Here is a 70,383-nt window from a genome sequence, read left to right as displayed (position 1 = left end):
CTGGGGCTATCCAGCCAACGGGACCGGCAGCCAAGTGTGTGCTGTGGGCAGGGCCATACCTCCCCGGTGCTCAGGGAACCATGTGGAGCTGGGGTTCAAACTAGGATCCTGCACGTACAACCCATGCATCTCTGCCCCCTGGGTTGTCACCCCAGCCCCGAGAGAACATGTTTAATAAATATGTGTGTGTGTTTAATTGAATCACTGGGAGATAGACCATTACAAAGCTGTGCATATTGGGTTTCAGTCATACAGTACAATAGTGTGTTAATATTGACGCTTTCAGCATACGTGGTACCCACTGCCAGGGTGCCAATATCCCTCCACCACGGTCCCAACTTCTCCCACTTTCAAGTTCAGTTCTATTGTCAGAGTCTAAGGCTTTGTTTTCACAAACCAGTTCCAAAGTGATTTTAGTAGAGTGCTTCTATTTAAGTGCAGTGCCTTGACCAACATGAGATTTAGTATAATGTAGCCAAGTGAAAAGATGAGAGCAGAATGAAGTTAGCATTCTCCAGAGCCTCCATCTCTTGGAGGCTGAATGGTGGACAGGGTTCATAATTTCAAAGCACATCATAACCTTTACTCAATATGAACACTGAATTCTCAGGATCTGTGTGTGTGTGTGTGTGTGTGTGTGTGTGTGTGTGTGTGTGTAGGGAGTTGTCATACCAAGCATTACTCTGACCCCATGTAGTACTGGGGATTGAACCAAGGGCTCCCATATACAAAAATCCAAGCCCAAGTCCTTTGAGCTCTCTCCCTCTTTCTTTCTTCTCTTTCTCTCTCTCTTTCTCTCTCTCTCTCTCTCTCTCTCTCTCTCTCTCTCTCTCTCTCCCCCCACATCTTCAGGATTTTAAGTGTACTTTGTTTGTTATTTGGGGGCTGGGGTGGATTTGGACCACACCTGACAGTGCTCAGGGGCTTCCCGTGACTCTGTGCAGAGAAGTCACTCCTGGCAGTGCTTGGGGGACCCTATATGATGTGGGGGTTGAACTGGAAACTGCCATTTGCAAGGCAAATGCCTTTACTCTGTACTCTCTCTGACCTTTAAACGTGGTTTTGATGTCTATGACTTAAAAGTGAGACAAAGATCAGAGAGCTAGTACTGGGCTAAGGTACTCACCTTGCTTGCAGCTGACCCTGGCTCAATCTGCAGCACCACTTGTGGTCTCCTGAGCATAGAGCCAGGAGTAAGCCCTGAGCTCAACCAAGTGTGACCCCAGCCCTTCCGCCCCCAAATATAATACAATAAAATAAAAGCTAGCCATCCCTGGTTGATTTCTTGTCTTGTATGGGTTTCTGTGCTCAGGAGACTCTTCTGGTGGTGCTCGCCAAAAGCAGGGTAAGTTCCTGAACCCCTGCCCCATCTCTCCAGCACTTGAAATTAGTTGCAAGGACTCCATACACTTTTGGGGGGAGGGTCTCCCATGTGGTGCTCTGGGGGCCTGGGGAGCCAGTCCTCAGGGCCAAACTCAGTGTTTCTTGGGGGACTCTGTTGTCTGGGCCAGCGTATCTCAGGCATGCACCCCAACATTCACCGTCTCTCAGTCCCAACTGAGTGGATTTTATAACTCAGAGGTAACTGAGTTAATCAAACGGAAAAAAAAATAAATGTTTACTAGTAACTAGAAAAGTTATTTCTCTATTGTTCAAGATAGCCCATGTGGTATACCAACCTTTTAAAAACATGGAAATCATCTCTCTTTTTTTGCTTACTATAAACTCTGTCTCCGACAATGAAAGTTTTTATTTGTTTGTTTTGGGGCCTGCCTGGTTGTGCTCAGGGCTTACTCCTGCCTCTGCACTCAGAGATTACTCCTGGTGGGGCTAGAGGAACCATTTGGGGTGCTGGGGATCAAACCCAGCAAGTACCCTACTTGCTGTAATATTTCTCCAGCCCCTGAAAGCTTTATCAAATAGATGAACATCATTTTCTTTCATGCAATCAGAAAATAATATTAATAGAATTCAGAAGGTAGTTTGACCCATTCATTATTTTCCCAGTATGTTCACATTTTGAAACACATAAGCCCCAGGTGCAAGCTTTCTCACGATTAATTTTTTTTTTTTTCAGTTTTGGGGCCACACCCACCAGTGCTCAGGACTGACTTCTGGCTCTGTGCTCAAGGACCCTACTGGAAATACTTGGGGTAGTATCTGTGGTACCAGAGATCAAACAGGCATCAGACACTGACAAGGCAAGTGTCTTACCTGTTGTACTATCCCTCTGGTCCCCAATAAATGTTTTTGTATTTTTTAAAAAATCTTGGCAATATAGTGACTTGGGGGAGGGCAACAAAGAATTTGGGGGAGAATATCTTCCTTTAATGCAAATAGAAGTCATTTGGTTGCCTGAAGAAACACCAGAGTTTTTACACGGTTAGGTTGACCTGCACAGTATAAATGAAGAGTGGCACCATTTTCTTCTGTGTGTTGAAGATAGGATAGAATTTATTGGTCAAGATGGCTAAAGCCAGAGTCTAGTTTTTATTTTGATGAAACTGCTTTGAATTGAAAGGAAATGCTCTCCAGGATTTTGTAGAGGAGGAAACACATGTTTGATGCTGGGAAATTCTAATGCAGTGTTGTTCAAAGCGTACATGTGCTTTAAAGTTTTCAAACAGCCACACTTAAAAAAAAATTTTTTTTAAAGACTTTCACATGGCTAGTGGTGACCATATTGGATTTCAGCTCTGTTTATTGATGACTGAGGACAGTACCAAGGAAGGTCAGTGCTGTCCTTTACTAGCAGAGTAACTCTTACAAGCTTGGATAAAGTCAGTCAGTGTGGTCTCCTCTTAACCCTCTGCTTTCCACGGATCCTGTTAACCTGACTTTTTTTTTTCTTTTTTGGGTCACACCCGACGATACACAGGGGTTACTCCTGGCTCATGCACTCAGGAATTACTCCTGGTGGTGCTCAGGGGACCATATGGGATACTGGGAATCGAACCTGGGTTGGCCGCGTACAAGGCAAACGCCCTACCTGCTGTGCTATCACTCCAGCCCCAGGATCCTGTTAACCTGAGCATATCATTTTAAAGAATGTCCTTCTCTCTTCCATGTAGATTTCCTAACCTTTCCCCCCGGGAATAGTTATAGTTCTGAGCAACGGGACCTATAGGAAAGTCTGTTAAGTTACCAGAAAAGAGTTTTTGCCCACATAAGAAGACAGAGGATACAAGGAGAACGTTGTGTTGGTTTGTTGTGAGACCTGCTTGTCTCTTTGAAATGTCTTACAGGAGAACATGACATTTGGAATATGGCAGCCATCTTTGACTACGACAGATGACTGCAATACATGGTGAGGATGGTGGAACAGAAAGGCAGGCATGGAACTGGAATGAAGAAGCCACCAGCCAAGACGGAATGGGGGTGGGAGTTCCCAAGCAAAGAGTACTTGAGCAGAGAAGTTCCCCGTGGGCATTGCTTCATAAGCGCCGGGTTCTCTTTTTTCGCCCATTTCTCCCCACCCCCACCCCCATGCTGATGATTCATTTCTAACCGACTGGAACATTTTCCTTTAAATATGATGAGACTGCAGACATTTCTCCTAAAGGAAGAGTACAGAGTGGGCTGGGGAGGTAACTCATTAGACTGGGGCATATGTTTTGCATACGGGGGCCTGGGTGTGACCTCTAGCAACATATGGTGGCCTCTGAGTACTGCCAGGAGCAATCACCGAGTACTGAGCTAGCAGCAGTTCCTGAGCAACAACAGGTGTCACCCCATAAACCCTCTTCCATCTCCCACCCCCCACAAAAAAGGGCACGATTCGAAGCAACAGCAAGATATCATTGGGGTTCCTTCATTTAAAAAATTTATATTCAGACACTGCAGTTTGACTGTAACAAATGTGTTTAAGACTTCCAAAGTCGGGGCTGGAGAGATAGTATGGCGGGTAGGGCATTTGCCTTGCATGCGGCCAACCCGGGTTCGATTCCCAGCATCCCATATAGTCCCCTGAGCACTGCCAGGAGTAATTGCTGAGTGCAGAGCCAGGAGGAACCCTGTGAATTGCTGTGTGACCCAAAAAGCAAAACAAACAAACAAAAAAAGACAAAACACAAAAACACATACACACACAAAAAAACTTCTAAAGTCTTAAGGGACCAGAGGGATAGTATATAGGGTAAGGGGTTTACCTTGCATGCCTCTGTGCAACTCTTTCAAGCTCAATCGCCTGCACCACATATGGTCCCCCCTGGCACTATCAGGAGTGATCTCTGAGCATAGAGCCAGAGTAAGGTCTGAGCACTGCTGACTGCGGCCCAATCCTCCCCCCAGATTTAAAGTTATATCCATACTGAGTTACTGTGTCAGATGACAGTAAGCCAACTGGTTTTAGTATATGGTGAATATGTACTAAATTCATTGTTCAGCAATTTTATGTCACAGTAGTTTGAGAATCCAGATCCACATAGATATGTAGGTCTAAGTAGCAGTCATTTTTTACTGCTTTGCAGGGTGTTCATAGGAGAATGTGCCCCAAAATGCTACTAAAGAAGTGCTATGGGCTTTGTAAGTAACAACTGTGGATATTCTGGTGAGTATGTTCCAGAGTCTTGTGATAGATAGGAGAGCCAACAATCCTCTAGTGAGTTTCTTGTACTCAGCAAACAATTTCTTTTCACTGAAGAAAAATGAGATTTTATTTGACCTTTTGCCAGTATGACACTATCATTTTCATAATATTGTAATGTGCTCGAGTCTCAAAGGAGTCTGTTGTTTATTAACTGTTCATTTGATTCCCAAACTTAATTTCCGTGAAGGCCACCCTGTCACGATCAATAAAAGTAGTTTGTGGGCCAGAGAGATAGTAGAAGGATTAAGGTGTTTACTTTGCCCACTGCTAACCTTGGTTTGGTCCTAAGCAATGCTGGAGCAAACCACGGGCCCAGAGCCAGTAGTAGCCCCTCAGCCCTGCTGGGTGTTAACCACTCACATGCCCATCACCCTGTTAGGTAGGAGGTCAAAATATTTTGGGAAAAGTATTGTTCCATAGCTGTTGATTGCCCTGACCAAGTAAACACTCAGTCTTAGCCATCAAGATGCTAAGGAATCATCTTACCTTCCTTACATTTATGTTCTGCCTGAAAAAAAACTTTTCAGTTGAATACTTGCTTAGAAAACTAGTTGTTCAAAGTAACTAGGCTACTTTCCACATTTCCTAGAGTGAGCACTACTGCCCCCTGGGGGACACTGGAAGAATCCAGCGGGTTACAGTGGCCTCTGGTACACCGTGAGTTACCTGGTTAAAGAAGCGAGATTTCCAGATGGAGCACAGAAACTTGCTTTTCTGAAAAGGCGACTGAGACCAAATTAATTTGGGAACCTCTGCTGTAGATAATGGAGCAAGATTTTATACTTTTTTATAAAGCCCCCTTTTAATGAAATCATACAGCTTTGTAAAAATCTTTTTCTTAATTTCCTCTCCTTCTTCTCTGCAGTATTGTCCCAATCACCAGGTTGCACACATGCGTGGTGGTGGCACTCACCAGGAACTGCACAGCACATTGGGGTGCTCAATTACTTGCCTGCAGTGCTCAAGAGGTCTACGCTTTGTCAGCTGTGCCTCTCAGGCCTTGTACCCCTAATTGAGGCGTCCAGTTATGGCTGTGGTGGTAGGTGGGGATCACTGTAGTGCTCTCACACAGACTCACCAGGGCTCACATTTCTTTCAGTTGTTCCTCCCAATCCACTGGGCCTGCAGTTCAATATGAGGACCTGAGGGCTCAGGGGACCTGAGGTCTGCAGAGCCACAGCTGACCTGAGCTGACCCAGAAGTGGTCGGGGCCTCCAGGGTCACAGCCAGCAGGTGTTGGGGGCCTACAGGGCTACACACTCAGTGTAGCTTAGGGGACCAAGTGGTGTCAGGGAATGAACCAGGGTGGGTGGTATGCAAGACAAGTACCTTAACCCCTCTGCTATCGCTCTGCCCCTCACATCCCTTTTCTTGGGTGTTTGCACGCACATGGCTCTAGTATGGCAAGAAATTGTTTGTGCAGTAAGGGATGGAAAACAGGATTGCGCTCGGCCTACATGGGACACTGGGGATTTGAACTTGAGGCTGTCCACTAACCAGGCCAGTGCTCTAAGCTCCTGTGCTTTGTTCTGGGATCACTTCCAGCTTTGGCAGTTTTCTTTCCATTTGTTTTGGGGCCACACACAACAGTGCTCAGGGGACCCTTGTCGTGCCAGGGCCATTGTGCTAGCTCTCTGCCCATCCCACCTCGTACCCTTTTTTGCAGTGCTAAGACTCAAACCCAGGGTCTCACACCTGTAAGGCAAGTGCTAAAGCATCTGTGAGGGGTACATCCTCACCTACTACAAGTTTTCTTTTGCGGGGCGGGGGTCTATGCCTGCCAATGCTCAGGGGTTGTTACTGGCTTTCTGCTCAGGAGTGAGCCATGGTTATGTTCTGGGACATTTATGCAGTACCGGGGACTCAAGTAGAAATTAGTGGATCAAAGCAAACGCATGCCAGGCCTTACTTCTGTCCCTCTGGTGCCTCTTCCCACCCCTCAGGTTTTCTTAAAAGTATCTAAGACCTAAGACTGGAGAAACAGTGCAGGAGTAAATAAGGCCCTTGTCTTGCACACAGTCAATCCATATGATCCTGGACGGATCCCTGAGCACCATCAGGAACAAGCCCTGCAGGCCTCCAGATGGTCCAAATTGATAGGTTTATTGAGCTCTTAAGAAATCCAAAAGCTATATATCTGTGTTTATAGAATATATGAATATTATTTACTCTTTTTTAGGCAAAGTTCTCTAAATGATGATGCCAAACAACTCCAAAACCATTATAGTTTGGCCCATCAGCACAGATAGATACCTTTTCTGTACCGCGTGATATTTAAAACTATCATCTTCCTTTGTAGAAATTTGCTCTAAAAGCTTTCAAATTTATCACTGAAAACCCAACAGAGTTCAATAAAACATACATATAAAAAGATGCAAATTTACCCAACCAGTTTAAAAAAATGTTTTGAGCACACATTATCGGAAGTTATTTCCTAACGGTTTTCAGAAAATCAGGCCGCCTCCCTGTTTTCAAAGGCATTCTGTCCCATGTGAAACTCTGAGGGTCTTCGCTCTGCTCATTTTCTCAAGATCAGAGCTTCTAAGCCACCTGAAACCGACTCTGAGAGAATTTCAAACCCATTTTTTTCAAACTTTGCCTGCTGGCCTGGGCTTTTTTCCGGTGAACCCTCCTTTTAGTCTCGAAATTTGCATGGGGGCCCTTTGACTTTACTTTCCAAGTCGATCTCAACCGAGCAGTTCTTGCACGAACAAGCTGGCTGTAGGCTGAGGGCTTATTTGCATCTTTATAGTCTCAGAATCTTTTTTTTTTTTTTGAAAACAGGTGCCGACATCCTGCCGACGCTGCTGGCTTTCTCGCGGCGGTTTACTGCTTAGGATCAGAGCGGGGGTGGCTATCGAGGTCCTCAACTCAAAAGGATCCCGGGACCTTTTGAGCTGGGAGCTGGGACGCCAGCTGAGACCGGGCACGGATTTCTAAGAGTTGAGTTTCCAACCGTCCTTGGTGATGTTCACCCGTTTCAGACTTCACACTCCAGCAGCCCCGTCAGTAGCTGCACACAGTTCCCGGGACCCGAGGGCGGGACGCGGCGGGCGCCCGGCGCAGTAAACAAACTCGTGCGCAGGCGCACTGAAGCCGCGGCCGCCCCGGCTCCGGCGAGTGGCAAAGCCAAACCCGAGCCCCGCAGCCAGCACTGGCTTCTCCCGGGTCCACATTCTTGGCTCTGGTTCGGGTTCGGGAAGAACTCCCGGGCCCGGCAGCAAAGGCCTCCGAACGCTCCCTCGGGCTCAGGAACGGCCGCGGGCGGGGCGGCCCCGTAGACTAGCTCCGTGTGTGTGTGTGTGTGTGTGTGTGTGTGTGTGTGTGTGAGAAACTCGGTCTGTGTGTGTGAGACTCGGGGTGTGTTTGTACATGTATGTATGTGACGCTGTGGGTGTGTGTGTGAGACGCGGGGTGTGTGTGTTTCGCTGTGTGTGACGTGGGTGTGAGAGACACGGGGTGTGTGCGTGTGACGTGGGTGTGTGTGTGAAAGAGACACGCGGGGCGTGTTTGTGTGTCGCGGGGTGTGTGTGAAACGCAGGGTATGTGTTTGTGTGTGTGAGACGCGGGGTGTGTGAGAGAAACTCGGTCTATGTGACACGCGGGGTGTGTGTGTGTGTATGTGTGAGACGCGGGGTGTGTGTATGTGACGCTGTGGGTGTGTGTGTGAGAGAGACGCGTGGTGTGCGTGTTTCGCTGTGTGTGTGTGTGTCACGAGAGAGACGCGGGTCGTGTGTATGTGTGTGTGTGTGCGTGTGTGCAGAGGCGAGAAGGTGGGGACGCAAGGCTCGCGCAACGCCCCGTCTCCTAGCCCCGGCTTCCCAGGTCTCGCGAGACTTGTCGCGGAGAGCCGCGGGACCGGCCGGGGCGCGTGTGCGCGTGCGCCCGAGAGCGCTTTCGCGCGCGTTTCAAACAGCTGCGGGCCGGGCGGCGATCGCCGGGCTGGCACCGTCCTGTGGCCGGGTCCGAGGCGTGGACGCGATGGGTGTCGGCGCCCCGCTGCCTTCCCCGCTCCCTCTCGGGAGGCCCCGCCGGGCAGTGGGGAGGGGGGCCAGGGCCCCTGGTAAGGGGGAGGCCAGTATGTGAGCGACGACAGGAGTCAGTCAGACGACCTAGATATCCTTATCGCCCCCCCCCCCCAAATAACTCAGAAACAACAAACACAAGGACCGCAAGGAAAAAATGTTCAGTTCACGTGAACCATGTGGGCAGAAGACGGGAATGTCTGAGGAGTTTCGAAGACGCCCGAGAGGTGAGACTCCTGAGGCAGGACTGTTGCCAGCGGCGGGGGGCAGCCCGCTCGCCCACCCGTTTGTGACTGAGTCTGGAGAAGGGCACCTCTGGGGGGTTGCCTCAGGGGGGAAGGCATGGGATGGGAAGGATGGTTGGGAGAGCGCGACCGCACGACCGCACGGGGGCTGACTTCGGGTGCAACAGGTAAGAGGAGTCAGGCATTGGGAACTGCTAGGTTAACTCACCCGACCCCTTTCTCAGGACCCCCGGGACCCCCCAGCACCAGCCCTGGACTTGGGCCAGCGACTCTGAAACCACCGTCACCGGAAGTGCCCGTTTCCCGCGCCTCCCCCGACCCCCCAAGTCTTCAGGTTCCACCTCTCTCCTGTCCCAGCAGTAGGGTGATGCTGGAATAGTGTGGGGGTGGGGGTGGGGGTGGGGGGAACGGTGGCATTTAGCTACAGAGTGTCTGAGGAGCCCCACTGGTGCCTACAAGAGCACCGTGGGCAGCGTGCTCCTGGTGCATCTTGGCCCGTGTGTTTTGATTCTTTGCCACTGTCTGGGGGAGAGGGGAGAGGAATGTTTCTAGATCCAGGTGTGGTAAGGATAGCTGGATCTAGGAAGCCAGATGGTTTGAGCCAGCAGTGGTGGAGGGTTTAAGGTATCCGTGTACAGAGTGGACCCAAACACGGGGGTCCTCTGTGAAACCCTCCCAGGGACACCCTCGCTTCCTGTGGGCAGCCTGTTACTTGGTTGCTGGGCTTGATGTGTCAGGAAAACTTCATGGGTGAGCTAGAATAAGGATTCTGGGTTGAAGCCTGGGTGTTTTAGATTCTGGAGTGGCGTCCCTTCGCTTGGAGAGACAGGACACTGCCATTGAGGTATCAGGGCAAGTGGAGGGGGGGTGTGTAGCAAATCAAAACTGGGGAGCCTCAGTTTCTCTATAGTAAGACCCACTTGGGCCAAAGGCATAATAGAGTGGGTAAGACACTTGCCTTGCAAGCGACTGACCCAGGTTTGATCCCCTGGCACCACGTATGATTCTGCCAGGCAGCACCAGGAGTGATCTCTGAGCACAGAATCAGGAGTAAGCCCTGAACACAGCCAGGTGTGGCTCCCGAGAAACAAAAATAAGCAACTAAGGTCAGTAGCCTCACAGGATGAGCATAAAGATTAAAGATTAAAGGTACTGTTGAAAAGACAAGCACGGAGCTCGATACTTCAGATATAATCAGCTGGTGAGACTTTCTTCCCTGCATCTTGCCAATACACAGCATAGCATGGGGGGGGAGGGGCTAATGCCAGAGCTTGATATTCAGCTGGCACATTCTCTTACCCAGGACAGGCATCTGGGTAAAGATGTCTCTTCACAAAAAAGCCACCAACTGAAGGAATGGGGACTCTTTCACGGAGGGGTTGGGTGTGGGAAATGGACCAAGCATTTACTGAGGATTTTACCAGGGCCAGTGGAAAAATGCAAAAATGCAAGTGCAATTGCTTTCAGCTCATTTCCGAAATTCGGCCTGTTGCCTGAGCAGAAACACGTTTGTTGAGTAGATCCTCCGAAATCTAAGGAGGAACTGGATGCCGTTCTTCCCCATGAAGATCTCTGAACCCAAGGCTCTGTGGCTCGTACAGGCATAGACAGAGTATGTGGGGAGTGAGAGGCGCTCAGGAGTACATCACTGTGAGGAACCGTTTCTGGAGGTGCCAGGTTGGGACCTGGGGCAAAGAATCTCAGAGAAGATGAGTCCAAGCAGGGATGTAGAGAACGAGTGGAGCAAGACTGAGGATCTGTCAGGGCTAAAGACCCATCAGGGCCCCAAGCACCTGGAGTATGGGGGACAGCTCCCAGCTGTGAATGGGGCAGTTTGGGGAAGGGAGGGTCAGCTATTGGAGGTGATGTGGAAGCCTGAGGTCCTTAGAGGGGACTGTTGATGGGCTCACCAAGGAAATGTTCATGGGATTTCCCAAACACACAGACACCAGCCATTTCCCTCAGCCCTTGGTTCCTTTCTGTCTCCCCTTTCCTATAAGCTCATTTGTAGGAGCCCTGAGAGGGTAGAACGAGGCCTCTTCTCTACCTCAGGACCATAGTTCATTAGACTGGGAGTCACCTGGTGGCTAGTTGGTGTTGGTTGGTGAGAGGACTTTTCCAGACTCACAGGCTCTTTCAGAAGATGCTTGAATGTCCATCTGCCATGGGGACAGCTCCTGCTGAATGCGTCATCTGAGGGAGAGAGCCAGGCAGAAATGACCCTGTTTTTGATCATGCCTTAGAGGGTATGTGAAATCATTTGTTCCTCTTTGAGTAATCAGAAGCAATTTCCTGCTGAGCCCACATTCAAGGGCAGCTGTGATGGGGTCACCTTTGAAAGTCTTTGAAGGGCTGGAGCGATGGCACAGCGAGTAAGGCGTTTGCCTTGCACGCAGCCAACATGGCCCACACAGGTTCGATTCCCAGCATCCCATATGGTCCCCCGAACACCGCCAGGAGCAATTCCTGAGTGCATGAGCCAGGAGTAACCCCTGAGCATCGCCGGGTGTGACCCAAAAAGCAAAAAATAATAATAATAATGAAAGTCTTTGAAATGAGGAGCTGGAGAGATAGCACAGTGGGTAGGGTGTTTGTCTTGCACGCAGCCGACCCAGGTTTGATTCCCAGCATCCCATATGGTCTCCCGAGCACCACCAGGAGTAATTTCTGAGTGCATGAGCCAGGAGTAACTCCTGTGCATCACCAGGTGTGACCCAAAAAAGTAAAAAAACAAAAAAGTCTTTGAAATGAAAGAGTAGGGGATGAGGATGAGGGCTAAGAGTCCTTGGGGGTCCCCAAAGTAGAGTAGAGATCGAGACACCTGGCTCTGAGCCTCTTGGCATGGGGGTCACTCATGGTGGGCGGAAGGGCCCTTGAATAGTGTCCACATCCCTGGAACCTCCAAGGGCAGAAGGGACTGTGAATTGATTCAGTGTGGCCTTGAAGGGCGAGGGCCCTGGAATAACTGGTGGGTCCTTTCCTATCTGAGGTTAGAGTCCAGAGAAAAGGGGGCTATGGAATAATGGTCACGACGAGCAGAGTTGTTGGCTTTTATTTGTTTTTAATAGGGAACACCCACTCATAAAGAGTGGGGTGGCCACTATCAGAGCATATAGCCGTGGTGGTCAGGGGTCACCAGGCTGTACCAGGGAGTATGGGAGGGTTTATGAATTCAGCACCATCCTCAGAGCAAGCAGATGCCCCTGACCCCTGAGCTCTCCCTGGCTGAAGCTCCAGATTTTTAAAAGGATTTGTTTCCTTATTTTCAGAGTCCCGATATTTCAGCAGTACTCAATATTTCCAATAGCTACTTGGACCTTGGGAGCTTGTTTTTTTTTTTTTTTTATCATACCCGGTGGTTTTCAGGGGTTACTCCTGGCTCTGCAGTCAGGAATTACTCCTGACAGTGCTCAGGAGTGTGGGATGCTGGGGATCACTGCCTGGGTTGGCTGTGAGCAAGGCAAGTACCGTGCCCACTGTACTATTGCTCCAGCCCCTTGAGAGCTTTTAAGCCCACCATTGTAGGGTTTGGGGTGAGGGTGGGTGAGGTTCACCATTCTATGGTAAAATGGAAGAAGGTTCCCCCCTACTCATTGGGAACCCAAATCCAGCAGAACATCTTGAAGGTACCAGTTGAGAGGAAACCCGTGTACTGCGGGGCTCCTTTGAGTTTTTGTCAGTTAAGTCTGAGGATCTGGTCACACACTACTGAATGCATGGAATGATTCTTTGGGCTCAGCTGATGACGAGTGAAGGCTGTAATAAGGGCACTTTGGTAATGACTTTCACTATCAAAGCCTGAGTTGAAGCCTTTTATACACTCCTGTTTTGGACTTTGTAAGCTGAATAACAATTCATTTTTTCCATTCCTTTGGTAACTTCTAAACAGAGCCAGATTCCCTCTTCTCTCCCCACGGCAAATTGGTACCGCCAGCAGAGGAGAAAATAATCATATTTGTTTTTGATGTATTACCCCACTTAACTATGTTAATACATTTTATGGGTTTGAAAGAAAGACAGCTATCTCTTTATCATCTTCCAAATGGTCAGGAATGAGTTTGGTGATTACCAATGTTATTTTTTAAATGGAATAGCACATTATGTAACATTTTATAGCCATCCTGAATATTCTAGATTATGATTCCTTTGATTCCTTGTTAAATTATAGTCATTGTAATCTTTAAGCGACAAAGTCTGAATAAAGTCATCCTGAAATGAATGAATAACCTGGTGTGTGTGTGTCTGTGTGTTTGTGTCTGTGTCTGTGTGTGTGTGCGTGTGTGGAGAGAGAGAGAGAGAGAGAGAGAGAGAGAGAATTTGAAGCACTCTTCATGATTTCTCCTGTCAAAGGGTCATACTAGTTGCCAGAGGGATAATACAGCAAGTAGGTCTTTTGCCTTGCACACAGCTGACCCGGGTTTGATCCCCACTATCCCATATGGTCCCCTGAGCCCACCAGGAGTGATCCCTGAGCACTACTGGGTATGGCCCAAAATACATTTCCCCCTCCACCCCCCAAAAAAGGGTCCTAATATTCAGGTTAGATTGACCAGTTGCTCTAGGTTAGTCTGTTATTCGTGATAGAGACTATTATGAAAGGGTATGTCTGCTTTGAAGTCAGATTAAGTAGTTTTGAATCCAGTTCCCAAACTGGACAACTGTGTGATTTGGGTCAGATTTCCTTATCTGTACTAAGCCTATTTTGTCATCTATAAGACAGGACTCTTATAATAGCTTTTCTCTCACTGATAGGATTTTTGGGATTAGATCTGCCATGCTTAGCGACTAGTCATGTCTCTGATCTGGAGTAACCCCTGGAGGTGCTCCCAGGGCCTGATGCAGTGCAGGGGATCAAACCAGATACACATCTTAACCCCATTCCATCTGTCCAGACCTCTTAGGCAGAGTTTTCAATGACATCGTGTAGTGATTTCTGTCACCTATTCAATAGGCTGTTTTTATTGTTGGCTAAGTCATCAGCTTGATTAAAAATTACTTCAAACACACATCCAACTTCCCTTCTTACACCAAAATACTAGAATTAAGCTGATCTCTCAAGTAAAAGAAGCAAGTACATCTTAGCCTGTGTCTGGTCAGCTTCAGCTTCTTGAAGCCCTATTCCAGCTCCAAGCCGCCTCTTTTCTGATGCAGTATGCATCTCAAGTTTTTCTGCATTGTGATGCAGAAATTGTCAGGTTAAGAGTCTCAAATACAAACAATCAGTGGTTGGAGCGATTGTAGAGTGGGAAGGATGCTTGCCTTGCACTTGGCCAATCCGGGTTATATCCCCAGCACCCTATATGGTCCCTGCCAGAGGTGTTCCCTGAGTTCAGGGCAAGGAGTAAACCCTGAGCACTGCCAGGTATGGCCCAAAAATAATATGAAGAAAGAATCAGTGGTCTGTGAGTTTTGTGAAACAAAAGAATAGCTGGTTCAGGTTCCTGATTGGAAGCCATCCAAATGACCTTATTCTTCAGTTGGATTTTTCTTGAAGGTAATTGAACAACCCACCTTAAAAAATATAGATCTTGTTATCCATGACACCATAAAGCTATGTGGATGATTCCTGTGGAAGCAGTTGGGTGTAGTTCTAAAGGTCCCCCAAACAAGGTTTCCCTGGAAACTGCAGTCCCAGTAAAGGCTGAAGTATACCATGTGCTGCCCGCCTTTCCGGGCCTGTCCCTTGCCCAGCACCTGCAGCTGACATTTTATTCCCAGGGGAGGATGGGGGGGGGGGGAGTTATGATCGGAACAGTCATACAAGTTTCAAGGTCCCCTGGCAATTCTGGAGGGGAGGGCTCTTGGGCTCTTTGGGCTCTGAAAACGCTCCCTGAATGTTCTCTGTAGTGCTGGCCTGTCCCTCTTCCTTTCTTTAGTCTGCAGGGTTCCATGGTGACTGGTTCTGAAAGAAATCTTCCCCCTCAGCAGTTACCTCGCACCATGGCAACCGGGACGTCAGCAGAGGGGGAGCTGCCCCTCCCCCTGCAGCCAGCCACTTCTTGCTCCTGTCCCGCTGCTCACCCATGCCCTGAGCTCTGCCAGGGCCTAGGGCCACCAGGCCTGGCCCATGCTGTGGCTTTGCCTGTGATCGTGAATAGCTGTGGACATACAGAAAACAATGTGATTGAAAAGTCCCCCCCCCCATAGGTGTTTTTCAAAGGATGGCATGGGCTTTGGGACTTAACTCTGTAAAAATCATTTTTATTTGTAGGGTCACAGTAATTTGATACAAGTGGAATTGTGGCCCTTAAATATTGGGTCTGATTCATCTTTGAATGGGGAAAGGAAGTATTCTAGGAATATTTTAATTTACATGAGAGTAAAAGCGGCAAATGGCTTTAAAGGGGGGCTGTCCATGGTGCTGAACACCCCCTTTGTCCCAAATGGGCCAAGGGGAGCTCCAGAGGGAGGTGAGGGGGTGTTGCAGTGTTAGGGATTGATAAGGCGAGAGGAAGGGGCCAGGGGGAGGCATCATCCCCTTTCCTGCCAAGTCTGAGCCCAGGAGCCAAATCTGCCGATGAGAAATAAAGCGGGAGAGAAAGTGGAGAAGGCCGGAGATCTGGAGAGTTGACTCTTCCCCCTTTTCATATGGAGATCCTGGTCCGAGCCAATCAGGGCGGAGATTTCTGCTGCCTTGCTCCGGAGAGGAAGTGTGGGGGAAGGGAGGGCGAAGATGGCCACGTTCCCCCCCACTGGAGCCACATGATCTATTTCCCATGTGACACATTCCAGAGCCCAGGAAAGGAGAAGGGAGGGGAGCGTGGGGCTGGGGGCGGGAAGATGGTTTAACCGTCGACCCCGTGAAACGTCACCTTGTCTCCCTACCAGGAAGCCGACTGAGCCAAGGGGAAGACCGAGGACAGATATGAATGTGTTCCCTCGCCCTCCTGCTGGTTTCTGGCATTCTCCGAACCCCTGTGCCCCGGCTCTTCCTGACCACGATGCCCCGCGGAAGCCGGCTCTGAAGGCGAGTCCCGATGAAGGTATGTGAGCGCACCCGCCGCCTTGGCGCGGCCCTGAGCACATCTCTCGGTCTCTTCCCAGGCAATCTGGAGATTTTGGGGGGAGGGTCCTGGTTTGGATGCTGGGGAGCGGCTGTAGATTGGTACCAGAATCAAAAAAGGCAGTTCTGTAAAATGAATCATGTGCCAGACTCAGTGCCTATTGAAGGAGAAGTCGATGGAAAATGTGTAGCGTGGTCATTAATAAAATTAAGTCCTCATTGATGAAAAGAATCGTTTTCCCCCTTTGAATCCTGGGAAGAGGGGAAAAAGCAGCATCACACAAAGAACGCCTCAGTTTCATTGTCCTTGCAGTCAGATTCTCTTTCGCCCCTCTGGGCTGCTTCTAAGCCCCTGTTCTGGGGGTTAGTGGCAGAAAGTGGGGGAGCGGGAAGGAGCCGGGCTGGGCTTGGTGCTGTGTGATGTCTTCCCTCCGGTGCCCCTTTCCCATGAGTGCTGGAGCTCTCTGGCTCTGATGGTAACAGGAGGTTACCCCTGAAGTCCAGATTTCATGGGCCCGCCTCCAGGAAGTTCTCAAAGGAACCTACCCGGGATTCTAGGTTAAAATAAGGTGCCTGAGCTCTTCACTCTTGTTCCCTTTGTACACAGCACCAAGAGGAAAGCTGGCAAATGAAAATTGTATGTCATTGTTATTTAACGCATGCAGATAAAGTTCTTGCAGTGTGCGTGGTGTCATTCCAGGAACAAGCTGTCACGTGCAAGGTGTAGTTCTAAGAAGGATCACTTCATCTTTCTGCTAACCTGAGGGAGGTGTTATTATTTATCCACAATTCAGAGATGAAACAAAGGCACAGAGAAGTTAGGGAACTTTTTCAAGGTCACCTGGCTAATGAATAGTAGAAGCAGATTTGGACCCTGGAAATCTGAACCCAGAGTCTACGATTTTAACCCCTGAATTCTGTTTTCTTCTGCTTGGATCATTTCAAATGATGTTGACAGTAAATGTGGCTATAAATGCTGTTCAGCAGACATTATGAGAGGGTTGAATCAGCTGGTCCAAATATAAATTCCCAGTGCATTCTAGATTTAATTTTCAATTATCTCGCTAGTTATGTTCTGCACCTCCATAGAACCCAGAAAGTAATTGCATGTCCCTACCTTCCCTTGTGCTATGGAGATATCTGGTAGTAAAACTTGGTGTTCTTATGGTGACCAAGTAATGTCTGAAGGGGAAAAAGAAATCTAGGATTACACCATGGTTGTTTTTATTTTTTCCAAACTAAACCTCGAAGCATTCTTCCATCCTCAGAACCGAGAAATAAGACTTAAGCATATTGTCTTTAAAAATAACCATTTTTCAAAATAAAATAGGTTAAGATGTTTTAAAATTTTAAATGAAAATATAAAATTCACTGGATTTATTTAAGTAGTTTGTATATATTTTTTGTTTGGGGGCTACACCTGGACTGACTTCTGGCTCTGCACTCAGGGATCGCTCTTGGTGGGCTGGGGGACTAAATGGGGTGCCAAGAATTGAATCCGGGTCAGCTGTGTGCTAGGCAAGCTCCCTACCTGCTGTACTGTTGCTCCGGCTCATGGATTTATTTATTTTTAAATAATAATTTGTGTACCTGGAAATAAGGAAAGAGCTCTCTTTACAAATTATTTCAGTTTTTTAAGGGAAAAGAAGACAATTTTTGTTTTTTTCCTTCTGGAAGTTTCTAAACTGTAAGGACTTCCTCCCTTTGATCTGTGTAATTTCCCTCTGGCTCCTGACAGTTAAAGATCATGATCTCATTCCTCTAAGCGGTGGGAAAGCTAGCAGTCACTCAGTCTAAGATACGAACAGAAGATTGGACAGAAATCTAAAATTCATAAGGTTCTTTACCAAAGCATTTCCCTCAGGGTGTCATTGAAGAATGCTTTGTTTTGGTTTTCAGTTAAATCTTTGAACATCTACCTTTATAATACTGTGTGAACTGGGGAGATGAAGTGTACTTGGAAGAGTAATTGTGTTCCTCCAGTACAGAACTTGAGCCTTTCTGTGGAGCCTTTGATCTGTGCTGTGATCTGCCTGGGGCAGTTGCCAGGACACTGTCCCCATCCTCCGAGCGGGCTTCTCAGAGAAGGGACCTTTGCCTTCCCGCTTGGGATTTCCAGCACTTGGCCCCAGGCCTGATTATTTAGGTAACTTTCAGTGAAGGGTTGAAAGTTTCGGGGTCCCTGACAGCATTCTGCTATAGCCAGTGTGGGGTCCGTGCTCACTTCCTGTGCATGTGTTTACAGAGAGCAGAGAACTTGGCAACTGTTAGACTGATCCTTGAAGTCCTGTCTGCTCAGCAGGCTGATGCTAGAGTAGAAGCGCGCTCTAGTCCAAAAATAACCAGAGGGCCAGAGCTGTGGCTTCTTGGTGGAGTGGCTGGTTTGCTCCCTGGCACCACCCTCTCCCACCCCTAGTGGGCATCAGCCACCCCCTGATACTGTCCTTTATGGACACACACACATTTTGGTGCTGGGGGCAAACCCTGACCTGATCGATGTGGTGTGTGTTCCTTACCAACGAGAGCCCCTGGCTGTAATCTAGGTACGGAAGGAAACGATTCTGCTGTTGCATGTACATCACAGTATGGCTCTGTCTCTGTTGTGCTTGTCACCTCACCCCCTGTTGAGACACCTTTCATGGGGGAGCAGGTCTCGAGGCCTTTTCCAGTCCTAGCAGGAACTGTTCATCTGCCTGGGCACTCCAGCCCTAGCGCAGCATGCCAGGAGCTCCCGGGACTGTGGGCCGCCTTGTGCGGGATGCTTCTTCAGGGTTATGCAGTGACTGCCCAGGCCTGTGTGCAGGACACGGTGTCCTGGTGGGCCCACAGCTGTAAACACTTGCTTCTCTGGCTCCTGTGCCCAACTCAGCCTCTTCAGTCTCATGGGAGGAGGCAGGGAGAAGAGGTGGGGAGAGGGTGTTGGGGCTCCCTGCTCTTTGCTCCAGTGTTAATGTTAAGTGTTAAGTGAGAGGTGAAGTCACTTGGAGGCCAGGCCATCCTGAGGGGCGCATGCTTAACTTGTGCATGCTTGCACACACACACACGCGTGCACGCACGCACACACACACACACACCCCTACACACACGTGTGGGGGCTGTGGGTGAGCAGCCCAGTGTGCTCTCAAAGTCACGATGGGTGGGCTTCTCCCCAGCCCAGAGAAGATGGAACCGAGAGAGGAATGGCGAGGGGCCGCGAGGAGGCGAGGCCTAGCCACGAATAGGAGAGAAGAAGGGTGACGTATGGGGAAGGAGCTGGGGGCCTGCCCCTGGGTGCATGGACCCTTGTAGAGGGTCTTTGTGTCGGGAGAGACAGGAACAGAGGGAAGGACTGAGCATGACTCAGTGTCTCCTCTGGAGCCAGGGTGGAATGGGCAGAGGCTACACACGTGTGTTGAGAGACGCTGTGATAAAGCCTGGAGAACTGGGGCAACAGCTCAAAGGTTTGGAGATCGCCAGGGCCCCAAGCACTGCTGGATGCTTCCTCAGAAAACAGCAGGAGAGTCAGAAGGAGAAGGGCAGATATAGAATGACTGCATTCATTTGTGCAATATAAAAGATATATGTACTTTATGAGACTGATATCCAAGGCCAGGGTAAATAGGGATCAGGAGGACTGGTCAGTGGGTGGAAGTTTGCCACGAGAGTGTGTCGGGTGAAGGGCAGTTAGGATCAGGAATGGACCAATATGACAATAATATTTGGAAATGATCATTTTGGACCGGAACTGTGTGTTGAAAGTAGGTAAAGGGATATACCTGATAATCTTTCATTATCTGTATTGCAAACCATAAGGCCCAAAAGAGAGAGAAGAGGGAGGGAGGGAAGGAGGGAGGGAGGGAAGGAGGGAGGGAGGGGGGGTGAGAGAGAGAGAGAGAGAGAGAGAGAGAGAGAGAGAGAGAGAGAGCGCTGCTGCAATAGAGTGGTCTGCAGTGGTAGTTCAGTAGGGAAGGCACTTGCCTTGTACACGGCCCATCCAGCTCCATCTCTGGCACCACATATAGTCGCCCTGAACTCTGCCAGAGTGATCCCTGAGCACAGAACCAGGAGCAAGCCCTGAGCACTAAGTGTGGTCCCCAAATGAAAATAAATAAAATGCCAAATGGGGTGATCATCATGACTGTTTTTGTGTGTAGTCACTTGTCCTTGGCTAACCTTTTGTTTTCTCTTTTTTTCTCGGGGTTCCTCCCAGTGTGGTGCTCAGGAGGCTCCTCCTGGCTGATGTGGTGCCATGGACTGAGCCAGGGTTAGCCACGTGCCAGGCAAGTGTTTAGCCGCAGAGCTGCGTCTCCCACCCTCCTTGGCTCACCTTTCAAAGCCTTTCAACCAGCATCTTAGGCACTGTTCTATCGTGGGCATGCTTCTCTGGAACCCAGTGACGTGTGTGATGGACTCCACTGTCACTGGGGAAACTGAGGCTCAGAGAGGTGAGCAGCAGGCAGGATCTGCACTCAGGCAGTGCTCCTTCTCTGTTCCGAGCACTCGAATGCCAAGGAGAGTTCTTCCCTCTATCTATGCTCTTTCAAAGAGTATATGGTTCTCATCAGATTAATACAAATCCAGTTTCACTGTACTTGTGGAAATCTGTGGGAAAAGATGAAGGTAGAATGAAAATTAAAGTCACTGTCCCCCAATGTCTAGAAACCGCCACCATCAAAACTTGGTATATTTCCTTTCAACTTTTTTCCCTTCTCAGCCTTTTCCAAAGCATTGAGTGGTACTGAAAGGGAACTTTTATTTTATTTACTTTGGGGAGCTATGCTTAGGGCGTGGGGTTGAACCTGGGGCCCTGCATGCAGAGCACGTGCTCCAGCCCTCAGTGCTCTCCTGGCCACAGGAGCACCATTCACCAAGTGCTGACTTTGCTCCAGACGCCGCGGCTTCTTGGCTCCTGTCTTCCCTGCTTGCTTTCTCTTTTCAAGCTATACCTGGCAGTGCCCAGGATTAACAAGTACCAATGACACTCGTTGCTTAACTTGTGAGCAGTTACTGTTACTTGACCCCTATTAGCCAGAGTTGGTGGCAGCAGGCCGTGCCCGGGCTAAGACCCAGGCATCTCCTGAAGACCTTGTGCTCCAACCCTCTGTGCCACCGCTCGGCCCCTTCCTTCTGGTCCTGCCTTTTATTTTGATCTCACTGCAGATCAGCAAAGTGGCCACAGTCATTATCCTCCCGTTACTAGTGGAGACACAGCGCACAGAGTAAAGTAGTTCACCAGAGGCTACACCAGGAACAAGTGACTTAAAACACAGGGGGGTCGAGTGTGGACTAGGTTTCTCAGTCTCCGCGTCCTGGCCTTTTTTTTTTCTTTTTGGGTCACACCCAGTGATGCACAGGGGTTACTCCTAGCTCTGCACTCAGGAGTTACTCCTGGCGGTGCTCAGGGGACCATATGGGATACTGGGAATTGAACTTGGGTCGGCCACGTGCAAGGCAAACGCCCTCCCCACTGTGCTATCTCTCCAGCCCAGCTTCCTGGCCTTTTGGAGCAGACTTTCTTGCTTGTCAGACATTGTCTTCTGGTACCCTGGCCTCACCCACCCAGTGTCACTAAAACTTTCTTCTGTGCTTGGGACTCCATGGCCCAGACACTACCTGTGGGCCCTGGAGGCACAGTGACCTCTGAACCTTGCTGGCCTCTCAACCACTAGAATGGCAATAGCTTGACAGGTGACAGGAAATTAGTGACTTCTAGAAAAATGCTCCTCACTAGAATTATCATAGCACCTGGTATCAGACCCAAAACCTGATTTCCAAGTTATTTACATTTGGGGTTTTGTGTGTGGGGTTTGTTTTTTTCTGGGGGGTGTGTGGGGGGTTATTTGACTCTTTTGGTTCAGCAAAGCTCTGGGGTTACTCCTGGCTCTGTACTCAGGACCTCCCTGCTGTCCTATCTCTCTGGCCCCTTACTTGCTTCTGAATGACACTTTCCTCCACCTTCTCTGTAATTGCAACTGCTCTTCAGCTCACTGCTCTGAGTGTTGGGGTCTGGCCTCGTCTCCCTGCTGCTCACCTCCACCCGTCTGTGGATCCAGCTGCTGGGGGCTCGGTTTTGGAACCACCTCAGGGGCTGTCGCTGAGCCCCTGGCATGTCCTGGAGTTCGCAAGTCAGATGTCCACCTTTTGGCTGCGGCTTCTGACCCACCAAAATGGGGTCCTCCCTGCTTTCTCCCTCCACTAAGTAGAAACAAGGGTGTTCTCTGTTCCCAGATAGAGGCACCAGCAGAATATAGGGTGGGATGACAGGAGAAGAGGGATGCCACTCCGTAGCCCGCAGTAAAGCGGGTTCCCTCCAGGTCCACTTCCCCTTCTTTCTCTCCTCCCTGCGCCCCATGGAGTAGGTTCATTTGCTCGGCTGGGGCGGGGTGGGGGGTGTTGGGCCATGCCTGGCAGTGCTCAGGGCTTAATTCCTGGCTCTGACTGAACTCAGAGATCATTCCTGGGGGACCATGAGGGACGCAGAGATTTGAACTAGGGTCTGCCATGTGGAAGGCAAAGGCCTTCCCTGCTTACCATCTCTCCAGCCCTAAAAGAGGTTTCATTGACTGCTAAGGATTCTGAGTTGGCTCCAGGATGTCCCCAGGCTAGCACTTACCTGAGGAGCCTGGAGGGGCTTGGGGGTCCCCTGTCCTGTGGGTGATGGCAACTGAGATCAGCTTGTTCCAGCTGAGGGAGTGAGGGAGCTCATTTTCAAAGCACTTGTTACGGTGTTAGACACTGAACTAGGTGTTTTCTGGAATGACACAGATGGCCCTTCCTGAGTGACCCTCATCCTGTGTTAACTCTCGCTCAGTCCCAGGCACGTATATAACCTTCACATGAGGAGAAGAAGAAGTCATTCTCATTTTACAGATAGCAGAACTGGTGTTTAGGAAGGTTGGATAATTTGTCCTGGAGCCCGTGAGTTAGCGGGTGACAGAGGTGGGGTTTGTCCCTCAGTGTCTGACTTCACCACTCTCGGGGAAGCACTTGGCAGTACCCTCCTGTCATGATCTATGTTGTCAGCAGAAGACTGTGATCTGCGGGTAGGAAGGCTCCATGAAATACAGGGCACCAGAGCGGGGCTGCAGGGATACAGGCATCGGTTGTTACTCATTTGAAACTCACATGTCACTGACATCCCGCACATCAGCTGACAGTCCGCTGGATGACCCTTGAGGATAATCCTCTCTGCCTCTCAATTCTCTTGCCTGGCCATACTGGTGCCCAGGGGACCCTAGATGGCTCCCTAAAGCCCAGGCTCAGGCCTAAGAAGCTCCTGGAGGGCTGGTGTGGCCTCCTGAGCATTTGCCAGTTGGGGATGTGGATCCAGGCCTTGAATTCCCAGTGCTCTCGGCTCCTCAATTCAGACGGGCCACATCTTCCAGCCAGCCTGTCAACCAGCCTCTCTGTGGTCGCTGTGGGAGTGACTCCCCACCCCCAGCCCCGCCCCGAGTGTTCTCTTTGACACATATTTCTGAGCTAGCATTTTGAGCAGATGTATCTGTGGGTAGGCACGAAGCTGGGAGGGTATAATTTTATATTCGTGGGTTGATTGAGGGATCGAGAAGGACCTTTTCCTGGCAGTCAGTGTGACCCTCTGAACTCAGGCCCATGATGTAATGCCCTGTGGACTCTGGGGGGAGGTGATGCTGGGATGGCCGCTTTCCAGCAGGATACCCCTGGGATAGAGCTTCAGTGTTTGTCTTTGGGTGGCTAATGGGATTACCTGCATGGCGCCTAAGATAAAGTCCCTGACCAGTAGGAGACTCAAAATAAGTCTCTTATCTCGTCAATACTAATATCACGGCTCCTGTCATCTTTGTAATTAATCTCACCGTAATGAATCAGTAAATGACCTTATGTAGCGCTTCTGTTTCAGCAGATATTTCCCATCCTACCAAAAAGATTTGGTTTGAGACAGCAGGCAAGGCACTTGCCTTGCACGTAGGTGACCCAAGTTTGATCCCTGGCACTTCTGAGCCCACCAGGAATGATCCCTAAGCACAGAACTAGGAAAAATCTGTGTGCACCGCTGGCTGTGGTCCCAAAAGACAAAAGATTTGGATTTCTTTTAACAAGATCAGGCAAAAGTTTAGTATTGTACAAATTCTGGCTGGATTTTACACTTCAACAAATTTGAAATAAGAATAATCTTTCTGATGTGAGCTGAAAGTAAAGGACAAACATGAAGGTCTCTTAGTTTCTCTGTTGCAAACCATAATGTCCAAAAATAGAGAGAGGAAGAAGATAGCCTGCCTTAGAGGCAGTGGGTAGGGTAGAGGTAGTGGGAGGGATACTGAGGACTTTGGTAGTGGAAAATGTACACTGGTGGAGGGGTGGATGTTCGATCGTTGTATGACTGAAACTCAGTTATGAAAGCTTTGTAACTATTTCGTGGTGATTCAGTTTAAAAAAAAAGAATGATCGCTCTGAGAGACAGTAGCGGACAGGACGTCTGCCTTCCAGATGACAGGGTCAGTTTCTGTCCTGACATCTGGTCTGGAGCCCTCAAGAAGTGATCCCTCAGCTCAGAGGCTGGAGTAAGACCTGAGAACTGCACAGGTGTGGCTTGCAAACCAAACCAAACAAAAAAATGGTCTGGGGCCAGGGTGGTGACTTGGTGAGCAGAGGAGCTGTGGGGAGTCCCGTTTCAGACCACCTAGTTCCCTGAGCTTAGCCAGGTATAGTGCCCCAGATTTAATTAACAAAAAAAAGGTTTTTTTTTAATACAAAAGAGGAACTCCTTTTCATCTACTCTTTTTTTTTTTATCTACTCTTTTTTTTTTTTGGACTGCATATTTTTTTTTCCTTTTTGGGTCACACCCAGCGATGCACAGGGGTTACTCCTGGCTCTTCACTCAAGAAGGTGCTCGGGGGACCATATGGGAGGCTGGGAATCAAACCCGGGTTGACTGCGTGCAAGGCAAAGGCCCTACCCGCTGTGCTATTGCTCCAGCCACCTTGGACTGCATTCTTGAGAAAGAATGTAACTGCAGGGCCAGAGAGAATGTAACTAATGTAACTGCAGGGCCAGAAAGAATATCAAAGAGAAGTAGCTGCATGTGGGAGTCCAAGGTCTGATCCCCCACACTGTGGGGTTCCCTCAGTACTGTTAGGGAGGCTCCCAACGCACTGAGCTAGGAGGGGCCCCAGCACTACCCAGTGTGGACCACTCCCCCCAAAAATGTTTTGTTTTAATAATTCCTGTGGTTGATTATAGTTTCAGCAGGAAAATGAATCAGTGGGAGGGGCTGTTTATGACAATACTTGACCATTGAGAGATAGAGTCAGAACAGCCTTGGCTGAAGGGTAAACTGAGGCCTCTCATGTCTCTACCTTCTACTTTGTGGTCCTCTCACTAGGACCTAATCATTCATCCATCCAAGTGTGATTTTCAAAAAGCAACAATAAAAAAATACAGATACATTCCCCATTCCCCCAGAGAATTAATCCTTGAGAAAACACACTTACAAGTGTCCTAGCGTGCATCAGAAGCGTGTGCTGGAGAAATAGTGCGGCAGGTAGGGAACTTGCTTTGCAGCAGCTGCCCTGGGCTCTATCCCTGGCACCCACGTGGTCTTCTGAGCTCTTCCAGGGGTTGTTCCTGAGCGCAGAGCCACCTTACCTTGTTTTTAACTGTTACATCATTTTCACTAACATCCAGCAAACCTTTATTGTTATCTCTCTGTCTGAGGGCTATAGAGACAAAGATCTGTTTCCTCAAGGAATTCCTAAGCTAATGTGGGAAGCTAATGTTCAAAGTAAAAAATGACAGTGCCTGGGGGAAAAGGTTTGTCACCTCCCTGGCTCCAGACCATGCTTGTCCAGCTACCATGGCCCTTCCTCCTTGTGAAAATACAACTCTAGGGAGCCCGGGGCTCCAGGTTTTAGTAAGAGTCTTGATAGGTTCACCCGGAGCGAGCGTGACCCATGACAGAGTCAGGGCGGGATGGGAGAGATGGTTGAGTGGAAAGAGGGGTCGTCTTTCCTGTCCTACCCCACACACTGCCAGAGGATGACCTGACATAGTGAAGCAGACCTCGGGGCTCGGAAGTGACCCCTTGGAAGTCAGTTTCTTTCCAGGGGCTAAAGAGATAATACAGCAGGGAAGGTGCTTTGCCTGACTGAAAGCTGACCCAGGTTCAATCTCTGGCATCTGAGCCCTGCCAGAAGTGATCCCTGAGCACAGAGCCAGGAGTAAACTCTGAGCACTTCCAGGCCTCCTAAATAAACTAGAACAATTTTTTTAAAGCATATTTTATTTCCAAATGAATAGAGCAGGGGAGAGCTTCCTGAAACCTTTGGTGGTCTAGAATTGAGCTCTATCTATGCCGTGCTGCCTTTTCTGGGTGGCAGGGGGAGCCAGGCCTCTTTGAGGACACCTAAGCCTCCTCTGCGGTGCCTGAGCGGTTGACCTGGTGACATCCATCTCCCTGCCCTGCTCTTCTCCACAGTCCCATTCACCCCATCTCCATGGTCACTAGTGCTTTGTTCCCTGAGAATCTCCAGATTTTTGATTCTGCAGTAGAACCTCCTGGCAGAGCCTCACTGCTCGGTGTCGTCATTTCAGGCCCCTATCCTGCTGGACGCAATGCAGCAAATAGTCAGTGATTATGTACTAATATAAAGAGTGCCGGGGGCTGGAGCGATAGCACAGTGGGTAGGGCGTTTGCCTTGCACGCGGCCGACCCAAGTTCGATTCCCAGCATCATCCCATATGGTCCCCTGAGCACCGCCAGGAGTAATTCCTGAGTGTAGAGCCAGGAGTAACCCCTGTGCATTGCTGGGTGTGACCCAAAAAGCAAAAAAAAAAAAAAAAGAAGAGTGTTGCATGAGCACATACTCCTCCTGGAAGGGGTGAAAGCATCTGGGCGGGGATTCTCCTGAAGTGTCAATCTTGGCTGCACATTGGGGCCCCTGGGGCACCCTGAGACCTCCCAGTGCTCAGCCACACTCCATACCAGTGACTTCATAGCCCGGGTCTAGGGCCAGTGTGTTCCAAGCTCCCATTTCAAAGTCCACCATGTTGTTGAGCGTAAGAGCCACTGCTCTAAAGAAAACCGGAGTTGGAAGACTGCAGGAACCAAGCACTGAGCAGGACCCTTAGCCCCCTGGGGACATGGATGTCCACATCTGAGGTATGGGCAGAGGGGTGGAATGAAGATCAGCCTCTGGTGTAACCCTGGGACTAGCTGAGTTCAGTTTAATTGCTGGGGCATTGAGAAGGCAGAGACAGGACAGTGGGTAAGGCCCTCGCTTTGCAAGCGGCTAACCCTGGTTTGAACCCCAACACCCCATTTGGTCCCCCAGCCTTGCTAGGAGTGATCCCTGAGTGCAGATCCATGAGTAAGCCCTGAGCACTGCTGGGGGTAGCCCCCAAACCAAAATGAATAGAATAAAGAAAGACCACTGGGCGCATATGCTGCCTGAGCCTATGTGCTGCTTGTGCCCGCGTAGCCGAGCACATGTGTCACCCGCATCTCCCCTCTTGAGATGTGGACTTTCATGCTTTCGTGTCTAACGCTGGGATGTGTGTAGGGGCTCTCTCTGCCCTTGGAGAAACCTGCGTTCTCTCATGAACGCGTTACTCTCTCTTCCACCCTCTCCCTCCATGCCATAAAACCCTCCAAATAAAATCTGTTTGATATACCAAACACAGTAACAAGTCTCACAATGTTACTGGGCCTGCTCGAGCAAATCGGTGAACAATGGGAGGACAGTGATACAGTGATACTTAAAAAAAAAAAAAAGTAAAAAAAGAAAAAGACCATAGACTTGGGGAGGACTGGTCTGTAAGAAATGATGCCTCTCATGGAAAGGGGTCCCCAAAGATAAACCTGGAGGGATACCTTCCAAACTCAGTCTACACAGACTGTCCCCACCCTATAGGATGGGGTTCCTTTCCTGGCCCCCATCTTCCTTATATAGCCCAAATCCTCTGCACCCCTAATTCCCCTCCTGCCTTTCAATTCCCTCAGCCCACACCCACTGGGCATTCATCTCCCTCCTGGTTTGTGGCTTCTTGCCATGGTTCCATAATCGAACTCTGCTATGGCAGACGGCCCTTTGCCCATCTCTCCCCTTTGGTTTAGTAAAGCCCTCCCTACCCCAGCTTTCCTAAGTACCGCAGCCCACACCACTTCCTGCTGGACTGGACTCCTTCCGTTTGTGCTCGTCAGGCTCCTGGGGTGAAGAGGTGCAGGCAGAGGGGGATGAGGGTGGCAGCCTGAGACCCCAGAGCCTCACCATCAGGAGTTCTGCCCTGAGCAGAACCCCAAGGATCCTCGGAGGTTTTCAGGCTTGTGTTCTGATGGCCGGAAGCTCCCCCGAGGCTGCAGGCATCCCTTCACCCCCCATAGTTGCGAGGCGCTCTTTGCTGTCTGGGAAATTGCTCTCCTCTACTTGATCTTGAAGTGAAAGCACATTGTGAAGGTTTTGTGTGTATGTTTTGGGGGCACAGATGAAGTGGAATTTGCTGAAGCGGGTCAGATTCTAGGTGGGGGCTCACATCGGTTCTGCTGTCCCATTTCCAGACTGTGTGTCCTGATGGTGTCCCTGGCCAGCTTGGTTGCTGCCTTCCTGACCGCCGCCATCCGCCACGCACAGACGTCTCCCAGCGGAAATGCCTCGCCAGGTTCCATTCCTCTGAGCAGTGAAGTGAGGCGGCCTCATGGACAGAAGCCCTGAAGGTAACGTGGGCGGCGTGGAGTGTGCTGAGGACAGGGCCAGGCTGCCACTTCTTACCACTCCTGTTATCACAGGGTCACACAGAACTCCCTCAGGGAAACAGGATTACGAGGACAGTCAGTTCCCACTCTGAAACTCCAGACATTCCCGTAGAGCCACGGAAGCCCCTAAAGGGACCCTCGGTGCGTCCCGCCTCCCAGCCTGTGTCTGGCTCCAGAGGGAGCTGCCCGGGTGGCACCAGTGCTTCCTCTCACTGGTTCAGCTCACGCTCTCCCTCGACCAGCCAGTCTCGGCCAGAGTTCTCTCCACTGGAATTCATTAAATCAGTTCCCTCACAGTGAGATTCAGTTTTCTAAGGACTAAAAATGTTAAAGATGAGACCTCATCATTTTTTTAAGATTAAAGGATTATAAACTTAAAAAAATAGTTTCTGAGAAACAGTTATTGGTTATTGTTAACTTTCAGAATGATTCAAGTTTCTAGTGACCTGGTCACATTCTTTGGAGGCGTACCAGCATGGTTTTCGGTCAGCAACTTAAACTTTGAGCCACTCCTAGCCCAGGCCCAAATGTTCCGGCTGCTCACGTGCTTCCCTAATGCTTCTGTCCTGGAAATTCCGCCAACAGTCAGGACAGACAGACAGTCTACAGATTCACAGATTCTTGCTGTTTCTGGAACTGGCGTGTGTGTGTGTGTGTGTGTGTGTGTGTGTGTGTGTGTGTGTGTGTGTGTGTGAATGTGAGTGAGCATTTCTGTCAATGTGAGCAGGTATGAGTATGTGAATATGTTTGTGAATGTGAGTATATGTTTGAGCATGTATGAATGAATATATATGAATGGGTTTGTATGTAGATATGTGTGAATGTGAACATATATGAAAATATGTGAATGTGAGCGTATATGAGTATGAATATGTGCATGTGGGTATAAATATATGAACGTGTGCATATGAGAATAAGTGTGTGAATGTGAGCATGTGTGTGAATGCGTGTGAACACAAATAAATGGATGAATGTGTGAATGTGAACATGTGTGAGTGTGTGAATATGAATGTGCATGAATGAGTATCAGTATGCATGAACGTGAGCGTGTATGAGTGTGTGAGTATGTGTGAGTGTGTGCATGTTTGTGTGTCTCTTCTCATTCTTCCTTTGCAGCCGCCTGACTTGGGTGTCAGCTATTCAGCACCTTCTCACATAATCTGCCCAGAATCCCAGCAGCAATTCCACTGCCAGATCTGAACTCCCTAATCTCTGTGATCCCTGCTGGGTGGGGGGACCAGGGCTGTGCTGAGGAGGAGGGATTGGAGTGAGTCGACCGCATGTGACTAAGGGTGCAGTCAGGGAGGCAGAAAGAGCCAGAGCTGACAGCTGCTAAAACAGCTCCCAACTGAACGGGGAAATGGAGGCGTGTGCTTTCTCTGCACACACAGGGTCGGTTTTTCCTCACTCACTTGCAGATGACAGCCAGTCTGAGGGTTCGCTCAGGCTGGTGGCCTGCGGAGCTCATGGATCAAACAGCCTTGTAACGGGAGGTCTTGTTCTTCTTTCTTTATCCAGAACTCTCCGGGGAGAAGTGAGTATGGTTTTTACTCACAGAATGGACGCCCAAAAGCTGCCTCTGGTCCTTCCCACGGTCCTGGGGCCCCTCCCCAACCACAGCTGCACGGAGCCTGCTGTGCCCCAGCCAAGCCAGGACCTGGGGGCGCTGCAGGAGGAGCCGGGCTGGGGGGCCAATGGTACCGACACGCATCTCCGCCTGCAGCCCGGCGAAGTGGCCACTGCCAGCGTTTTTTTCGGGACCCTATGGCTGTTTTCCATCTTTGGCAACTCCCTGGTTTGCTTGGTCATCCACCGGAGCCGGAGGACGCAGTCCACCACCAACTACTTCGTGGTGTCCATGGCGTGTGCCGATTTGCTCATCAGCGTGGCCAGCACGCCCTTTGTCCTGCTACAGTTTGCTACGGGCCGGTGGAGCCTGGGCAGCGCCATGTGCAAAGTCGTGCGCTACTTCCAGTATCTCACACCGGGCGTGCAGATCTACGTGCTCCTGTCCATCTGCATCGACCGTTTCTACACCATCGTCTACCCGCTGAGCTTCAAGGTGTCCCGAGAGAAGGCCAAGAAGATGATCGCGGCCTCGTGGATCTTTGAGGCCGCCTTTGTCACCCCTGTGTTCTTTTTCTACGGCTCCAGCTGGGACCACCATTGCAACTATTTCCTCCCTTCCTCCTGGGAAGGCACCGCCTATACCGTCCTCCACTTTCTGGTGGGTTATGTGATCCCGACCGTCCTCATCATCTTGTTCTACCAGAAGGTCGTCAAGTATATCTGGAGAATCGGCGCTGATGGCCGCACTGTGAGGAGGACGATGAACATTGTCCCGAGGACAAAGGTGAAAACGATTAAGATGTTCCTCATTCTAAACCTGCTCTTTCTGCTCTCTTGGCTGCCTTTCCACATCGCCCAGCTCTGGCACCCGCCTGAACGGGACTATCAGAAAAGTTCCCTGGTTTTCACAGCGATCACGTGGATATCGTTCAGTTCCTCTGCCTCGAAACCGACTCTGTATTCAATTTACAATGCCAATTTCAGGCGAGGAATGAAGGAGACCTTTTGCATGTCATCTATGAAATGCTACCGAAGCAATGCCTATACCATCACGACCAGTTCCAGGATGGCCAAAAAAAACTATGTGGGCATTTCAGAAATGCCTCCCACGGCCAAAATTATAACCAAAGACTCCATCTATGATTCATTTGACAGAGAAGCCAAGGAAAAAAAACTGGCTTGGCCCATTAACTCAAATCCGCCAAATACTTTTGTCTAAGTTCTTGGAATTCTTTGAATCACTGTTAATGTGCCAGAGATTAAAAAGCTTTATGTATAAAAACCGAAGTTGTTTATTCAATCAAACGAGGGCGATGTTTATTTTGTAAAGATGCCTTCATGTATTGATCTTGCTTTGTGGGTTTTATATGAGCTGCTTTTTGTTTGGTGGCGGGGAGGATTCACCCAGAGCTCTAGTCAACAGCCTTTTCATTGTTTTGTTCCGAAAGAGAGAAAGCTTTCCTGCTGCTGATTTTCCATTAGGTCAAAACCCCTAAGTTGAACATGGTCTGATTAGTGATTCACCCTAGTTTTCTTTTTTTTTTTTTTTTTTTTTTTTTTTTTTTTGCTTTTTGGGTCACACCCAGAGATGCACAGGGGTTACTCCTAGCTCTGTACTCAGGAATTATTCCTGGTGGTGCTCGGGGGACCATATGGGATGCTGTGAATCGAACCCGGGTTGGCCACGTGCAAGGCAAACACCCTATCCTCTGTGCTATCGCTCCAGCTCCTCACCCTAGTTTTCTTGCCTCTTATTTTCTACTCCTCCCTGGCAGCTTAGGGCTGTGTGTTTCTGTTTGAGGGAGGTCCTCTGGGTCACAATTTCAGAGACTTGCAGATCTTTACCGAGCTGCTCCTAGGAAAGTTAACTGTATGTATACGTTGTTCTGGTTTCTTATTTTGGGCGGCTGGGTCCCATGCAATGCTCAGGAGGCCCAGGGTCCCCACTGGTTGTTCTCAGCCAACCTGGGCCCAGTGCTGCTCAGGCCCTGCATGCTGTGGGCCACCCCTACAGTTCTCGGGGCCTCCAGGCTTCCACCTAGTGGTTCTGGGGGACCTTGTGCCAGGCACGTGCCCTCACTACTACATTATCTCCAGGCTCCAGTCTGTTGTTGGCTTGTTTTGCATTTTTTGGGGGGTAAATTCAGGGCTTATTCCTGGCTCTGTGCTCAGGGATCACTCCTGACAGTGCTGAGGGAACCACAAGGAGTGCCAGAGATCGAACTCGGTGGAATGTGTGCAAGGCTATCGCCCGACCCACTGTACTACCTTTCTGGCCCTGTAAGTCTGTTTTTCACATCAACCTTCCCAGTCTCCCTGTTTAGACCGGCTATGGAAAGTATTTTGTATGATTTCCATAGACTATTCTGGAACTTGCTAGGCAGCAAGTTCTGTGATTGTTTTGGTTTTGGTTGGGGGCTCCACCTGGTGGAGCTCAGGACATCATGCAGTGCCCCAGCTCTGGACTCCTGTTTGCAAAGCCTGTGCCCCAGCCTGAGCCTTTAAGATTAAATCGTAATCGGGTTTCTTTGGGAAAGGGTGTGAGGGTGTGAGAGATGTGCCTTTTCTCTCCCGTCTCTCACACATCATCTCTCATCCCATCTCTTTTTTTCTCCTGCCCATCACCCCCCACCAAAGCAGCATGTGGGACATTCACTGCATCCCTTCTTGATGCCAAACTTGGCTGACAAGCAGGTGTCCTGGGCCAGCCCCCAGAATGCCTACGGGAATGTGACAGATGGGCTGTCTGTGCAGGTGACCTCTCTAATCCCAGCAGCTCTCTTGGCCCTGCCCTGAGCTATAACTCAGGTGACCGGGCCAGCGAGAATCTTTCTCCCAGGGAGTCAACACGTGTCTCCCGTGTGGAGTTTCTAGCATTGGGTGGGTGACCCCCACCTCTTCATACTGCGATGACTCAGGTCTGGCGCCTGTACTTCCAGGTCCCCTATTGCCAACGTTGGATGAGCACACCCCCAAAATATTTTAGACAGGAAAGGGCTACAGCCAAAGTGGGCGTGCGTTTCATCTCCAAGTTGACAAGAGCTGCAGGTGGTAATTCTGGTTTTTCGGCTTGTTTGTTGCATTTCCTCAGTGGATCCCCTCAGCCTCTCTGAGGCATCTATTCTCACCTCTGGTTTAGAGCTGGGGATGCTGGACCCAGAGGAAGATGACTGACGGGGATGCCGCTCACTCTTGGGCTCCAACAGCCTGTCCGTTGCTCTTAATGCCACCATGTCTCTAGAAAACACTTGAGGGGCCAAACTTTCAGGCCTCGTGGGCCTCCTGCCCGAGATGGTTGTTCATCCCTCCCTTCTCTTGGCCTTTGCTGAACCTCTGAGATGGAGAAAGCTGCCTCTCTGCCTTCATCTCACAGACCCAAGTGAAGAACATGATGCGGGCCCGATATTTGGAACAACAGTGAGACATTTCATCCACAGAACAACTACAGAGCTGAGTTTTTAAAGTTAAGACCGTTCTTTCAGTCAAGTTTAAAAGATCGTTGTTTTCTCTTCTCCGCACATTCTTATTCCACAGTAAATGGCCCCTCAAGAGAGCAAACTAAATGGTTCTCTGACATAACCCTTGAAATTTTGTTTGAGAGTGGGGGTGGTGGTGCTTTGGGGTCACGCCTGGCAGTGCTCTGGAGACGGTATGTGGTGCCAGGGCTCAAACCCCCACTGACTGCGTGCAAGGCAAGCGGCTCACTCACTGTATTATCTCTTGACTCCTTCAATTTTGTGGGACAAACTTGTTTGAAAAAATAGAAACGATCCCTGCAATGATTTATTACATTTTCCCTTGTAAGTGAAATAAAGGTATGGGCTGAAGCGATAGCACAGCGGATAGGGCATTTGCCTTGCACGTGGCTGACCCGGGTTCGATTCCCAGCATCCCATATGGTCCCCTGAGCACCTCCAGGAGTAATTACTGAGTGTGTGAGCCAGGAGTAACCCTGTGCATCGCCGGGTGTGACACAAAAAGTGTAAAAAAGGGGCTGGAGCAATAGCACAGTGGGTAGGGTATTTGCCTTGCATGTGGCCGACCCAGGTTCGATTCCCAGCATCCCATATGGCCCCCTGAGCACCTCCAGGGTTAATTCCTGAGCACAGAGCCAGAAGTAACCCCTGTGTATTGCCAGGTGTGACCCCCCCAAGAAAAGCAAAAAAAAAAAAAGAATATAAATCTAGCATGGGCTGGAGTGATAGCACAACGGGAAGGGCGTATGCCTTGCACGCAGCCAACATGGGCGACCCGAGTTTGATTCCTCCACCCCTCTCGGAGAGCCCGTTAGGCTACCGAGAGTATCTTGCCCGCAAGGCAAAGCCTGATGTATTTGATACGCCAAACACAGTAACAAGTGTCACAATGGAGACGTTACTGGGCCCGCTTGAGCAAATCGATGAACGACGGGAGGACAGTGCTACAATGCTGTGTAAAGGTACGCAGCAATGCACACGCACATAGATGCAGACACATATTTAGGTTTGAGCTGAAACTTGAAGACTAGCATATGGATAAGCTCTGGGCTGTCTTGCAAAATGTTGATGCCGGCACGCACCACCGGTGGCTCACACTTGGAGGTGGCAAATCACAGCACTGCCCCTGTGGCACGGTCTGTGCATTTGCCCCGATGATCAAGTCCGGTGATCCGGACTCGTGGAGAGTGGTTTTGTAGAAAGTCTCACCAGGAATGGCAGCTGAGGCGCGGGCCAGCCTGAGAGCTCCTTGGCTCGCCGTCCTCCCTGTGGGGGAACTTACTGAGTCTTCAGCTCCGTTTCCCACCCCTGCTGCTGATGAAGACTGCAGTGAGGTACGGGCTGGCCAGGAGGCGGCTTGGCCTGAGTCAGCAGCGTGGCACTTGCCTGGCCGGGACCAGCTAAGTCCCAGCGGTGCAGGCTACTGGGCAGCGGGAGGCAGTTCCTGCTCCCCGGGCGCCCACATGGGCTCAGGACCCCAAGTTCATGTCGCCTCCCGCGGGAGTAGCAGGGTTTGGAGCAGACAGTGGTACCCGCTTCCAGCTCCCCACATGGTCAGAGGGATAGGTGCATCCTTGGGTGGGATTGGGGACCCCTCTCGAGCTCCGGCAAGACCACTGCTCCCACTGCTGCGGAGAAACAGTCCAAGTAACAAGAAGTCTTACAATTTGTTGTGAGATGTTACTGGTGCCCGCTTGAGCAAATCGATGAACAATGGGAGGACAGTGCTACAGTGCTACTGCACCCCTGCCTGCCAGAGGCCAGGCCTCACCACGAGTGCAGTTTTACCCAGGGCCTCTGGGCTGTCCACTGGGCACAACAGGCAAGTACAGCCAGCCAACACACACTGCGAGCATGCACAGAGCCATCCAACAGAGGAGAGGTTTTTCTTTTTGGTTTTGGGGCCACATCCGGCAAGGCTTGGGGGACATTCCTGGTGGCGCTGGAGATCAAGCCAGGGTTCCCAGCTGCCAAGCCCGTGCCCCAGTCCTTGGAGCGATCTCCTCGGCCCCATTACCTGCTCTGTGGAGCCACTGAGGTTCAGCACCGCCGAGGGAATCACCACAGCATTTACCTCGCCTGGGTACCATTCTGGGCATGCCGAGGAGCACCAAAGTGCTCGTGGAAAGTGCAGTTTCCTGTCTCAGTCTTAAGGACTATGTGCTGTGGAGGATGTTTCCATCTAATCCCACACCTATACTTACAGATGCATGCATACATATACGCACACTACCTGCGGACATGTATGGACACATACATCTTTATTAAGAGCTTTTTTTATTTGTTTGGGGAGGCCATATCTGGCAGTGCTCAGGACTTTGCACTCAGCAATCACTCCTGTCGGGTTGAGGGGACCATACGCGATGCCAGGAATCAGACCCGGGTCAGCCGCGTGCAAGGCAAACGTGCTACCTGCTGTACTATCTCTGACCTTTTATTTTATTTTTATTTATTTATTTTGCTTTTTGGGTCACACCCAGCAATGCTCAGGGGTTCCTCCTGGCTTTGCACTCAGGAATTACTCCTGTCAGTGCTTGGGGAACCATATGGAATGCCGAGGCTCGAACCTGGGTCGGCCGCATGCGAGGCAAACGCCCTACCCGCTGTGCTATCGCTCTGACCCCATCTCTGGCCTTTTAGACTTCGAATACACGGAAGTCAGTACCCTTTGGGAAAATAAAACTCACTTCGAAGGAATAGAACTGGGAGTGGGCAGAATTCCTTCACCAGGCTGGGCTCTCACTGAGGCTGTGCTTTTAAAACAGATGTCAGCGGAGCAAAGAATGAGACATCGGACAGAGGTATGTTGGGAGACTGAGTCCCCACCCGTCACTGTTCAGAGGTATCTGTAAATGCCAACTGCCTACACGTCCAGCCATTCTGCCGGCTGGGGGATGATTCATTTATTGGAGAAAAAAGGCTCCATGCGCAGAAGCTACGAAAGCGGCTCGGCGTTCATAACCTGCCCATTGATCAGCGGCAGGCCTGAAGCCCATCCACTTCCGCTGTTTGGCTAGGTGGCCGCTGGGTGGCGCTGTGCCAGTGGCAGTTGCTACCGCCTGGGGATGCCTGTCATTGGGGCGGATTCAGAAGGCCCCGTCGCTTAGCAACCAGCTGGGGAGCCCGGCAGGCACAAAGCAGCTGTAGATTAACCAATCAATCAGTATATTCAGAGCACAAAGCAGCCACACATCAGAGGCAATTCCCGAATAATACCCTTTACAGACCCGAAATGACTAGTCAAAATATTATTTTTAAACCCACTTTACAAATGGTGTCATCGCCCATTCCCTCAAAAAAAAAAAAAAAGAAAGAAAAAACCAAACCTATCAGACCACCAAACTGGTGGTCATGCCACCCACACTTTCTGGGACCCCTCTCCCCAATTTCTGCATCTTTGCTTGCAGCATTGCAAACAGGCTCGCTCTGAGCAGTTTCCCAGAGCGTAAAATGTTCCTCTCCCGGAATGTAAGCAAGTGACATACATTATAGATCCTTCTCACTTTTTTCCAGAAAGCAAGCCTTGCCTTTGGGCCATTGCCTTTCTGCTGAACCAATCCCCCTTTTCAGAAGCTCCCTGATTCTTTCTCAGAAGCAGTCTCTTTAGTTTATTTCTGTAGCGAAGCAAGATCATTTCGATGGAACGAAACTTCTTTAGAAAGATATGAGCGGGGAGAAAGAGAAGAAAGAGAACACGGGCTTCCTGTGAGCGACAAACACAAAGTGAGCAAAGATCCATAGAGACGAGCAAGCGAGATGCGTTCAAGGGAGAACACGGGCTTGGGGCCAAACTCGAAATAAGCCTCTTTTAAAAGTATTCATTTTCGGGGCTGGAGAAATAGAACCATGGGAAAGGTGTTTGGTTTGCACGAGGAGGACTAGGATTTGATCCTGACTGAACACTGCTAGGAGTAATCCCCGAGCACTGCTGGGTGTGCGCTTCCTTACAAAAACAGTTTCACAACCCTGCCCCAGCCCTGGTTGAGTAGAGTCAGTCAACGAACTCATCTAGAGATGAAGAATGTGTGATTTTAGCTCCACAAGAAACCAGAGCACAGCGGGCAGCGCGTGTATCTGGTTTCAGGACTGGGCTGCAGGTGCATGGGCTGGGAACTGTCACAGCTGCAGGCAGCGCCTAAACCAGCTCCAGCTGTTGGCTCTCCACGGCGAGGCCAAGGGGCCTCAACCACTGCTCCGTGCTCGGGTGCCTGCTTACAAGTGAAGAACGGTTGCAAAGCAGGGACGGAGAGACAGGACAGCAGGGAACGTGTTAGACTTGCAGGCATCCAGCCCAGGTTCAAGCCCAGCACTGCAGAGGGTCCCCCAAGCACTGCCAGGAGTGATCCCTGAGCTCAGAGCCAGGTAAACCCTGAACACAGTTAACTGTGGAAAGGAAGAAGGGAAATCGAAAATCAGTCCACGAGGGCTACTCAATACCTCTATTGCAAACTACAACACCCTAAAGGAAAGAGAGAGCAAAAGGGAATGCCCTGCCACCCCACGGGGCGGGGTGGGGGGAGATGGGGTGGGAGGGGTGGGAAGGCTACTGGGATCACTGGTGGTGGACAATGGGCATTGGTGGAGGGATGGGTACTACGATCATTGTAGAACTGAAACCCAAGCACGAAAGTTTGTAAGTCTACAACTGAATCTCATGGTGTTTTACTAATTAAAAACAAAGAATTGAAAACCACTGGTCTTCAGGCCCTGGACATGCTAGATTTGACCCTGGTCCAGGTGCCTGGACAGTGAAGAGCTGAGAGGGCTGCTACCTCTGCAGTTCTGGGAGGAAAAAGGGGTCGAGTTGGGAGCGGGGTCTCCAGGGATAGTACTGTGGGAGAGCACTTGCTTTGCACATGGCCAACCCGGGTTTGAGCCCCAGCACCTCATATGGACCAGAGCACTGCCAGGAGTGACCCTGAGGGCAGTGACGGGAGGAAGCCCCTAAAAGAGCTGAGTGTGGTTCCCTCATGAGAAAAGACAGTAGGGCAAAGGAAACCTTGGGGACAAGTGAGGAGCTCAACTGTGTGAAACAAGGACCTAGACTTGAGGAGACTTGAGGAGAAAATAGGAGAAGGTTATTTCGAACACAAAGGTTCCCTGTTTCTCAATCATTGTTGTTCTTTTTTCTTTCTTTCTTTTTTTTTTCTTTTTTTTTTTTGCTTTGGAGCCACAGCCAGCAGTGCTCAGAGCTTAGTCCCGGCTCTGTGCTCAAGGGTCACTCTTGGTAATACTCAGGGAAGCGTGTGTGGCGTCTGGGATTCGAACTGGAGTCAGCCACGTGCCCTGCATCTTCCTCTCCTTAGATGGTGGCGTCTTCCAACCACGTTCTCTTCCCGTGGACCCCCATCCTACTGACCATCTGTAGCCCCCCTGGAATATCCTGGGGCCTCTTTGGGGGTCCATATGGCTGCAGTGTGGCTCATTCTGAAACACTGCCCTGAATGACCACTCTGGACAAACGAAGGCTTTCCAGATAATACATGCCCAGTCACATGCAGCAACCGCTCCACTGAGGCCCATTTTGCCATCGGCTAAGTGAGTCCAAGTGTGCCAAGATGTATGTTTATTGATGTGTTATCGCAAGAACAAAAGGCTGGAGAGAAGTGACCACCAAGCTAGGGACTACATAGATCAGCAGGGGCCAGAGCGATAATACAGCGGGTAGGGCTTGCACCTGGCTGATCCGGGTTCAATCCCTGGCCTCCCATGTGGTCCCCTGAGTACTGCCAGGAGTAATTCCTGAGTGCAGAGCCTGGAGTAACCTCTGAGCATTGCCAGGTGTGGCCCAAAATCACACACACACACACACACACACACACACACACAAATAATAAAATAAATCAACTGCTACATTCTTTTTTTTTTCTTTTTTTAGGTCACACCCAGTGATGCACAGGGGTTACTCCTGGGTCTGCATTCAGGAATTACTCCTGGCAGTACTCAGGAGACCATATGGGATGCTGGGAATCAAACCCGGATTGGCCGCATACAAGGCAAACACCCTACCTAGCTCTGTTGTCGCTCCAGCCCAACTGCTACATTCTTTTTTTTTTTTTTAATTTTTATTAGTGAAACACCATGAGGTACAGTTGTAGACTTACAAATGTTTGTGCTTGGGTTTCCATTATACAATGATCAAATACCCATCCCTCCACCAGTGCCCATTTCCCACCACCACGGGTCCCAGTGTCCCTCCCACCCCCCATCCCCCCCGCCCCCCTGCCTCTGTGGCAGGGCATTCCCCTCTGTTCTCTCTCTCCTTTTGGGTGCTGTGGTTTGCAAAAGAAACATTCAGTGGCAATCATGTTTGGTCTATAGTCTGCTTTCAGCATGCGTCTCCCATCCTGGGCAGATCCTCCCAACACCTTTATTTGGTGCTCCCTTCTCTATCTGAGCTGCCTTTTCCCCTAGCATGTGTGGCTGGCCTCCAAGCCATGGAGTAAAATTCCTGGTACTAATCTCGGCCATTCTTAGGTGTTAGTCTCCTATTTTCCAACTGCTACATTCTTATGATGAAATACTATGAAGGCTTTGAAGAGTACCCTGGACGGGCCATGAGGGGAAAGCTCCGGATAACCCGAATCCAATCCCGGGTACTGCGTGGTTCCCCGAGCACTACCCTGCTGGGCCGAGGAATAGCAGGTATGACCCTGGCAGCATCGTCAGGCCTGACCAGCTGTGCCAAAAGTGGGCCCGAGTGGCCCCTGGGCCCCCTGAGCACTGTGTGGAGGCTCCCCTAAAAACAGGCCTACAAGTAGCAAAAGCAAGCTCCAAACAGTTATTATTGTTTGTGTTTTACAGGGTGTGGTCTACATATTCACAAACAAGCTTTTCTAGTCATAGCTTTTCTTGGTTTATCTTTGGTTTCTGGGCCACACCTGGTGGTGCTTGGGAATACTCCTGACTCAGTGCTCAGAGGACAGTTCCCTAGCTCCTCTGGGCTATACGTGGTGCTGGGAGTCTAACTAAGGCATCCTGCTTGCTAACTGGACGCTCCTGGGCTCTGAGCACACGTATCAGTGAACTGCAGCATATGACAAATATGCCCTATGGCCCTATTTGTAATTTTTTTGTGAACAAAGTCTCCAATGGAGAGGTTACTGGGCCCGCTCGAGCAAACCGATGAACAATGGGAGGACAGTGACAGTGACAGTGCTTTTGGCCACACCAGTGATGCTCAGGGAGTTACTCCTGGCTCTGAGCTCGGGAATTACTCCTGGTGGGGCTTGGGTGCTAATATAATGGGCTGGAGAAATGGGCTAGTGGGCAAGATGCTTGCCTTGTACATAGCCAAGCTGGGCTCTATCCCCAATGCCACGCAGGGTCCCCCCAGCACTGCTAGGACTGATCCCTGAGCACAGAGCCGGAGTCAGGCCCAACCCTCCCCCACCTCAGGTCATAACAGGAGCATCCCTGCTGCCTGCCTCCTGCCCTCCACATGCGCTGCCCTTGAGCGTGGGCTGGAGAGGAGGGGTGTGGACCAGCATGCACATGCACAGGTCACAGAAGGCAGTCTCTGTTTGCTAGAAGCTTCTTCCTGGGCCTCAGGATGCAAGCCGAGAAGCCTGAGAAGCCCAGGTTCAGTTTGGGGGTCGAAGTGGGCCTGGAAGTGATGTCGGTGGGCCCCACGGGTGACTTATGTGAAGTGGGGAGGAGAAAGACGGTCACTTTCTCCCCAACCGCTCCTGCCACCCGGGACCCAGGGTTACTGGGTTCTTGTCTCGCCTCGCAGAAAGGAATTTCAGGAGTAGACAAGCAGTGAAATAAATAGATTTTATTTGGAGGATTTGCAAGGTGTGGAGGGGGAGAGAGTGAGAGAGTAACGTACCCAAGAGAGAACACAGGCTTCTCCAAGGGTGGAGAGAGCCCCTACACACATCCTACTGATGTCGGTGGGCCCCACGGGTGACTTATGTGAAGTGGGGAGGAGAAAGACGGCCACTTTCTCCCCACCCGCCTCTGCCACCCGGAACCCTGGGTAGGCTAGGACCGGTAAAGTCTGCAGTGAGCACCTGCTCGGCACGGGCCTGAGCCCCGCCAGCCCCACGAGGTGGCCGTCAAGCCACACCTGAAGTCCGCTTGATCTTCTCGGCACGGGAGTTAATCCCCGCCACCCGATTGCTCGGGGAGCCACGGACTCAAGCTGGGGCGAGAATTTGCTCTTTGCAGGAAAGGAGAGACCAGTCCCAAGCCTTACCCGAGGTTTCTGGGGTTCTTGTCTCGCTCGCAGAAAAGAATTTCAGGAGTAGACGAGCAGTGAAGTAACAGGTTTTATTTGGAGGCTTTTGGAGAGGGAGAGGAAGGGATAAGCAGATAAGCGGGGGAATAGAGAGTAAGAGAGAGAGAGAGAAACGCGTCCAGAGGGAACGCGGGCTTCTCCGAGGGTGGAGAGAGCGCCAAGTGGGCTCTCGAGCTGGTTCTTATAGATCCTTCTGACTCAGAATGTTCTGGAATCTCCTTGGGGCTGTGTCGCTGGAGTCAACCGGATAGAAAGCGGGTTCGAGAGTCATCTGACTTGGAATGTCCTGGAATCTCCTTGGGGCTGGGTCGCTGGAGTCAACCGGATTGAAAGGGGGTTCTCGGAAAGGAGGAATTTCATGGGGAGGAGGTCCATATCTTCAGGGTCTGGGGATGGTCTTATCAAGTCCTTATTCTCTGTCTCCACAGGGTGGGTTGGTCCTAGAATTCTTCTATGAGACTTTGTTTCATTGCAGAGAGCCTTTCCCTATCTACCTGCCTACATCACTACCATTAGACACGAAAGCACTGAAGTCCACATCTCAAGAGGGGAGATGCGGGCGACACTTGTGCTCTCCCACATGGGCGCAAGCAGCACAAGGGCTCAGGCAGCAAATGTGCCCCTTCCTTTGTTCAAGGTGGCCTTCATAGGGTTTCTCCAACTTGTCCCTAGGTGGGCCCGTTGCTAAGGAGGTTACCAGGGGGTTAGGAAAAGTGATGGTCTTTGCAATTCCCTTCCTAGCCTTTTGTTTCTGCAGGAGCTTCCCTGGGTCTGTTGCTGTAGATCGGTGAGGGTCTTATCAGGCCTTAGTTCCGGTTTTTCCTATTTTCTGCAGGGCTGGCTTTGGCCATTGCCTAGGGAGGGGGCCTTCCCTGTCTACCCGCACATGGTCCCCCCCGGGGGGGGGGGCAGGGGGAGATGAAATGCCACCACATGACCTTGCCACAGCTGAGCCTTCGGGTGAGACCAGTCCTGGCTGGTACCTTTGATGTCGGTGGGCCCCACGGGTGACTTATGTGAAGCGGGTAAGAGACAGACGGTCACTTTCTCCCCACCTGCCTCTGCCACCGGGACCAGGGTTACTGGGTTCTTGTCTCGCTTCACAGAAAGGAATTCCAGGAGTAGACAAGCAGTGAAACAAATAGATTTTATTTGGAGGATTTTTCGGTGTGGAGGGGGAGGGGGGAGAGGAGAGAGAGAGAGAGAGAGAGAGAGTAAAGTTAGACACGAAAGCATGAAAGTACACATCTCAAGAGGGGAGATGCGGGCGACGCACGTGCTCGGGAACCACATGTGTTCGGCCACGTGGGCGCAAGCAGCACATGGGCTTGGGCAGCAAATGCGCGCGCTTCCTTTGTTCAAGGTGGCCTTTATAGGGTTCCTCCAACCTGCCCCCACGTGGGGCTTCTTCCCAGGTAAAAGTCCGTTGCTAAGGAGGCTACCAGGGAGGATGGGAGTGGCGACGGTCTTCTTTGAAATTCCTTTCCTGGCCTTTTGTTCCTGCAGGAGCTTCTTTGGGTCTGTTGCTGGAGCCAGGTAAGGGTTTCATTAAGCCTTAGTTCCTGTTTTCCTATTTTCGGCAGGGCTGGCTTTTGTCATTGCCTCGGGAGGGGGCCTAGGGGGCCTTCCCTGTCTACCTGCCTACATCACCTTGATGGCACCTTAGTGGATTCAAGAAGCTGGCCAAACTGTGACCTGATTCTGCAGCCACAGAAATGAAGGTTTGAAAAGGTGTAGTGGGGGTCAGAGAGGGAGGGCAGCGGGCCAGGTGCTTGCCATGCAGGTGACTTACCCCAGCTCGGTCCCTAGTGCTCCATCTGGTCCCAGAACCACACCAGGCATGACCCCTGAGCACAGAGCGCAGAGTCAGGTGTGAGCCCTGAGCACAGTCAGGTGTGGCCCCAAAATCAAACGGTTAAAAAAATAAAGGCGTGGGCAGGGGCTCTGACACCCCCCCCCGCCCACACACACACACACACACACACACACACACACACAAGTCGCCAAGGACTTGCACTGTGGCCTGCCGGGGTGTTTGGTGCTGAGCTGGGAGCTGGCCACACCAAGTGTGAGTGCGGCAGGAGTCAGACCCCGCTGGCAGCTGGCGCTGACATCGGACAGGCTGGCTAGGTTCTGCTAGGTTCCAGGAGAGGTTCCCGCCATGTAGTTCCGAACTGTAGAGTCAAAACAGTGCACAGGCTGCAGTTCCCCACTGGGGGCATGTGGAGTCGATGGTCCCAAGCAGATGGGACCCTTGACCACCCCCTCTATGAGTCTGGGGCGAGTTTTCAGGAAGCCAAGAGGTGCTGGAGCACCCCGAGAAAACCATGCAGGAAGCCAGGAGGTGCCGAAGCGCCCCAGAAAACCATGCGTGTTTGTGTGGGGGGAGGTGTCAGTCGCTGTTTTCAACAGGCCTGGGGTGAAGGGGGCCCCCTAGGACTGGCTGGGCCGGGCACTCTCTGCAGCCCACTCCCTGGCCGCCCTGGTTTCCTCTCCAGATTCCAAGGTGTCCTTTGAGCCCTCACCACACTTCTCTCTGCCCATCCGAAGCCGCCGCCCACCCCATGGGGCTCTGGGTCTGCAGCCCCCTGCTCTCACCCTCTTCACAGGCCCCCAGGAACGAAGGAGGGAGCCACCGCTGACGGGGGCCTGCAGGGAAGCGCCCTGTCCTCCCCTGGGGGTGACTCTCTGCAGCTCCCAGGACGCCCCTGCTGGGTCGTGAGCCCCGAGAGATGCCGGCTGCCTCGGGAAAGGAGAAAACCAAATTACCTAGAGCCAACCCGAGCCTCCTCGGGACTGCGGCCAGCAGGGACACTAATTGTTCTTCAAATTAGCCTAATTACTAGAAGGCTATTTGGCTTTGAAAAGGAAAAGTTGGGGGTGGGGAAGGAGAGAAAATGGAAAGGGAGAGTGCAACAAACTGTACTATTACAGGGATAAAAATAATGACGTATGGGGCTAGAGCGATAGCATAGCGAGTAGGGCGTTTGCCTTGCACGCGGCCAACCCGGGTTCAATTCCCAGCATCCCATATGGTCCCCTGAGCACCACCAGGAGTAACTCCTGAGTGCAGAGCTGGAAGTAACCCCGGGTGTGACCCAAAAAGCAAAACAAATAAGTAAATAAATAATGGCGTAGCTAAAAAGATTGCCACACGGCCACAGAGTAGGATTCCAGCTAAGTAAATTTAGGAATCAGTTTCCGTTTTTTTCTTTTTGGGTCAAACCCAGCAATGCTCAGGGGTTACTCCTGGCTCTGTACTCAGAAATTATTCCTGGCAGTGCTCGGGGGACCATATGGGATGCTGGGAATCTAACCCTGTCAGCCTCATGCAAGGCAAACGCCCTACCTGCCCCTACCTGCTGGGCTATCGCTCCAGCCCCTAGGAATCAGTTTCTTAGAACCCCTAATTGCCTACCAATAAGTGTAAATTATCCTCCACCATGCCCCCAACCCCGTTTTTTTTTGGGGGGGGTTTTCGTTTTTGGTTCACACCCAGCGATGCTCAGGGGTTACTCCTGGCTCATGCACTCAGGAATTGCTCCTGGCGGCGCTCAGGGGTGCTGGGAATCGAACCTGTGTTGGCCGTGTTGGCTGCATGCAAGACAAACGCCCTATCCGCTGTGCTATCACTCCAGCCCCTCATTTTTTTAACAGGATGAGGACCTCTACTCGGGAAGACCCCTGCCCAGTCTCTCACTCCCCCCAACCCCCCAGCTCAGAGACATGAAACAGACAACCGGAAACCTCTCTGGTGAAGATCTTTTATTTTCATAAAAATATAATTATACAACGCTCTTCACATAAAGAAAAATTCCTTCGATGCCCCCCAAATGCGATGTGGGTTCTTGGTCATCTTCCTCTCTTTGAAAACTAAGTATGTCACTGATAATATGCAACTGATTTCTTGTGAAATATAGCGCTCTGGTTTTCGATTTTCTTTGCCCTCATTTGAACTAAAGGAAGTCCAGTTTAAAGCTGTACTTTTTGTAGTGAGCCAAATCAATTCTATCATAATTCAAAGATGATAAGTAAAATGCTAGATGATGATACTGCTAAATACTGTCAACGAGCTGGTAAAAGTGATAGGCATTTGCTGCAGTCAGACAGGTTCTGATTTAGGTACCTAAAGATCTGAGATAAAATAGGAGAACGACTTCAAAATTCTATCCTAAAATTATATCAATTATATCCTAAAACCTGACTGGGTCAAACTTATTCTTTATTAGATTCAGTTCTCTAATATACAGCAGGCCTGTGCTAAATTAGTAACACAATGCGGCAGTCTAAATACACAACTCTATTTCCCCCCTTGCCTTTCTTTGGGGGAGAAAGAAGGAAAAACAAAAAAAAAAATTGCTGTTTACTCAAAAGAGTGAGGGAAACAGCCGGATCCAAGGGTTCGCGGCCCACGGCCTGCTGTTCCCGGGCCTGTGAGAGCTAGTGGCCTGGGGAGAGACAGGCTCCCACGGTTGGAACCAGGGACATTCATTAACAGGCTTCATGTGGCCCCAGCATGTGGCCAGCACAAGGCCCAGAGCATTCCCAACAGTCCTTTTTCGAGACCAAGGAACTGTCTCTTGGCTGGATCTGTTCCCAAATGCCGGGCGGATGGCTTTCAGGAACGAACTCCAAGCCACTGTAACTCCATTTCACTCAGAATTGCACCTCCTCGGCCTGAGGATAAAGTCACTGTTGTTCTAACAGAGATAACGGGGGTGGGGAGGAACTCGAAGGGCTCTTGTCACAGAACGTGAGGAGCAGAGAAGCAGCCCTTGGCGGTCGGGCACCGAGACGGCGCACTGGTGAGCCACGTTCACTTCGGAATGTTGGGTTTGAAAACAACTTGGGTGTGTGTGTGTGTGTGTGTGTGTGTGTGTGTGTGTGTGTGTGCAGGATTCAGAGGGGACCGGGCAGAGCAACACAGAGTAAGTCTTGGGTTGTTTTGCAGAGTGAAAAAATAGACATTCGAGGAGACCCGGTGGCAAAAACATACCCAGTACAATCTTGAACACTGTCTTGGAGAAAAACACTTACATTCGGAAGGCCTGAGCAGCCGCAAGCTTTCATCTCTCCGTATCTGTATCCTCAGGAGAGGCGTTAAATACCCCTGACACCCCAACACAGAGGGGCTGGCGGGCCGGGCTAGTGGTTTATCAGTAGTCACACGGTCGAGCCCGAGGAGAGAGACCGGGACCCACGCGGGCTGAGGTGCTTCACCCACACGCGAGCGCGGGGCCCCAGAGGAGGGGAAAGAACTTAATCCCGCAACTGAGGTCCCTCTCCCGGCCCACCTCCTGGCTGCCACAAGCCCCCCCCCCCCCCCTTAGGCTGCCAGTTTGGAACAGAGCAGGGTCTGTTTGGGTGCCAAAGGTTTGGCTTCATCCTCCCAAAAGACAATGACAATCGAGCAGCCACAGAGAACGCGACTCCTGACCCAACTCCGAGAAAGAGGGGAGAGAAGGGCAGATTGGGGGTGGGGGGTAAGGAAGGGGCCTGGCACAGACCCTCTGGGGGGGGCGGACTCTGTTTCTCGCCAGTACACATGTAGAGTGGGGGGGGGGCAGGCGCAGTGACAGGGGGCATTGCAGAGAACTACTCTGCCCTGTGGACCCCACTGCCTCCTTTCCACATGGGGGTGCCCAGCACCTGCCCTGGGGAAGGGGCCCCGGCCTTCTGCTCACGGCACAGCCAGCCCAGGCCCAGCAGCAATTTCTTTTTTTTTTTTTTGCTTTTTGGGTCACACCCAGTGATGCACAGGGGTTACTCCTGGCTCTGCACACAGGAATCACCCCTGGTGGTGCTCAGGGGACCATATGGGATGCTGGGAATCGAACCTGGGTTGGCCGCGTGCAAGGCAAACACCCTACCCACTGTGCTATTGCTCCAGCCCAGGCCCAGCAGCAATTTTTGCCTCATTTGGTTCCAGACCTCTCCGGGCAGAAACTCAATCTCAGCAGCTAGATTCAATCCTATTTTCTGGAGGGAAAAACTCTCCACTTGTGGAGTACATGAGGAAATGTGTACGAACATTCAGCATGCCTGCAGACAGACAGACAGACAGACAGACGCAGGCGTACGCCAGAAACCCAGACCGCTGGGCCGGCAAAAGGTGACGCGTGCTCCTGAAATGCCTTACAGGTGACTTCTTGCTTAAAAATAAAATCTGCCGAATCATTCTGGAAGTAGGGCTTAGGCCCTTGGCAGCCTTTTAAGAGATCGTTTGGGAAGACAGCGGCAGAAGTTTTAGCTAGAGGCTGTCTGCAGGGTTTTTCCTGATGGATTCTGTTAACATGTGCAAAAAAAAAATTTTTTTTTTAAACAGGCGTATCATATGGACTATAAAAATAGAAATGTATATATTTGAAACACATAGTCACAGCTTATGCTGGAATGGCTCACCGGAGAAATCATGGTTCATGCAGAAAACAAACATTACTCAAGTAAGTCTAAAGAAAAAAAAAGAAAAAAAAAAAGATTAGGTCCATGAAGGCTGGGAGCTCGGGAGGCAGCCTCGCGCACAGACACGTACAATCACATGGGTCACGTGGGAGGAATATAAATTAACCGAGAGAGCAGTGTGGCGTTTGGGTGTGAAAACACAGCCTTCACCTTTCTTTCTACCCCCGTTTTCAAGCGCTGCAACAGTCAATGCCACGAGTGGCACGGCCACACCAGCAGCCCGAAGGCCGTCAGTTTTCTGTGGGCTGGTGGGACGCGCGCGCGTTCTGCTGGGAGCGGTGGGTGCAGGGGCCGAGCAGCAGGGAAGGGAGCCGGCCGCGCCATCTCGCCGTGCGCCGTCCAGAGGAATCTGAGGCCGGGCCTGGGTCCTCGGCTCGTCACTGTCCAAGCTCTTCACCCTGAAAACAGACCAAAGCTCCCAAGGTGAGGCTGTCCTTGCTGATGCCCCGCGGATCATCTGCAGACCAGAACCCGGGACGGCCGGTGACATGAGGGCACGCCAGCCTTTGAGTTACCCCGACTCTGAGAACTTTTTTTTTCCCTTTTTGGGTCACACCTGGCGATGCTCAGTGCTTACTCCTGGCTCTGCACTCAGGAATTACTCCTGGCAGTGCTCGGGGGACCATGTGGGATGCCAGGGATCGAAGCCAGGTCAGCCGCGGGCAAGGCAAATGCCCTCCCCGCTGTACTATCCTCTGGCCCCTTCAATAACGGTTTTAAGATCAGTGAAGCACAATGAAGTTCAGTTACCCGTGTCTGAAGGCATATTCCCTGCCCGCTGACTCTGTGCCTATATACAGGGCATTCTTTTGTTTCGGTCTTTTGGGGGGACCACACTGGGAAGTGCTCAGGCTTACCACTGGTTCTACTCAGGGATGACATCTGGCGGGCTCAAGGGACCATACAGGGTGCTGGGGGCTGAACCAGGGTCGGCCGCAAGCAGGGCAAATTTCCTACCAATTGTACTAGCTCTCTGGCTCTACAGAGGCTATTCTTAAATACAGAGGGGAAGAAAAATGAAGAGGTTTGTCTTTCCTCATCAGTTTAATTAAGCCTAAGGCAAACATTAGGTAAGGTAAAAGGTAAAGGCCCTCCCGTTGATCGTCGATTTGCTCGAGCGGGCCCAGTAACGTCTCCATTGGAGACTTTGTTGTTACTGTGTCTGGCATATCGAATACTCTCGGTAGCTTGCCGGGCTCTCCGAGAGGGGCGGAGGAATCGAACTTGGGTCGGCCATGTTGGCTGCGTGCAAGGCGAACGCCCTACCCGCTGTGCTATCGCTCCAGCCCAAGGCAAACATTATCTTATTTTTATTTATTTTTTGGGGGGAGGAAGATACGTTTCTTTTTCTTTTTTTAGAAACTATCATATTGTTTCCCACAGAATTTCAATGTGATGACATTCTCATCAATAGTGAATTTTTTTTTACATTATCTTATTTTTTAAAAAAAAGTCAGCAAAGAGTCACCGTTTCAATTCCGTATAAGTTTTGCGTGTGTGTGTGTGTGTGTGTGTGTGTGTGTGTGTGTGTGTGTGTATCAAAAGATACTATCAAAAGAATGAAGACATTGGGGTCATAGAGAGAGTACAGCAAGCAGGGCATCTGCCTTGGACACAGTGACCCAGAACCCCGTACGCTCCCCCGAGCCACACCAGGAGGGAACCTGAGGAGAGACAGGAGTAAGCCCGGAGAGCACTGTTGGGTATGGTGCAAAAGCAAAAAACAAAAATAAAAACAGAGAGACAGACAGACAGACAGAGGCGGGAGACAGAGTGAGGGGGGGAAAGGAAGAAAGAGGGAGAAGGTGACCTACTGGATGAGAGAACTATTATGATAAACATATCCAGAATATATAACTTAAACTCTGAACTTTCAACAGCAAAATGAAACATAGTCCATTTTACAACAGAAGGTCCCCAAATGGGTGATCCCACCGTGTGCACTTTGAGGGGCGCCTGCAATGACCCCAGCAGGCAGCAATAGCTTCAGGTCCAGCAGGAGGTGGTTCTATTTCTATTTGTCCTATATGTCCCCTTGAAGAACACAGTTTTCCAGGGGTCACTGATCCGTGTGTTTGCTAAAGCTGGGGTGGGGGGGGGAGGTAGCGGCAAATAAGTTTGAGAACTTCTGGTTTAAAACATGGAAAGACATTCAAACAGAACTTCTTTGAAAAAGATAACACAGACAGCCACAAAAAGCAGAGGTCAAGAAGCGCCCCATCACTGGCCAGCAGACAAAGTCAATCAAGCCCTTCACACCCACTCCTGGACTGGACTCTCCAGGCAAGATAAAGTGTCAGGGTGGGCTGCGTCATAAGGAAACGGAGGCCTGACCCCAGATGCGGACAGCCATGCGGGCCTCAGCCCACTTCACGAAACACCCAGAACAGGTAAACGTAGTGAAAGCAGATTCGGCACAGGCAGGGCCGGAGAAAGATGAACCATCTGGGAGGGTGGGACAGGGGGTGGTGTGCTGTGACTAAACAGTGTTTCTCACTTGTTACATTAAAATCCTTAATACTTGGGATCTGCCGTTGCTGTTCTTTTGTTTGCGGGTGACATCCAGTAGTGCTGGGGGCGGGCGGGGGGCATCCTGCAGTTACCCCTGGCAGTGCCTCCTCGGGGACCATATGTGCTAGGGGAATTCACCCTGGGCCGGCACTTCATCCTTGGGGCCGTCTCTCAGGCCCTAACGCGCGGTGAATTCTCTGCCCACGTGAACTTCCCGAGGCGGGAAGAAAGCGTCTCAACAGGGCAGGTCAGAATGGCGCCCAGGGGAAGGCAGATGTGACCACACATCTGGGACCTGAGCCCGAATCAGTAGCATGGAGAGAAGTGTGATTCCGTAACACAAACACTGGAGGAATACTGAAGACAACTCTAAGTGAATGAAAGGCAAGCCTTTGTAAGATGCATATACAAATACAAACAAGAGGAATTGTTACTAATAGCAACTAGAAAAATGAATCTGATTCATGGCTTAAATCTACTCAAATGTGATATTGTATGCATGCGTGTATTCGTGGCTCTTTATAGAGCCCACGTGAAATGCATTTCAATATCTTGAATGCCATTTCCCGTACAAACGCTATTTCACTTTACTGCAATCACAGCGCCTGGTGGATAAACTTGCCATGCGTGTCACTGAGGATCAGCTTGTCTCCTCTGTCTCAAGCCCCTGGTTTCCATCTCTCAGGAGAGGTTTGACAAAGGACAGCAACACTCACTCTAAGGCACCCCGGGCCGGAGACACATGACAAGGGCTCAAGCGTTGGCCGTGCACGCGGCCGGCCCCAGTTCTATCACTGGCACTCCAGAGGATCCCCAGAGCCCCACCGTGACTGAGGCCTGAACACAGAGCCAGGAGTCAGCCCTGAGCACCGTCAGGTATGGCCCAACACCCCCTCCCCCTGCCCCCAGCAGACAGACAGAGCGACAGACAGACAGACAGGAAGAGGGCTCGCAGGAGCCAGGGCTGCACTCACAGCTGCCGTGCGCATCTGTCTTGCCGGCCTTCGTGTGCCTGCTCGTGCTCTGCTGGGGCTTGGGCGGCTCGTCCAGGGTGAGCAGAGTTTTGATCTCGGAAGGGATCTTCCCTTGGTCCATGGCGATGCACCACTGCTTGTACTGGAACACGGGAGAGCAAGTTAAGGAAACTCCTGCTAGCCAGAGTCCAGTGGGTACTCTGGGGACCAGGACAGAGACAGAGCCCCTGTCTTTGGATAGAGCCCCCCAATTCGTCCTGTGAGTACCTTCCTGTAAACCCCCCCCAGGTGGGAAGAGAGCCCTACCTGTGTTTGAAAGCCATGTGTCCCCCCCCCACCCCCTGCCTCACCCTTGGGGGGGGCCCTGAGCACCCAAAAGCCACCTCTGCTAAAAGGCTCTCTGCATGATAGCCACTAATCAGAACTCCTCTTTTTCTTTTCTTTTTTTTTTTTTTGCTAATTATTTCCACTCCCCCAAGTACATTCTTTTGCGATTTCCTTTCTGCTGCTCATCAACATTCACAAGATAAACTCCCAGCGAGCAGACTGTGTGTTCTAGATGAGATGTTCTCGCCCTTTCTCAACCCGGGCCTTCCCACACTGCTTCCTCCCAGAAGCCCCTCTTGTCTGGCCCGCTTGTCTCATGCTGTGGCCTCCCTTCCCATTTATGCCATTTTCACCCGTGACCCTCCTTGGGCTATCTCGGGGAGCCCACAGCAGGTCACACGGCTCCTGGCTGGGACACGCTTCTCTGGACTTTGGGGACATACAAGGACAGGTCAGTTTAAAGATGACATATATCCTCCGTGGTTTACACCGCAGAAGATGAGAAATAAGTCACAGATTCAGTATGCAACCAATATCCACGGGACAGTGGATATCTCAGACCTTGCAAGGCTCATCTGAAAATCTGGGGAGGCCTGTCCTAGTTTTGTAAGATTGTGTCTTCCTTCTCCCGGGCTCACAGTTACAAGGTTTCAAGTCTCCTTTACATAGTCTTCCACGAGACAACAGTCATGCCCCGAAATCTGAATGTGTGATCAATGTTTAAATACAAACAGGATCACACCATGCATACTGCTAGGTAACATTTTTTTTTCATGTGCCAATATGTTAGCCAAATGTGTTACACAATATATCCACCGTATAATACATAATTATACTACATGATAGAATCACGTAGTACTATTTATTTCACAGGGTGTGGGGGAGGCCAGGGGCCACTCGAACAGTCCTTGGCCCAGCTGTGCCGGCCTGATGGGTCCATTTACTCCCGTGGGGAACAATCCCTCAGGATGGTATCGGGTGTTTTGCTCCCAACAGCCATGTGAAAGAAAATGTACATTCATCTAAGTCTTGGCTCACCCATTCGTATTCACTCCCACGTGTCAGCTGGCTTGTGGAAATGGGTATTTCACGTTTTCTGGCCTATTTCTGCAATGCCAGGCAATACAGCGGGGTCACAGATGCCAGACACCTGCTAACCTGCCCCTGCCGTGACTTACCATTTCCAGTTCCTCTCTGAGCCCGCAGATGGCCGTCTCCCGACTGGACACCAGCTCCTCCAGGTACTGGTACCTGAGCTTCTTCCGGGCCCGGCACTCCCTGGCACTCTGCCGGCTCCTCTCCAGCTTGGCCTTCAGGTCGATTTTGGCCGGCTTCCGGCCGCGCTTGCCCGGCTTCTTCACTTTGCCGCCAACCACCTTCAGCGAGAAAGAACAGCTGTTGGGCTCTCTTAGCTCTGGATTTAGGGAAGTGGTTATGGATGCCTGTTCGTGAAGAAAATATTGACAACACTCAATACGCGAAGCTTAGAGTGCTCAGAAGCCACTAAGTGCCACACGGGACGGCACCCCATGATTTTGTAGGGACCGTACCAGGCTGCATTTTTGGGTTTATGGGGGGCTGGGATTTAGCTCTGGGCCTCAGACATAAAATGCCTGCTTCTTGGACTCTTGTTTTTTTTTTTTTTTTTTTGCTTTTTGGGTCACATCCGACAATGCACAGGGGTTACTCCTGGTTCTGTACTCAGGAATTACTCCTGGCGGTGCTTGGGGGACCATAAGGGATGCTGGGAATCGAACCTGTGTCAGCTGCATGCAAGGCAAATGCCCTACCTGCTGTGCTATCGCTCCAGCCCCTGCCTGGCTTCTTGGGTCATAGCCTCCACTCCCAAGGAAATGGAAATAATTTCATTTTTTTTCTTTTTTATTCTCTTGAAATTTAACCTTAATCCAACTTTTTTTTATTTGAAATTCAACCCTTTTATTTTTTTGAATTCAACCTTTTAAAAATTTTTCTGAAATTCAATCTTTTAATTTTTCATTATTTATTTTTTCTGATATGTTTGATGCCAGGAAGATGAGAAGAAATTTAAGTTTTCCTTATCTCTTTTATCATAAATCTTAAAGAATTTAATAGTGGACATTATGAACCATAATATACCTGGTTTTAAAAAAAAAGACTGCATGGTTTTGTTGATGAAGAAATTTTTTTTTTGGCTTGAGAAAATAATTACAACAAAATGACAAATTGGAAAAAAAAAACACACTCAAAATTTTAAGTTCAGCAGGGTTTCGGAAAGGCCAGAGGAAACACACAGAAGAAGGATGCTTATAAAAACCAACGATGGCAGGGTGGGCAGCTCCAAGGGTTGGCATGCACGCTCTGTACAAGGGGTCCTGGGTTCAGTCCCCAAGACCAGATGGTCCCTTGGGCACCACTAAAGGCAAAGGCTCAAGCACCATGCCAGCTGGGAGTAGCCCCTGGCACCTAGGGTGTACAGGGCCCCAAAACCAAGTCAGTGAAAATTTCTTTGACAATAGCATCTTCTCATCTATATTTAAAATGATTTTTAAACCCTTACAGTTAAGAACGGTATAAATGTGTGAGTGTGTGAGTGTGTGTGTGTGTGTGTGTGAGTGTGTGTGTGTGTGTGTGTGTGTGTGTGTAGTAATCTGGCTGTAAATTCCCTTTTCAAAGCTGTAGAGCCCAAAGAAACACACAGGAAGTCCCGGGATCTTCTGGATAATTCTCTCCCGCCTTCGGAAGCCTGTAATTATAACTCTGTCTGTCTCAGCAGGGCTCCACCTGGGGTCAGGAGACAAGTCTTCAATGGCCCTGTTATTCGTCTGCCTGTAGAGGCACAGCTTTTAGGTAACTGGCAAAGGAAATTAATCTTCATTGTTTTGCTTTGGAATTTCCCCAAATTCTTATACAATAGGAGTAAAGTAAAGCTCATGAATTTTTAAATACCTGAACCTGAACTTACCCATCAACTCAACGTCCTTTAGTCACGCTGAAAGGGGGGGGGGAATATTTTTCTAACAAACAAGCTTTGGGGGAACATGCTTTTGGAACCTTTTTTTATAAGGCACCGTCCTTATTAGCCGGAAGCAGGATTTTCCCGAATGTGTGAACCCGGGGAGTGTCCTAAAGGCCTCAGGTGCATTTGAGAGGTGCTTCTGCACCATTAGAGAAGGCATGGGGGATTGCTGATTGACTTTTTTTTTCTGAAAAGGGGAATGGAAGGCCAAAAAGGTGTGGGAAATATGTTGTTTTGACTTTCTGTCTTCCTCTGCAGGAAAAATGTCAAGAGGAGCACAGGGCTCTTCAAGGTTTGATTCCCAGCATCCCATATGGTCCCCCAAGCACCACCAGGAGTAATTCCTAAATGCAGAGCCAGGAGTAACCCCTGAGCATTGCTGGTGTGACTCAAAAGGAAAAAAGAAAAGACACTATTGCTTCAGCATAACAAAAAGGATCACTACCAGGGCCTGAGCGATAGCACAGCGGGTAAGGCGTTTGCCTTGCATGCGGTCTACCCCTACCCGGTCTACCCGGGTTTGTTTTCTCTGCCCCTCTCGGAGAGCCCGACAAGCTACCGAGAGTATCCCGCCCGCACAGCAGAGCCTGGCAAGCTCCCCGTGACGTATTCGATATGCCAAACACAGTAACAACAAGTCTCACGATGGAGATGTTACTGGGCCCGCTCGAGCAAATCGATGAACAACGGGAGGATAGTGCTACAGTGCTACTGAGGATTTAAAGCAATTGCAAATAATAGCGAAAATGCAAACATTTACCAAACTCTTGTTAAACCACTAGGGGAAAAAATATCGATGCCTTCCCAGGTCACAAGACTGAAAGGAGGCCAACCTTCCTTTGTCTCCCAAACACTGATTCCCGCCTTTGCACCCCCCACTCACACTCTCCACAACTGATGTCCAGGACCTTCAAGGTCCAGCCGGGGCCACCACACTGTGGGATGCTAGAGAAGCTACTTTCTCGGCTCAGAGCCGAGGCCCAAACAAGCATCTCTCCCTGCCGCCATCACTTACGAGCTGGCTGCTTGGACAAGACTCCCAGGTTGGCGGGAAGTTCCCCAGGACCGACCTCACAGAGCTCACTCCTCCACTCACACAGTGCCTGTTCTCTAACAGGGTCACACACAAGTCAGGAAATTTGCCCTAGAGCCAAACCTTTGATTCTGCTGTCATAGAATGACCAGAGGATTTGAATATTACTGCGGGCTACAATTTAAATTATGCATAGATCATATCAGCTGTACAACTGAAATATTATGAAATCACCCTATGTTAAAACAAAGTACACTGGCTATGATTACAGTTTTTTTTTGGGGGGGGAGGCTTGAGGCCACACCCAGAAATGCTCAGGGGTTTCTTGGGGCTCTGTACTCAGGAATCACCCCTGGCGGTGCTCGGGGGGCCATATGGGGTTCCCGGGATCAAACTCGGGTCAGCTGTGTGCAAGGGAAGCTCCCTACCCACTGTACTATGGCACCAGCCCCCTACTGCAGTTTTTAAAAAGCAATGTTTTTGCAGCAGTAACTCATGTCAATCATGAAATCAATAGTGATCGCATACATTCTTCGTGTTGTAAAATGAGTCACCAATCACACAGCACTCTTACACAACACCGTCACTGCTGCTTCTAATTAATTCAGGGTGGCTACTCGCAGCAGCCAGCAAGAGAACACAGTGTACTCCACAGACTTCACTGGTTTCTGAAATAAGCTGAGCGCGGCCACAAAATCAGAAGAGTTAAAAACTCTCTGTTTAGTCTTTTTTTTTTTTTTATAAAACATTTAAAATTTTTTTTTCAATTTTTTTATGGTGAAAATCTTTATTTTTCTCTGTTTAGTCTTTATGATAGCAAAATATTGAAATTGGACCTATTTTATCCCCGCTCTCCTTTTCTCTATTAGCACGGCACCGTCAATGAAGGCAGGTTTCTGCCATTTCCTATCATCGCCTATAAAAATGATACTTGAAACTCTGTGACACCTCTGCTCTAGCCTGGTTCTCCCTCAGTCACAGACCGAAGTGTCTGCTTCTGGTGCCAGCTTCCAACTGATGGATGTGCCAATAGTCCAGATCCAAGCAGATCCCAGGATTATGGAGCTTATGCCTACTCTGGAAGGAAAATGGGGCTCCCCGCCTGGAGGCTGGTATAAAAGTTGGCCTCGCGGTGTGTTCCATCGAGACAGAGGCCCTGGGTGTCGGAGAGGGGAAGTTCATTAGAAACTGGGAACCAGAAACTGAAAATCAAACTCACAAATTCCTTAAATATCTTGGGGCCAAAAAGTCATTCTTAGCAACATTTCACAGAGTTCTCACAGACTCAGTGATAACTGCATTGCCCCTTGGCCTCTCCTCCTGTCTCTTCTGTGAGGAAGCATAGAAGTGGGGTTAGAGAAGTCCTGACGCGGGGCTAGAGACCTCAACCAAGGAATATGCGCGACCTGCAGGCAGCCAGGGTTTCATCCCTGGCGCCACCAAGGTCCCATGAGCAACCCAAGCACTGCTGAGAAGGTGCAAAACAGCAAGTTCTGGTAGGGCCGACACAAAACCACATAAAGGACCCCCAATCAGTCTCTTCCTGTTCTATAATTCAATTTCTGTTGACAAAGAGCCCCGTGAAAATTTACTTGGGGTGGAGCAGAAGGGGTGTGTGTGTCTGTGGGGGGTTGCCCCCCACCCCCGCCCCATCGGATTCAGGGGACCATGCAGTACCAAGAATTCATGCCAGGTCACTGCATGTACAGCATGCACACAGCCTTCGAAGCTATCACCTCAAATGCATGTAAATTTGAATAGCTGTTTTTAGAAACGGGTCATTTTCTTTTTGGGGGGAGGGGAGGCTACACCTGGTGCTGCTTACTCCTGGTGGTGCTCGGGGGACCACACGGGATGCTGTGGATGGAACCCAGGTTGGCCACATGCCAGGCAAGTGCGCTACCCACTGTACTATCTCTATAGCCCCTAGGAAACAGCAGTTTTGGGGGTCAGAGCCATGGCAGAGTGAGCAGGGCATCTGCCTTGCATGCAGCCAACCTGAGTCCGATCCCCAGCACCCAAAAGGGCTCCTCCTGAGCCTCAACAGGAGTGACCCTTGAGCACAGAATCAGGAGTAAGATAAGAGCTGAGCACCACTAAGGGAGGCCCCTGTCCAGTTCCCTCCCTCCCCCTTGCAATTTTTTTTTTAAATTTTGGGCCAAACCCAGTTGTCCTCAGAGTCTAGTCCTGGCTCTGTACCCAAGGATCACTCCTGGTGGTGGGGCAGGGGGGATCCAACTTGGCTTGGCCGCTGTCCTATCTGCTGTACTATCTCTCCAGCCCTTGATTTTTAAATTTTCCACAGAGAACTTACTTCACTTAGGTAGGCTACTAAAAATTAGATTTCAGTAAGGATTTTGAGGTAAGTCTGTCTTCATTATATTTTTTAAAATGTTAGTTTGTTATATGTAAATGAGAGCAAAGTTCCTACTTTTCCATTAGGTCCCTGTTTTTAATGCTTCCTCCTCTGAGACAAATAGGCTAGAGGTCATTATTTTTAGAAAGTGAACACTGGAATGTGTCATATAATTCTAACTTGGCATGCAGTAATGGCTAGTTAGTAAATTCGAAAGAAAAAAAAAAACCAGCCAAGCATTCCTAAGTAACAGGTCAAAGATGGAATCACAAGGAAAACACAAGTGACAAAACATTGTTATATGCAGCGGAAGAGTACTCGGAGGAAGCTACAAACACTACACGAAAGGGAATAAGACTTAAAGAAAAATCCAAACTTCCCACCTGAAGAAACTAGGAAGAGAAGAGGAGCAAACTAAACTGTACTCCAAAAAACTAGACACTGAAGATGAAATGAATAAAACTCCTCAAGACACAAAGGAGTGAAAATCAGTTGCGCTTCTATTCTAGAAAAACTGGGCGTTCAGCAACTATTCTGCTGAGAGTGGCATCCAAGAGAGTGAAATGCCCTGGAATAAATGTAACAAAAGAACACAAGACGTGTGCGCTGAGAACCACGCAGCTTCACTGCAAGATTAAATGGAACACCAAAGTATACGAATAAGGGCCTTGCTGGAAGTGCCCAGGCAGCTTTGTTTTGTTCAAAGGGCAAATTCTCGGACTGGAGCGATAGCACAGCGGGTAGGGCGTTTGCCTTGCATGCGGCCAACACGGCCGACACAGGTTCGATTCCCAACACCCCATATGGTCCCCTGAGCACCGCCAGGAGCAATTCCTGAGTGCATGAGCCAGGAGTAACCCCTGAGCATCGCTGGGTGTGACCCCCAAAAAAGCAAAGGGCAAATTCTCCACGTATTCACCTCTCCGTATTCAACACCACCCTCGCAAAATCACAGATGTCCTTCTGCAGAATCAACAAGAAAACCCTCAAACACATATAAAAAAATCTTCGGTGTATATGTGTGTGTGTGTGTGTGTGTGTGTTAGTGGACTCAATCTCTGATTTCAAAATGTATTAGACAGCTACAGAAACCAGGTAGCGTGGAACTGGGACATATGGATCAATGGAAGAGAACTGAGAAAGCCAAAAATATGTCTTTCCACTGATTTTCAACAAAAAGCTGTAAGAGTGGAAAGAGGGAAAGGACAGCTTTGTCTCTCGGGTTCCATGGGTGGCTGGTGCGCTCAGCCGGGTGAAGTGTTGTGCTGAGCACCCAACCAGCAGAGAACAAACACCAAAAGCTTTCACGCAACAAAAGAAACTCCCCCATATCAAAAAGAAAACCTAGCAATTAGGAGATTATTTGCACATCATACGTCCAACTAAGGAATGATATCCAAAATAAAGAACTCACTTGGCTTATTTTTTTTTTTAAGCAAAAAGCAAAAATCCAAGCAAAGTAATGATAAAATGCAGGCAAAAGAAGTCTGGAGAGGGGCTGGAGGGATAGTACAGCAGGAAAGGCACTTGCCTTGCACCCTACTCACCCGGGTTCGACCCCCAGCATCCCATCTGGTTCCCCGAGCACCACCAGGAGTGATCCCTGAGTGCAGGGCCAGGAGTAACCCTTGAGCAGCACCGGGTGCGGTCCCCAAACCAGAAACAACAAAGAAGACTGGAGTGCTAGGACAAGATTTGTGGCATTTGCCTGGCCTCAGGGGGATCCCTGTCTCATCCCTAAAAACCTGTCTGGTTCCCCAGTACCACCAGGAGTAAGCCCTGAGCACCACCAGGTCTGTCTCCGAAACAAAATCAGGCAGAAAATGAGCCCAAGACCTGAATGGACACATGTCCAGTGAAGACAGGCCGAGGGTGCGAAGGCATATGGAGAGACCCTCAACGTCACGTACAGGTGAGGAAGCGACAGTGATGCCAGCGCACACCTGTGAGGAGAGCCTGCACCCACAGGAATGGAGGAAAAGGCGTAGGCGCACCGTGGGCGGGGTGGGGTGGGGATTGGAAATCCCTGCAGCCACCAGGGAAAACAGCACATCCCTTATAAACACTAAAAATGAAAGTACCATATACGTCCTAGTGATAACGATACGCTTCGTGATAACGACTCAGGATTTTGCTAAAGGATATAAAAACACAAACTCAAAATGCTATTTGCACCCCTATGTGCAAGGCAGCATTACTCAATAGCCCGGACGTGAGGCCAACCTATATGCCCAGCGACCAGATGACTGGATCAAGAACTCCGAGGGCCGGAGAGCGGGGACAGGGGTTCCGGTGCCTGCCTTGCCTGTGCCCGACCCTGGTCCGATCCCCAGTGTCATCAGGAGTGGGAGCGAGGGGCCGTGCGCTCAGCCACTGAGCCGTCTCTCTGGCCACGATGCGCTCAACAATTCAGAACCATTCCTGGACTTAGCCTATGCTCGCCACACCTAAGCCAGCCATTCCAGACAGAGGCGGCATTAACAAAACCGTCCAGAACGGGCTGAGTGTGCCTGAGTGCAGCTCCCGACCCACGGGGCCCTCCTGCTGGGGGGACAGGGGCAGTGGGCTATTCTTGGGCCACTTTCCTCCCAGCTTTATAGAAATAAACAACCACAGCGCCTGGGTGAGATCTTATTATCTCATTCTTACTTTAGACAACCTGGCAGGCTACCGAATGTAACTTGCCCACACAGCAGAGTCTTGCAAACTCCCCGTGGCGTACCCAATATGCCAAATACCAGTGACAATGATGGGTCTCATTCTCCTAAACCTGAAAGAGCCTTGAATATGGCACCTTTTAAAAAATCTCAGGGCTAGGATGAAGGAGACGTTACTGGGGCCTGCTCGAAGCAATCAACAAACAACAGGATGATCGTGATCGTGATCGGTGCCTGGGTTCGGGGCTACATTGGGGTGTACAGAAAGTGCAGCGGCCACGGACGGCTTGGGGAATCACAGCATCACACGTCACTTCATGCCACTTAGGGAGAGGCAAAAACTGGCGCACCTTCTGGGGTGGGAGGTGAAACCTTTTACTCCACAACTAGTTACTCACGTTTTACCCACTGTGGCCGAGGACCCGGAGACTCTGGGACATTGTTATCGAGACAAAGGGGTCAGTGGGGGAGTTGGGGGTGGGCAGCGTACCCTGTCCCCAGGCCACTGAGTGACCTCCTTCTTCACAGGGATGCACACTTGTGAGTCACTCACCGTGTGAACCTGCGTGAGTTTCCTGCGGCTGAGCCACAAGGACCAGAGAAGTGTATTTGTTCCCTCTCTGCCAGAGGCCAGCGGTTCCTGGGGCTGCCCATTCTCTGGAGGCCCCAGGGAGAACCCTCCCTTTGCCTCCTCCAGAATGTGGAGCACAGTCCCTGTCTGAAGCCCCCAGTCCCTGCCCTGGCGGTATCCCACGGACCCTGGTAGGAAGAGCTGGCTTTTGGGTCTGCCCAAATAATCCGGGATGAACTCCTCCTCTCCCAGTCGAAAGACCGGTCACATCTCCTTCAGGTACGAGACGATAATTCACTCTTTTCCAGGGACTATTCCCTGTATGAGGCGATATTGTTTGGTTCCAGGGATTAGGACGGGGAGGTATTTTTAGGTATTTACCCAATACATTCAAGGGCTGAAGCGATAGCACAGTGGTAGGGCGTTTGCCTTGCACTCGGCCAGCCCGGCCAACCTGGGTTTGATTCTCTCAGAGAGCCCGGCAAGCCCGGTGAGAGTATCTTGCCTGCACCGCAACGCCTGGCAAGCTCCCCAAGACGTATTCGATATGCTAAACACAGTAACAACAAGTCTCACAAGGGAAATGTTACTGGGCCCGCTCGAGCAAACCGATGAACGGGAGGACAGTGCAGTGCTACCCAATACATCCAGACTCTCCCTCGTCAAGTCAATCTCATACTAGATGCCCTACCCAGGGGTGCATTTCTCCTTCTGCTCCCCCCGTACCCCTTCCATCCCAGAGGACAAATCCAATGCTCGTCTATGACAGGACCCCTCAGTCCTGGCCCTCCCTCTCCAAAGCTCTCACCCATATTCTGCCCACACTGTCATTTGTCTTCTTCAAGTTTCTGGAACACACGCAGCCAGCCCACTGCATTTGTGTAACACGGCTTGTTTGTTTTTGGTGGCCTCACATACTTTGTTTCTGTCCCCTCCAAGCAGTGGGAGCCCCTTAGGGACAAAACTGTATTTTCTACTTTGCAACCTGGCCCGGTGGGGCTGGAGCAAGTCCAGAGGGTTAGGCCGTTGCCTTGCATGTGGTTGAAACAGGCCCAATCTCAGGTGCCACATATGGTCCTAAGGATGGGCAGGAGTGAGCCCTGAGCACAGATGCAGGAGGGAGCCCCAACGACAGCTGGGTGTGGCCCCCAACTACCCCCCTCTCTCAAAAAAGAAATCACATGGAAAGAAAAACTAATAATATTTTGAAATACATCTAAATTGTTATCACGGAAAACGACTTACAGAGGTTGTAAAAATACTCGGTAAAGGGATATGAAATCTGAAAAACCGACCAAGAACTCTGATCATTAAAACCCCTTTTGTAAACTGACTTAAATCCTAGAGTCTAATTCTCAGAGCAAATCCTAAAAGCTTCTCAAGCTGTTAAGCAGAGGACTGTCACCTTCACCGAGTGACTGCAGCACTGGCCCCCAGAGGGCAAATGAGCAGAGAGCCCGGCCTTCTCTTCTCCCCAACACCCATTCAGAAGCTCTCCCCCATTAATTACAGAGAGCCGGGGAGGAACCCAGCCATGCTCTTGGCGACTTTAAAGATAATACAAGCAGCTGCACTTTTTCTTTTTTTAATTATTGTTTTGTTTTTGGGTCACATCTGGCAGTGCTCAGGGGCTACTCCTGGCTCTGCACTCAGGGAGCACGCCTGGTGGTGCTTGTTGAACCATATGGAATTCCGGAGACCGAACCCAGGTCGGCTGCGTGCAAGGCAAACGTCTTCCGTGCTGGACCAACGCTTCGGCCCCAGAACTGCGCTTTCCTCTGGTGCCCTGGTCCCCGAGGACCTCACAGCTCTGTCCGAGGGGCTGTATTCACCACATCTTCAGAGAATGGCTGATCACATTTTCCTGCTGCTAACCTTTCTGCCAGTTTTTCTAGTCAACAGAGGAAACAAATTAAGCAGGAGATAAAGTGAAAGAAGATGAAGATGAGGATGAGAAGGTTGACACCTCCCTCCTTTGGAGCTATTATTATTTGACATAATAGCATAAAAAAAAATTTTTTTTTTTGCAGTTCCAGGGATCAAAGCCAGGGCCTCACACATGAAGCAAGGGCACTGCCACTGAGTCACATCCCTGGTCCCAGTTAGTTCATCTACATATCACAGTCCATATATTTCAGCAATGCCCAGAACTGGTAAATACCTGGCTTGGTAAGGCGAGGTCTGGCCTTAGTGTTCGCTTTCCCTCCTCAACCCCTACATTTCAGCTTTGGTCTCTATCACTTGGTCACCATCCCTTGCTGGGTTCCTACAGTTTTTCTGAGTCCACTACCTGCTTTTTCACTACTCACTGCACTTAACCATTTTTTTTGGGGGGGGAAGTATGTGATGGAGCCCCCTTTCCCTCTCTGAAACTCTTTCCTTTCTCAGAATCTCACACTGCCAAACCACTAAGGACAGAGCTTGAGTTCCCTGGTGCCGTCTCTCCTTGCCCCGTTCCACCTGGAGGCCAAGCTAAAGGGGGGAGGGGGGCAGGTCAGGTGTAAACGCAGCTGCAGATCAGTGGTTTTGAACCTTCGTGCACCTGCGGGCCAGTGACTAAAGATCACTCACTGGCCCGGGGTGAAGAGAACCAAAATGAGCGTCCAGAACACCGGTTGCAGGATACTTAGGGCCCGGAAATCAAAGCTAGGGACGGAAGCATGAGAAGGACTCTGAGCCCCAACTTGTGTATTTGCGAGAGCCAGCGGCACCCCAATTTGGCGTATCGCCCCCTTCAGAAAAAAAACGGTCGATTCCCCCATGGAAATCTGCCTTCTTAGAGCGAGCAAACAGAAGCTGTCCCCAGTGGTACACGGAGCTACTCTCTCCTGCACCCCAGGGTCATGCCAGCCAGCCCCTGCGTGGGAGGTGACACCCAGTGGGTGTGAAACACAATGCTGGGCTCGAACTGGAAGCTTTGTGGGCGTGGTGCCATAGACCGCAGCCCCACAGAGCTCTGAGCTGCCCCCTGCTCTCCGCCCAGGCTGGCTTCGAGGTGCCCCGTCTGTCCCTTGCTCTCGTCTCCCCTCTTTCTCTGGGATGTACACTCTGGCTGGTTTGCTGAGTGGAACACGCTAATTCATGAAGCCCAGAGACATCAGGAGAATTTTTTAAAAGGTGCCACATCCTGGGGAGCTGGGGAGGCCAATTCTCTCCCGGCTGCACAATCTGCCTGACCCCTCCGGGGCATCTGAGTGCAGCGTGGCCCCTGGCTCAGCCCTGTCCCCTTTCAGTTATACTGGACACTGGATTGGGCACATGACGAGATTCCCAGAGGCAGTGCTGCGGCCCGTTCACATCGGGTCCAGGAGGCAGAATGTGGAAAGGGCTTGGTTGACCTATTCACACCCCCGAGGAAAACGATTCCGAATCTTCCCAGTTTCCTGAGTGGCTCATGCCAGTCCTGCCTCTTAACTGCTGCCCTGCCTGCTGCTCCCTCCGGCTGTTGCCCTGGCCTCGCTGACAATGTGCCATCTCCCTGTGCTCATGGGCACAGACCCCCACACCAGCGTCACTCCAGAGGGGAGACGGAACCTGGCTTCTGCTCCCATGCGGGACATCACGGGAGAGCTGAGTCTTGTGTGTGAGTCTGCAGGGCTGAGGGGCACCCGCGACCTGTGGAGCGGGGGGTAGCAAGGGCCGAGTACAGAGAAGCCAGGACTGGGAGCGGTCACAGGGCTTCCCGAAGCTTTTTCCCAAGGCCTGAGGAGGAAGAGAAGCCGGTGCTGCCAGCCGGGGCATTTAAATATTACTCATCCGCAATAACGATGACAAGGGCTCAAAGTGAAAGTAGGGTGTTTCACAGAGGTGCTGGCCATCCGCAGGCAATGGAAACTGATATTCTGGTCCCTAATCATTAAGGTTTAAGAAACGGCTAGTTTCTCAACACTCACAGAAACCACAAATTTCAAAGGAAGATTTGACTTCACTTTGCTTACTGGAAACGGGGGCTAGCCTATCTCTCCCCCCACAACTGAACTCCACTCACTCCTTCAGGCAAGTCAGTAACATGTTAAACATCCCTCCACTACCGTTTGGTCCTTTAAGATATTACCTCTATGTGATTTTATGGGAAAGCAAAATAACCCTGAATCTTACATATTTTTCTTGGGCTTATTTGAGATTACTGGACACTCTGAGAAATGTATTAAATGTTTCAGAGTTTTGAAAGGGAAACATCTGACATGGAAGTCCCAAACACTGACAATCTCAGGGAGACGACAGAAAAAAAAGTAATTTAGCATCATCAAATAGCCACATCATTATTTTATGGGGAAAATAATGGCGAGAGTATTTAGATTTAATTTTAAAAGTCAACACGGAAAGATCAACCTGGCAATCTCTATTATGGGAAATCATTTCCTTTTCTTTTTTTTCTTTCTTTTTTTTTTTTTTCTGGAACAGAGTTACTGGTCAGATGGAGAGGAAAGAGACTAAACAAAGGCAAAGGGTCCTCCAGGGGCCATGCCAGAAACTGTGGGAAGTAAACTCTCTGGAAAGTGGGCAAGGAGTGAATTATTTTTTTCATTAAAAAAAAAAGGGAAATTCTAGAAGTCTAATTCCTTTAAAAGGTCCAAATTTTAAGCAGCCCAAAACATCAATAAGTTATCCCTATACCCATTACATATGCCTACTTCAGGATCACTGATGTGACAGCCACAAAGGCAGAAGAATGGTTTATGTATAGATACAACGAACAGATACTGTTACCTTCTCAACAAGGAAGGGGCTAGGGCTCGGGACCAGGGGCTGGGCTTTGAAATAGGCAGCCGGGCCAGGAGCAATGCACTCCTTCAGAGCAGTCTCTCTAGCCGAGGTTAGATTTCACATTCTGGACGAATAGCAACAGGAGCTTAGCAGCGCGTTCCAACCAACCACAGGAAAATAGCTCCGAGGGGGAGTGAACTGCTGATATGAATGGGGCATTGAGCAAGGGTGCCCGACGGAAGCACGGGAACGGCCGGGGGGGACGGACCGGGGCCGGTCCAGGGGGTGGGGGACACTCGCTAAGCATCCCCCCCACACACACCCGGGGGTCGGGGTGTCGGGGGAGAGCTGGGGGAGGGCCAGGCCGTGGTGAGAGGTCAGTGGTCGTTCACTTCTGCGGGTTGGCGAGTCCAAGGAGCGCGGTGGTCTGCAGCGCTGGGAAAAGCGGACAAACAGGCTCACCCCGGGGTGGGGTGGGAAGGCGCGGGGGCGGCGGGGGCGCCCCCTCCCCCCGGGTTCCCGGGTGGGTACCACGGGGGCCAGCAGAAGTGGAGAGGCGCAGGGATGTCTGGGCAGGTGTGTCGGCGGTGCGGGGCGGCGGGACCCGCACTGAGCGGCAAGCAGGCGGCGGCGTGGCCAACCTCGGGACTTACCTTACTGTCATCCATCTCGGCGGGCAGGCCGGGGTGGCCGGGCGCGCCCTCCCCCTGCCCTGGCCCGGCCCCCGCCCCGGGGTGCGGGGTGGGGGGGAGGGGGGGAGAAGGGGGATGTGGTCCTGACTGCCTCCTCCTCTCGCCTAACCCTTGGCTTTGCCTTGATGCCACAGTCACGGGGACTAGGGACCCGCTCAGGAGAGGCAGAGCGGAGCCGGGAGGCGGCCCCGAACGCCACCCCGGGCCGCCGCCGCCTCCTCCTCCCCGTCCATGACAGTCTCGGGGTGTGTTTACAGACGCCCTGGAGAGCCGCCCGGACGGCCGGGGTGGGCGGGGAAGCGGCACGCGGAATGGCCCCCGCGGCTGCCGTAGCCGCGCGGCCTGCTGGGAATTGTAGTTCCGCTCCCCGCGGGCGCCTGCGCGGCCGGAGCCCGCGAGAACTACAATGTCCACACGGCCTCGGCCGCGCGTCTGTTTTTTGCCTCCGGCCCGGCGCGCGCCGCGGAGGCGGGGCCCTGGGGAGGCGGGGCCAGGCGGGAGGCGAAGCTGCGATTGGCCCCGAGCGCGCGGGCCGCTGCGGTTGCTGACCCGACCCGGGGGGCAGGGGTGCGCGCGGACGGCTGGGGGCCGCGCGGGGAAAGATTCGGGGCGCCCCTTGGAGGGGGGGCGGGCTGGGAATGGACCGAGGGAACCCAGAAGTTGCAGAAAGCAGCCGAGAACGTCACATGGTGCGGCTTTGGGGGCAAACAATTCGCTGTTCCTCCCCAAAGCGGCCAGGGCTACCGTATGGTCGGCAGTGCCTTGAACCAGGAAAGCATCTTGTCCGCAGGAGACCCTGAACGCCAGTGTCTCTCATCGCATAAGGCATTAGGCGTTAGTCCTAAGGGCCGGGAAAGCAGAAATAGCCCAGCGAACCTCGGTGTCCCAATAGGAAAACGCCAGGGTGATTATTGGACCTGGGGAGGGGGCAAACACGTGATGCCCTCGGGACCTGATCAGGCTCTCGGGCCACTGACCAGCTCCCGTTTCTAAGGAAATGTCTCAAGTCGGCTATGTGGGTCAAGTGACAAGTGGGTGAGGGGTTGCCAGGAGCCGAGGTTGGGGACCTGGGGGCGGGGTGCAGGGCTGAGTGGGGAGCGATTGGTCCTGGGTGCTGGGCTTCTTTCCGGAGTGATGAACGTGTTGGAAAATGGATTTGGTGACACCTGGCACAGCACTCCCAATAAACTAAAGGAAACAGGCCACGGGCTCGGACCTTTCCGAGTGGGACTTAGGGTGTGTGAATGGTAGCTCAGTCAGGCCGCTGCAGAGCGAGCATCTTCATTTTCCTGGTGGCGCAGAGGCAGTTTTGTGGTGGTGTTAGCCTGAATTTGGCCACTGAGAACGTGGCAAAGATGCTGTGCTGGTTCCTGCACCTTCTAGAGGGTGACCCTGCCACTGTTGACAAAGACTGCCGAAGTGCTTTCCTAAATCCTTCCCAAACCCACCACGTAGAATTCCTGGGTTTTAGGGGTCTGGAACAAAAGCACAAAGGGTAAGGTGCTTGCCTGCATGCACCCCACCTGAGTTTAGTTCTCAGCACCACATAGGGCCCTATGTGTAGAGTAAGTCCGCTACTACCACCATCAACATAAACTTTCCCCAGATTTGAAATAAATATATGCAGGACACACTTTTGAATTTCTCATACGTGAACACCATTTGAGTATAAATAAAGTATGTCCCAAAAGGTATTTGAGACACACTTTTATGACCCTCTCCAAAGTCATCCAGGTTCACCTGAAACTCTACTGTCTAACTGGGTATCCTCTATTCTCCCAGCTTCCAATTGAGGGAGTCTTCAGAGGAAAGTTGGATGCCTCTGCTCGCAGCCTAAGAGAAACTAAAGCAGATTGTTTCTCACGTTAAAACCACTGAGCTAGGGCGTGTAGCTGGGAGTGGGTCTGATATGCTGAAATTGCTACCAAAGGACCCAGCCAAGACAGCCAGATCCCCAACCTGCATGTCCGGGGCTTGAGGGATGCCCAGACACGTCTGCTTTAATGGTCAGGGGTGCTGCACTCAGTGCTCTTCTGAGCTCATGTGCTCTTCCTGTTCTCACATCTTTCAGGGTTGACACCCCCAGGAGTGCTTTGAGACCTTCCTGCTCCGCATAGCCTCAGTCTGGCTTTCCTGGTTCTGCCCTTATTGCTTCCGTGTCTTTTCTTTGTCTCTTCTTTGAAGGTGGAAGGGCTTTGCCCCTGCCTTGGTTCTTCGCTGCTCTCCTAGTAACCCCTCTGAAAAGCACTCCCTGACTTCTGGAAGGATCTTTCTCCACCCATGGCCAGGCAGTAGCACACAGACTAGATGCTGGCTCCATAAAGGCCACTAAGAACCTTTGAATCATGTGGGGAATTAATCACAGGCTTGGGCACCTGCACACCAGTTTTAGGAGAGTGGGTGTCTTTAAGGAGGGAGAGGAAGGGGATGAGGAGGTCATGGGGAGTTAGCTGCACTTTTCAACTCTTAAAGAGATGAAGCAGGGCTGCAGAGATAGTTCAGCGGGCTGGTGCTTGAATTGCATGCTCCCACCTGGGTTCAATCTTCAGCACCACATCACAGTCACAGTCCTCCTGTTATTCATCGATTTTGCTTGAGCACGCCCAGTAACGTCTCCATCATGAGACTTGTTGTTACTGTGTTTGGCATATTGAATACGTCACAAGTAGCTTGCCAGGCTTTGCCGTGCGGGCAAGATTCTCTCGGTAGCTTGCCAGGCTCTCCGAGAGGGGCAGAGGAATCGAACCTGGCTCGGCCGCGCCGGCTGTGCACAAGGCAAACGCCCTACCACTGTGCTATCGCTCCAGCCCCACATATGGGCCCCAAAATAGTGCCAGGAGTTACCCCTGAGGGCAAAGCCAGGAGTAAACCCAGAACACTGCTGTGTGTGAACCCAAACAAAACAATATCTCCCCAAAACAATAAAGAAATGAAACAAATAGAGCAGGGTTATAGCTCAATGGTAAAACACTCGCAGTAGTGAGAGTAGTAAGAGCAATCACCAAACAAGGCATGCAGCAAAAGGGATTAGAGACCAAGTTTAAGGAGGGCGAGCAGAGAAGTGGCAGCAAGACACCGTGGAAGTGGGAGAGCCGGGCAGTCCCTGGTCCCTGGAGAAGTAGATACACCGGGTGCATGTTCTGGTTGGGACGGGAAGGAAGCTTAGAAGAAGAATAGGTACTCAGGATTCAGGGCATCCTTTATTTATTTATTTAATTTATTTTTGCTTTTTGAGTCACA

General features: G+C 50.7%; 2 protein-coding genes across 3 annotated transcripts; one reads left to right on the top strand and one right to left on the bottom strand.

Moving 5' to 3' along the window:
- The first annotated feature begins 15,602 nt into the window (after nt 1–15,602).
- On the top strand, nt 15,603–31,411 carry GPR19 (G protein-coupled receptor 19). The gene is made up of 3 exons (XM_056116325.1): nt 15,603–15,841; nt 28,374–28,529; nt 30,087–31,411. The coding sequence occupies exon 3, from the start codon at nt 30,109–30,111 to the stop codon at nt 31,354–31,356; it is 1,248 nt and encodes a 415-aa protein (XP_055972300.1). The 5' UTR covers nt 15,603–15,841; nt 28,374–28,529; nt 30,087–30,108; the 3' UTR covers nt 31,357–31,411.
- Nucleotides 31,412–45,605: 14,194 nt separating this feature from the next.
- On the bottom strand, nt 45,606–67,443 carry CREBL2 (cAMP responsive element binding protein like 2). Of its 2 annotated transcripts, none has more exons than XM_056115881.1 (4): nt 67,105–67,443; nt 53,308–53,505; nt 51,803–51,944; nt 45,606–48,715 (listed from the first exon to the last, which is right to left on the bottom strand). In XM_056115881.1, exons 1-4 carry the CDS (start codon nt 67,117–67,119, stop codon nt 48,711–48,713), a joined length of 360 nt encoding a protein of 119 aa, XP_055971856.1. In that variant the 5' UTR covers nt 67,120–67,443; the 3' UTR covers nt 45,606–48,710. The 2 variants fall into 2 exon arrangements, with proteins under 2 accessions (XP_055971856.1, XP_055971847.1); XM_056115872.1 differs by having other exon boundaries at nt 53,308–53,571; nt 67,105–67,442.
- Between the last annotated feature and the right edge of the window lie 2,940 nt (nt 67,444–70,383).

Source organism: Sorex fumeus, unplaced genomic scaffold, assembly GCF_029834395.1.
Source record: "Sorex fumeus unplaced genomic scaffold, SorFum_2.1 ptg000003l, whole genome shotgun sequence".
NCBI classification, from domain to species: domain Eukaryota; kingdom Metazoa; phylum Chordata; class Mammalia; order Eulipotyphla; family Soricidae; genus Sorex; species Sorex fumeus.
This window is presented reverse-complemented; position numbering and strand designations above follow the sequence as displayed.

Bases quoted from the DNA above. Each gene is read 5' to 3' on its own strand.
- CREBL2 (XM_056115872.1), bottom strand. The intron at 51,945-53,307 runs GTAAGTCACGGC...CCCGTGTTCCAG, and splicing joins TCAGAGAGGAACTGGAAATG to TACAAGCAGTGGTGCATCGC.
- GPR19 (XM_056116325.1), top strand. From the start codon at position 30,109: ATGGTTTTTACTCACAGAATGGACGCCCAAAAGCTGCCTCTGGTCCTT.